The 72,089-nt window shown below is 39.8% G+C and overlaps 2 protein-coding genes across 4 annotated transcripts; both read right to left on the reverse strand.

The window, feature by feature from the left end:
* Positions 1 to 32,368: 32,368 nt before the first annotated feature.
* LOC134619057 (uncharacterized) lies at positions 32,369 to 36,903 on the reverse strand. Of its 3 annotated transcripts, none has more exons than XM_063464775.1 (7): positions 36,843 to 36,903; positions 35,955 to 36,302; positions 35,497 to 35,727; positions 34,933 to 35,034; positions 34,537 to 34,562; positions 34,299 to 34,454; positions 32,369 to 33,723 (listed from the first exon to the last, which is right to left on the reverse strand). In XM_063464775.1, exons 1-7 carry the CDS (start codon positions 36,874 to 36,876, stop codon positions 33,616 to 33,618), a joined length of 1,005 nt encoding a protein of 334 aa, XP_063320845.1. In that variant the 5' UTR covers positions 36,877 to 36,903; the 3' UTR covers positions 32,369 to 33,615. The 3 variants fall into 3 exon arrangements, with proteins under 3 accessions (XP_063320845.1, XP_063320846.1, XP_063320849.1); XM_063464776.1 differs by having other exon boundaries at positions 35,955 to 36,299; positions 36,843 to 36,902; XM_063464779.1 differs by lacking the exon at positions 35,497 to 35,727.
* A 10,514-nt stretch (positions 36,904 to 47,417) lies between these two features.
* LOC134618362 (uncharacterized) lies at positions 47,418 to 53,378 on the reverse strand. Its single transcript, XM_063463727.1, has 9 exons — positions 53,283 to 53,378; positions 53,027 to 53,052; positions 52,816 to 52,865; positions 51,139 to 51,477; positions 50,757 to 50,927; positions 49,058 to 49,156; positions 48,637 to 48,674; positions 48,399 to 48,554; positions 47,418 to 47,814 (listed from the first exon to the last, which is right to left on the reverse strand). The coding sequence occupies exons 1-9, from the start codon at positions 53,376 to 53,378 to the stop codon at positions 47,638 to 47,640; spliced, it is 1,152 nt and encodes a 383-aa protein (XP_063319797.1). The 3' UTR covers positions 47,418 to 47,637.
* Between the last annotated feature and the right edge of the window lie 18,711 nt (positions 53,379 to 72,089).

Consider the following 72,089-nt stretch of genomic DNA (forward strand, 5'->3'; position numbering starts at 1 on the left):
TCTTGAAGAGGCTGCAATTTACGAGAAGACAAACCACTACAATACTGGATGGTTAATAAAGTCTGGTTCCCAAACCTGGCTAAACTAGCGGGCAGATACCTTTCAGCACCTTGCACAAGTGTTGATAGTGAAAGGCTGTTCAGCTCAGTGTCACACATTGTGAATGAAAGCAGAAACAGGCTCAAAGCTGATCATGCAGAGATGATTCTTTTCATCCAAAAGATCTTGCCTCTCACTTTCCAAAAACAGCTTAGTTCAGAGGTCACACCATTGCTTGCTGACTGAAGTTTTTTTGTTTGATTAAAATGTGGACACTCTGAAATAGGTGGTTCATTAATGTTAAGTGAATCTGAAAGCTGTAGACAGTGCCAAATAGTTCACTGTTATTTTGTTTGGATATAATGTGGACATTCTGCAATAATTTAACAAAAGTGTTTATTTTATGCTGAAACCTAATTTTTATTTATTTTATTCTGAACAGAAGTGTTTATCTTTCAATCTGAAAGCTGGAGAGAGTCCCAAATAGTTCACTGTTATTTTTTTTATTACAATGTGGATACTCTGCAATAGGTTCATTAATGTTATGTCTCTCTGAAAGCTGGAGACAGTGCAAAATACTTTAGTTATTTTGTTTGTTTGTTTGCAATGTGGACACTCTGCAATAATTTAACAGAAGTGTTTATTTTTGTGGTTATTTTTATTAATATTTTATTTTTTATCGACAGAGAATAGAATAAAACCTGTCTTCCAATTCATTGCATTTTTTGTGTGTGTGGTAGAAGTATCGGTTTTTGTACTAGGTATTGGCAAATACTCAGATCAAAGTATCGGCATTGTCTCGGTTTGAAAAAACTGGTATCGTTGCATCCCTAATTGAAACTGAAATGAAACATTGGTTTTAGGTCAGCAATTACCAGTTTAAATTCAGAATCCTGAACTTTTTGTAAACCCTGAAATCACAGTTTGTTTTTTTTGTCTTTCCAGCCTCGTACAGATTTTTAAAAGATGACATAGAGAGAAAACAAACAGAGATAAGTCACCTCAGTGTGGTCATATGCTGAGTGTCTCCTGCTGTTCAAACCTGTAGAAACGACAGGTAATAAGTTTCATTAGCTTTACTCACTTATTCTGAAAATGTGTAATACAATTTCAATAAAGTGTTGTGTGTCCAGTGTGTGTGCCTGTCCTGTGATACACTCTGAGCATGTCAGCAACCAATCAGTGCCAAGAGAAATATTTTGAATAAAGGTTATTACAATAAAATCAAACTATATTAAAAACTAAAATCAGATGTTAAAAATGTTTTTTAATTTAATTTATTTAAATCAAATCCATTCATCCACTTCTCCTTGTCCTGGGAATGCTGAAGCCTATCCCAGCTGTCACAAGGCAAAAGTCAGGGTACACCCTGGACAGGTCTATCAAAGGTGTATCGCTGACACAGTTTTTATTGTAATACCTGTACTACTTTTCCTAAATCTTGCCTCTGACAAATGCCCTGCTCAGGACAAAATTTGAAAAGACTAAAGTTAATACTGAAACTAATAAAACTTAAACTAAAACATGAAAATCCACTCTGGAAATTAATTGAAAATAACCTGAATTAAAAAGAAACAGAAAATGAATAATAAACTACTTGAAAATGCAAAAGTACAATAACTCTGTTTTGAATAAATTAATCTTAAAGCTTTTAAATAATGTTTGAAGGTAACTCACCGTTAGAGCCCTCGGCCTTGATTCTGTAGATGAGCAGCAGAACAACAGGCAGCAGAACCACCACCACAGATAAACGTATAACCAGCTCCAAGGACAAACCTGGATGACAGACACACAGAAATAAAACTTCAAATACTGCTTTTCACGAGTTTTTAGAAAAAGACAGATGAAGTGTGGTGACTAATAAATTCAATGGGGTTGGTGTTTTTGGATTGAACCACTGGATGGACGGACACCTCTCGCCTCTCCTTGCTGTTAGCTGTGAGGTACTTGTGAACAGTCTTTGTAAACAGTAAATTGTACACACTGATCATACACTCACTGCAGACTGGTAGAAGTGAGAGGCTCATTGTTGTGTTGAAGACTTTTTTCTCATGTTTCTTGGTTTTGAGCTTCACTCTTGTTGGAGAATTGTAACATGATTCTGTTTGTGAGGGAATAGTTGTTGTTCTGGGTATGGATCATTTGTCAAGCAAATAAACTGCTGCTCAGTGTCTTGAATCATTCTGTGCTGCTGGACTTGTCTTGGAAATGTGAAGAGTAGGTGAACGTAAATCATGATCTGTGTAGATTAACAGGAGGATCTTAGGAAACAGACATGCACCACAGCAAATCATTTATAAAACATAAAGTAAGTAAGTAAGTAAGTAAAATTTATTTATTAAGCACTTTTCACAGACAAACAGTCACAAAGTGCTGTATACAAATATTTAAATAAACAATACAATCAATAGACATTATACACAATGTAAAAGATCAAATGTAAATAATGTAAAAAATATAAAATATGTAGATCAACAAAAGGCTTGTTTGAACAGAAAAGTTTTTAACTGCTTTTTAAAAGAATCCACAGAGTCAAGCAAACGTAATTGTAGTGGTAAACTGTTCCACAGCCTTGGTGCAACAGACTGAAAGGCTCTGTCCCCTTTTGTCTTCAGTCGTGTACGGGGAACAACCAACAGACTCTGAGTCTGTGAGCGGAGATGACGAGCAGCAGTGTATTTTATAAGAAGCTTGGATAAATAATCTGGAGCCTGGCCATTTAGTGCTCTGTATGTTAAAACAAGAATTTTAAAGCGAATTCTAAACTCTATTGGGAGCCAATGTAAAGAATATAAGATAGGATTGATGTGAACACGCTTGGTAGAACGAGTTAGTAGTCTGGCTGCTGCGTTTTGTATTGCCTGGAGGCGAGAGAAAGATGATTTATCCAAGCTAGTAAACAGGGCATTACAGTAATCTAAGCGTGATGACACAAATGCATGAATTAGTTTTTCCAGTTCAGCTGAAGAAACCATATGTTGCAGTTTAGAGATGTTTCTTAAATGATAGAAACAGGAACGAGACAAAGATTTTACATGAGAGTCAAGGCCCAGAGAAGAGTCAAATATTACTCCAAGATTTCGAATATTTGACTTGACAGATGGACAGAAAGAGGCAAGAACCTGACTGATTTTAGAATGTAGCTCAGGAGGAGCTATGATCATGGTCTCGGTCTTGTTAGTATTTAGAACGAGGTAGTTGCTTGAAAGCCAATCAGAAACCTGGGTTAAGCACTGGACTAGGGTGGACAGCCTATCCAGCTGATGAGGCTTAAAGGACATATGGAGCTGAATGTCATCAGCATAAAAATGATAAGACAGGTCGCTAAAAGATTGAATGATACCAGCTAAAGGAAGCATATAAAAAGAAGATAATAATGGACCTAAAACTGAACCCTGTGGGACCCCACAGGTCAGGGCAGCAATGTTAGAGGTGAACCTGTCAGTCCTAACAGAAAAGGTCCTATCTGATAAATAGGAAGAAAACCAGTCTAGGGCAGAGCCAGATACACCAGCCAAAACCTTGAGCCTGTTAAGTAGGATTTTGTGGTCGATGGTGTCAAAGGCAGCGCTAAGATCAAGCAAAATGAGCAAATCAGATGCCATTAATAGATCATTATAGACTTTTAAGAGAGCGGTCTCTGTAGAGTGCTGCTTTTGAAAGCCAGACTGAAAAGGGTCAAGAATGTGTAATTTACATAATAGAGACCTGAACTGATTTTCAACAATTTTTTCAAGTAATTTACTTAAAAATGGCAATTTTGAAATAGGTCGGTAATTACTAGCAGAGCTAGGATCAAGATTCTGTTTTTTTAACAGAGGAGTTACCTCAGCATGTTTAAAATAAGACGGAACACAGCCTTGCCTCAGTGAACTATAAACTGCAGCACAGTCTCACAGAAGAACCTGAAATGTTAATTTTATTTAATCTATTAGTTCATATTTCTGGACTCAAATCGTTCTTCCTGTTGAAATGCTATTATTGAAGTCACATGACTGTAATGAAAACAGAGGGCAGTTTTCTGTGTACACAAACAGCTTTTTGTCAGCTTTTCATGTTTTGCCTGAACTTCAGTCAAGGTACTTCTGGAAGGCAGCCTTTGAGCGCAGCAGCTTGACTCAAATCTAGGTAATTATTTTGAATCCCCATCCATCTAAACAAACTGGGAGAGACCCATTCCGCAACTTTACCTCAAAGTTTTGAAAATAAGATTTAAAAAGTTTTTCTTCCCATAAGCTGCCCACCTACTAAGCATGCACATAGTTTCTGAACGTTATGACAGAGCAAGTCCAGGATCTTTGGATTTAATGAGCCTCGTCTTCATGAAAAAAATCAGAAAAACCGATTAACAGAATAGTTTTAATTGTTAGATTATGTGTGATAAATATGTAATAAATGCATTTTAGCAATAAAGTTGCACATTTAATTTCTTATTGCAGTTTTTTTCCACCAAAACATGGAATAGCATGGACTGATAACATCTGAAGTGGGTTCTTTGTTTGTTTGTTTTTTAAACTAAAGTTTTTGTCATGTGTATCTGCTGAAAATATTGAATAAAAACTAACCTACACACAACTTTCCTGTGTGACTGTTACACTGATGCTCATATAAATTCATAGAAAGAAATCTTTGTCTGCCATCAAGACCTCATTTAGTGACACTCTGAAGAAGTCAGCCATGTTCTCAACCAGCTTTTATGTGCAGTGGTAGTAAGTTTTTAAGTGCTTCATTTAGACGTTGTGCTCTTTACAGTCCTAGATTTATGTGATAACTTCACTTCTTTCATAACTTTATATTAATTTTATGAAATATAATCCCTCCATCTTCTTCTGCTTATCCGGGTTGCTGGGGCAGCAGCGTAAGCAGAGAAACCCAGCCTTCCCTCTCCTCGTCCACCTCCTCCAGCTTGTCCGGGGGAACACCAAGGCATTCTCAGGCCAGCTCAGGGAGCTCATTTCCACTGTTTGTATCTGCAATCTCATTCTTTTGGTCACTACCCACAGCTCGTGACCATAGGTGAGGATAGGGATGTAGATCGATCGGTAAATTTAGAGCTTCGCTTTTACACACAGTTCTCTCTTACATCAAATACATAATTCATTTTAAATTATGAAAAGGTTGCCATTAAGAACAATTAACATATTAGAGTTAAAATCCACAAACACAACCTCATCATAAAACGACACTGGTAATTTTACTTTTGAAACTTTAATTCTATTTTCATGTCAATACTTTTTTGTGCGTATTTCTACACTGTGGCTGTTTCTACTTATACTTCAGGAATAAATCAGACTGCTTCTTCCACATCTGCTGATGTGTCATTAATAAATATGAATGAGGTTTGTATTTTTTTGATAAACACAGTGACGGATCCACACACACACACACACACACACATACGATGTACCTGAACCTGCAGCTGTTTGAGGCTGTCTGGAGACTTCAGAGGAGGCTGATGAAGCTGTGAAGCTTCCTGAACTGAAGTTCAAATGCTGTGTTGTTGTTGTTGTTGTTGTGGAGGCCAACAGGAGAAATGTTGATGCTGATAAAGGCTGATGAGGTGTTGAAGTGTTTGAAGCTGTGAACAAGGAAAAATCAGAATAATAACAATCCTGCTTGGAGCAGTTTCCTGTCTGCATGTGAGTAACAGGGTTTAATGTGTGTTTACAGCAACTCATTAAACTAAACTTGTAGTGTAAATATGACACATGTAGGTTATTTGAAAGAAAAGTGGGTGTGGTCAGTGAGAAGTTCACATCTTCAGGGACTTTTTTAGCAGAGACTCACCTTCTGTGACAACAATGTTAAAATTGTCTGATTTTGAGCCCAAAGTACACATGTACTGTCCTGAGTCAGACTTCTGTAGCTGTGTGATGCTCACATACACAATATTTGTTGAAAAATATTTTTTTTCTAATTTAATGCTGTATCTGCCGCTCTGAGCTGTGTAATCAGTTGTTTCAATGAGAACGTTTCCTGTTTCACACTTTTCCTTGCAGAGTGACATCGTGCTTCCAGAGAAATAAATCCGGCATTCAGCTGTGATGTTTCCTCCTTCCACTCCTTCATAGACGGGAGTTTCAGCGTTGGCAAGTCCAGTGTTTCCATCCTGCAGGTCTGTTGAAAACAGGAACAATCAATTACTGTATTACCAACTTCCTCTAAACACTGCAGTTTGATGTTAAATATTTTAATAAATTTAAATGAAACAGATAATTATTCTCTTTTATTGAAGAGATGTCATTTGAAAGTAGTTTGTTTAAATCCAATCTCTTTGTATTTTCCTTTAAACAAAAACATCCTGGTTTTTCCTGCCATCACACAAGCCATCTGTTGAAGGAAAATTGACCTTTTATTTGTTATGATAAGATCTTGATCTGCTTTGAGGCTTTTGAAATAGTTTCTTAATATTCAAAGTTTTCAGTCTGTTAACATTTAAGCTGTGCTGTTCCTCCTGAACGTAATAAAATACATAAATAAGGTTGTTGCCTTACAAGTTCTAAATGTGGTTTAGTGGTTTGGAAAAGAAGGAAGCAGCGCTCTGAACACAAACGAGCTGCTGTCCGTCTGAACGCAGCTGCTAACCACCGGCTTCCCTGCCCTCGGTTACCATGGACACCGTCCAGTCGGAAAAAAGTGGATGAGCTTCGGAGGAACATTCAACTCCAGGAGGAGACCGCTGAAGTTTAACTTCCACAGAGACGTGGCTGACAAGCCAAGACCAGGAGCTTTTTTTAAATCAGAGTATTTGGATTACATTTTTTTCTGGACCGAAAGCCAGAAGTGACTCGAGGAATGAAAACATACTGTGGGTAAGGTTAGGTAATTCTATGAAATACGGCGAATGTTGAGCTTTTATCAGTATGAATGCGTACTTTTATCTGCTCGGTGAAAACAGTGGTGGACATTCACTCACAGACAACCGCTGCTTCTGCTTTACGCACATTTTTCTGATGTAGTGTAAAAACTTCAAACATCTTTATGAATAAGAAGAATTTACTCACAGAGGAAGATGAAGCAGAACAAAATGTGACAGAATTTCATCTCGAGGTTCTGACGGCTTAATGTTTAATGCGGCTTCTCTTCCTTCTCTGTTTGCAAACCAGGAACTTCTAACTTCGTGGTCCCTCCTTCAAACACACACTCCTCTGCTTTGAGAGTTGTTTTCTACGAGAGTCAAAAATCAAGTATCCGTTTATGGTTTTTTTTCTTTTGTTTACGTTTTCTTGAATTTTCAAATTCGAAATTAAACATTTCTTGAAACATTTTGTTGTTGTTTCCTAAAACAGAGCGTTTGGAGTTAATGAATCTTATTTACCTGCCTGCAGTTTCGTCGTGTGAACCTATAAAATCCGTCTGCAACTCACCTACTAAATTTGCAGTGACACTGACACAAAGCTCAACACTGAGCGGCTTCCCAACGAATTTTTTTTTTCTTTTTTTACATTCATTACAAAGCTGTATTCAGTCACCTGCCACAAGATTAAGTACACCTGTCTAGTGCCTTAATTATTTGATTCTATTTGCTCTCATCAGAAATTGTCCAGCACGTCGTTTATCTTTTCAATTTTGGAGAAAGTTATCCCATCCAATTCAATTCAACTTATTTTTATTTATATATCGCCAAATCACAACGACAGTGGGAAGGAAAAACTCCGGCTGAACCAGGCTCAGGGAGGGGCGGGGCCATCTGCTGCGACCGGTTGGGGTGAGAGAAGGAAGACAGGATAAAGACAAGCAGTGGAAGAGAGCCAGAGATTAATAACAAGCGTGATTCAGCAGAGAGGTCTATTAACACATGCTGAGTGAGAAAGGTGACTGAAAAGGAAATACTCAGTGCATCCAGACCAGATCAAATGGTTTGACTACCTCTTCGGCATGCAGTCAAGTTTGGCAAAGGCCTGATAACAAGCCATTCATTTGATTCAGGTGTGTCGGAACAAGGATGCATCTAAAAGCTGCAGGACGGTAGCTCTCGAGGACTGGAATTGGGAACCCCTGATCCAGAGTGTAAACAATAAAACATTAAGTGTGTCCTGAGGCTGTGGGTGCAAACACAAAAAGTAGGAATACATCAGATACATGCAAATGAACAGAGCTAGATAGGGTCACTGAAAAAAATATCCTACATCTGTCATGTTAGGATTGATCCAATATTTTGAGTTTTATTATTTCTTTGAAAGTTATAAGTTCACTTCCTGAATATGAATATGCTATGCTCTTTTGACTCTGAGTTTAATATTTCTAGTTCTAAACTTCTTGTCCTTTTGTGTCCAGTCTGTTAGTTTAGTCTCTGTGTTGGTTTACCTCCGGTCTCCCCAGTCGCGTTCATGTCTGTGTGGTGTGTCTTTGTTCCCTTTCTGTGGCCGTCTGATTTGCTGTCTGTTTTAGTTATCTAAACTTCTGTGGGTTTGTTTTTTCCCTGTTCCCATCTTCATCTCTGTGTTTCATCCTTTGGTGTCCCCAGTCTGTCATGTCTCCATGTCTGTTTATCGCCAGTGTCATGTCTCAGTCTCAGTGTGTTCCTTCCTGTTTTATATTGTTAGTCCCCTGTCTCCCTACATTGAGTTTTGTGTCCTCTGTCTTGTTAGTCAGATTTAGTTCACCTGTGTTCCTGTGAGTTTCATCTCCCTGATCACCTCGTGTCTATTTAAGCCTTTAGTTTCCTTCACTCCCTTGTTGTTGTCTCCCCTCATGTTGTGTGTTCTCCCTTCTCGCTGTCAGTGTTAGTTTTAAGTCTGTTCACTCCTGTTTTACTCAGCTGTATGTGTTGTTAAGTTTGACATTTACTAGCTAATAACGCTGTGTTTTGAGTTTAAGTCTGTCTGCTGAGTCCTGCATTTGGGTCCATGCTCTTCCTAACACATAAATGTCACATGACAACATATTTTACACAAAGAATGAGACGTGTGATTCCAAAAAGTTTAGAAACTTTGAAATGAATTTTATTTTAATTAAAAACAGACCTTCTAATAGGTGACTTGGGCAGACTGTAAAACCATGTACGTCAGGGGCGGTCGTGGCTCAAGAGTTGGCAGTTTGTCTTGTAATCGGAAGGTTGCCGGTTCGAGCCCTGATAGTCTCGGTCATTGTGTCCTTAGGCAAGACACTTCACCCGTTACCTACTGGTGGTGGTCAGAGGGCCCGGTGGCGCTAGTGTCTGGCAGCCTCGCCTCTGTCAGTGCACCCCAGGGTGGCTGTGGCTACAATGTAGCTTGCCATCACCAGTATGTGTGGATGACTGAATGTGTAAAGTGCTTTGGGGTCCTTAGGGACCAAGTAAAAGCGCTATACAAATACAGACCATTTACCATTTATTTACACTGTGGCTAAAAGATAAAACCAATATCACGTCAAAACATGGAATAGACACACTGGTCCACTGTGTCCATTTCACACTTTGCCTCTCCAAAATTTGAAAGGGACACGCATGCAGAAGTTGCATTACCAGCAGGGGGAGTAATATATGTAAAGACTCGAAGTCGGTAGCGAGGACAAACGTATGAAGTACATTCATCCTTAATCATCAGAAAACAGTTAAGCTAGGTGGCTAATATGTCAATTAAATTTTCCTGTAGACTCCTGGTGGAGCATAGGTCCGCAATAACACCACGCCAACGGAGTCTGTTCTGGGCTGTTCTTTTTAGCTGGGTCCACGTCATTCTGGCGGCCTTCGCTTCGCTCTCGACAGATCTTCTCCACGTCTGTTTGGGTCTCCCCACGGGTGGCTAATATGTATATACATGTAAATGTGTTAATAATGCCTGTTTAAAGGCTTTCCAGTGATTATTTTCATGTTGACTTGAAGTAAAATCTTCCTCTGCTGTTACTGCAACTTCTGCATGTATGTACATTTCATGTTTTGAAAGGGGCCAAGTGTGAAATGGACATGCTGGACCAGCGTGTCTATTAGATGTTTTGCCGTGATACTGGGTTGAAAAGGATGAAGCAATGGGAGAAGGTGACATGGATGAGATTGACATGTGGATTCTAAGAGGTCCATAATCTCATTCCTGCTTTTACTGCTCTTTGATGATGAAATCTTCATCACTGACCCTGGTAACTTGGTTTAATGGAAAAATGACTGGTATGCTCATGCAGTCATTCAGTTTGACAGGAGTTCATGTCTGAAAACTGGTTATTGTGTCTGAGTGTAGAGTAGGTTTGGTCGTGATCTCTGCTCGCTGTATTGAGGCTTTGGTAGGTCGAGTCTTCACATGAGGAGACTGGACGATTGATTTCACTGAGACCAATCTGGGAAAATAAAAATAACAAATTGACTGAATTGAGGAGAAAAGACAGAAACACAATGACAGCAATTACATATTAAAGCAGAAGATGATGATGCGCAGCAGGTTTTTAGTGTCAGGAATAATGTGGGATAATTGTGGGATAATTAAAGGATTATTCTATTCTATTCTAAAACAGAAGCTGTGTGTTTTATTCTTAGTATACAGAGAAGTGGAAAAAGTAGATTTTGAACTTTGGTTAATATCGGTGCCGCTTGCATCTTTCAATATAAAACAGAGACTAGTGCAGATTTAAATGAAAATGAATCATATGATTGAATTGAAATGAAATATTGTTTTGACATTTTCCTATTAGGTCAGAATTTCCCTGTTTAAATTCAGAATCCTGAAGTTTTTGTCCTGACGAGTTAGCTGTTCAGTGTTGTGTTATCCGCTTCGTTAGAGGTTGTTTGGTTTCTTCGATGTATAAATCGGGGAATCCTACTGGCACTTAACGGCGTACACTATGTTACTTTGCTTGGGGTGGACCAATTTTTGGTGCCAGCACCTACAGGCCAGTGGACACTCTTTCAAGGATGAGGATGTACACGTCCTGGACAGGGAGGAACGCTGGTTTGAGCGCGGAGTCAAGGAGGCCATTTACGTGAAAAGGGAAAGACCATCTCTGAATCGAGGAGGTGGCCTAAGGGTACCTCTGTCACCATCTTACAATGCTGTGATTGCAGCCATTCCCCAACTCTCTGTGGATGGTACTCATGACCATTGATCAGTGGGCTTTGATCAGTGGTCATGAGAATTTGCATATTAATGATCAAGAAACTGACCTCACAGCCCATTGTTCATTCACTGGGCTGGTTTCAGTCATTATGCAAATGTCCTGTTTATAAGATTGGGGAAACCTGCAGTCAGCTGAGATTGAAGAAGTCACTTGGACGAGTGACGAAACGTTTCTCCCACTGAAAACGCTACGTCCAGATGATTCTTTCATAGTTTTTTTAGTGCACTCTCTGAACACTGTAGTGGGATTTCTCTTTAATGTATTGTATTGATGAAGATGCTTTTGATGTCACTTAGTTTTAGTGTGTCTGGTTCACACCTTATTCATGCTGGGAAACAGATGGTGGGAGCCTGGTGAGTGTCTCCCAAGAAAGGGAAGTTCACAAGGGAAAGTTTGACCCCAGAGTTGGGGAGATTCTTACAGGTGATGGAGGTTTTTCTGTTTAGAGCCAAGGTGTGAACTGCAACTGTAAAGGCCTTTTGTTCCGTGACTGTGTTTAAAAGGGACCTGAACTGTTCATTGTCAGAGACAACTCTCAGTGCCCCCTGACTGACGTCTCTCCTCATGCATGGGAAATAAAAGTGTTGGGTTTCAACTGCTCATCGTGTCTTCAGGCTTTGTTAACAAATTTCCACAACAACACCTAGATTGCGCACTTGTTTTTGGGGGCAACCTCAACCTGGGACTAAATGAAGGATTGCACAGGCTCAACACAGCAGGAACTCAGCGTAATTGGCAGTCCACAAATATAATTAAACAGTATATGAGCGACTTCGGTCTTTGCAATGCATGGCGCTGCTTTCACCCCAACAGTAAGGAATATACTTTCTTCTCACATGTTCATCACTCCTACTCTCGCCTGAATTATTTCCTAGTCAGCAGCTCACCGTTGAGTGACATTTCAGACACTGAGATTCACCCTATAGCTGTCAGCCATCATGCTCCTATATCTTTAACATTAATACACAAGAATAATACTACACCAAGTAGAAACTTTAATACATCACTGCTCAAAGATGAAGAATTTATGAAATATTTTAAAAAAGAGTGGACTCCATATTTAAACTATAATGACACTCCTGGAACATCAGCATCTGTTCTATGGGAAGCAGGAAAAGCTGTGATGAGAGGTAAAATAATTTCTTTTTCATCACATAAAACAGAAGAAAAAAACAAAAATATTCAGGAATTAGAAAAAATCATCAAATCCTTAGAAGAAGCCTACGTGTCCCACCAAGATCAGGAAATACTGAACAAAACCCTAGAATTAAATTAAATCATTAATAAAAAAACACAGTTCTTAGTACACAGACTTTGCTTGCAAAATTTTGAACACGGTAACAAATCCGTTGATTCTTAGCTAACCAGTTAAAAATAGATAAAGAAAAAAACACCTATATGTGCTGTTGAAGATGTATCTGGGAAAATAATATATGACCCTAAAAGAATAAACAACAATTTTGGGGATTTCTATGAAACTTTATACTCACCACAAATAAACAATCTACAAATGAAATTGATCAGTTTCTTGATAATGTAACCCTTCCAAAATTACTAGACAGTAATTTTGAGCAATGGCACTGGATTCGCCACTGACACCAGGTGAACTCCAGGAAGCTCTGATAAGTATGCCCAATAATAAGGCTCCAGGTCCAGCAGAATTCTACAAAGAATTCTGGACAATTGTGGCACCTGTATTCCACAGAATGTTCCAAGAAAGTAAGGAAAATGCCAGACTTCCACCAAATATGAATTCTGCCAATATTAGTCTCCTGCTAAAACCAAGCAAAGACCCTATATTTCCCAGAAGCTATCGTCCAATATCCCTTATTAATGTAGATCTCAAAATAATCTGCAAAGCTCTCTCAAAGCGATTAGAGAAGATAACCCCCCTCTTAATTCACCCTGACCAAACCGGCTTCATAAAAGGTAGGCACTCATCAACAAACACACATAGATTACTTAATTTAATAGACTACTCATTCAATAAAAACAGTGAAATCACAATATTGTCTCTAGATGAAGAAAAAGCTTCATCTAGAGAGTTTTCTGTATTGAGTACCTGCTGTTGTACTTTTTGGTAAAAGTTGAGCAGCTCCTCATTCTGCTTCACTCAGCAACAACTACAGCTCCCACAATGCTTTCCTCTGTCTGTGTCTGTTACACTGACACTTGCTACAGAAGGCAGACATGTGAAAACGCTCTGAAACCAAACAGTGACTAATCACAGTCTATATCTGTCATCTAGCACAGATCTCATGTAGTGCTGCTGTGAGGAAGTCAGCCATGTTCTCTCTCAGCTGCTGACCTGCTGTGGTGGAAACTTATTTATTTAGCTGTTGTGCTTTATACTGAACTCACTACAATGATCAGTTTACAATCAAACACATGTTACATACATTTGACTGTTTTGAATTTAATTTTACATTGATTGCAATATTTTTGTATTTTAATTTATTTCAACACATTTTTATCTTTTACTTAGAACAAAATAGCCATTTATTGTCATTGTACATGTACATCAAAATTAAGGAAAGATATCAGAGCTTCTTCTAAAGTTCGCAATTTGTCGGTCCCAGATAGTTCACTCATTAATGTATCACATGTAAATCTGCATACAAAAGCTGAAAAAGGTCTCAGAGTCATGTAAGTGTGATGTTTCCTCCTTCCTCTGCTCTGTGGGTGAGAGTTTGTGCTTTGACCAAACCAGTGTTTCCATCCTGAAGTGCTGCTGAAAGGATGAAGAATTGTTAGTTACAATCTTACTATAAATTAAATGTGACAGGTGATTATTAATTTTTGGTGTGTCTATGTTTGCATGTGAAATGTGCGTTTTAGTGGTAGGACTGCTAAACATCCAAAGCTTTAAGTTTGTCACCGTTGCCTGTGCTGTTGGTCTTCAGCTCATTAAAAGAAGAAATAAAACACAGAGTGTTGTTTCGTCAGCTCTACTATTGTAAGTTTGTCTTTCAAAGAAGAGTAGAAGAAAAATATTTGATTACAGATTCAATGTACAATAAAAAGTAGGAAAAAATTTCTGATCAAACTGGTTTGAATCTTAAAATAATTTGCAAACTGCAGAAACAAGTTTGCGGAAGCATTTAAATTCCACTCATTTCCAAACTTCACACTATGTTTAACCACAGAAACCAGTAACTGTGGGAGAGAACAAACAAATGAAGAAGTGAGTTGTAAAACTGAGTGATTACCTACAAATAAAAATAAAATGAAGACAAATAAGACTTAGAACAGAGAAATTCATTCTAGTCAGCTGTGTTCTCATGTGTCTCCACTTCCCCTGATCACCTCATGTGTGTATTTAAGTCCTCAGTCTTCCTTTGTTCGTCGTCGCGTTGTCTGTGTACCTCCCCTCTGTTCAAGTTAAGTGTTTTTCAGGATTCTGTGCCGTTCATGTTTGCCATTTGGTTTATGTTGTTTTTCATGCAGCCGCACGATGAGGTTCCGTGCAGGTCATGTTCATGTCTGTTTCGTCACGCCATTTGGTTCACAGTTTCCATGCATCTGCACAGCATTCTGTTCACAGTGATCATAGTTATTCCTTTCAGTCAGGTTAGTGTTTCTCCAGTTTAGGTTTTTGGTTAGTTGCAGTCTCTGTCCCTGTTATGTTTTGTCCACTCCCCTCTGCATCAGCCCGAATAAAGGCTCGCTTTCAGTTTAAGTTCACTCCCGTCTCCTCAACTGTGTTCGCGCCTGGGTCCACCACACACACTCTCCACACGGTCTGCCCCTGCTGGCCGTGACAGAGCTGTTTCGCAGATTTTTTTGTGTGTGTGCAAATTTGCATGCTTTTTTGTTTTGTTTTTTTATTTACAGCGCATTGTGTTCTGCGTCCTGATTGGCTGTAGACCATTGTCAATCAATCTCGTGCCGTGTCTCCTGTACAGTACAGAATGCGTTCAGCTTGTCAAATTTACATAAACCTTTGATCGCTAGCAGTGTGACTGTGTGCTGTACTGTATGTTTGTAAGTTTTCTCCCCAACAAATGTCACCTGCGGGTGCCTTTGGATTCATTCTATAACACTGGTGTTACATGTTACAGTGTGTGGGTGGGGTGTTTGCCTGCTCTCTCCGCCTCCTTCTCTCTTGCCACTCCTACCCCTCTGTCTCTTTCACCCTTCTCTCTCCCCAGGGCACAGCTGCTGTTCACTGGCCTCGTTTACCACCTGGGCCCAGTCAGTAATCACCTCTCTGAGGTTATATAAGCTGGGGATGAACTGTGTGTGAGGTGGTTTTTCCCCTGTGGCTCTACACCATTTCTTCTAGGTGTTGGAAAGGCTCCTTTGCGTGTTTGTCATGCCTGTGGTGAGGAGTTACGTTGGGTAGTGAGTAGACGGGCTTGTGGGCCCCAGGAGTGTCTCCCCGTGGTGAGGAGTTAAGAAGTGTGAGAAGCGGGAAGTGCCTCCTTTATTTGTTTGGTAGTTTTTTCCTTTGTTTTTGTTTTGGGCATTACTGGTAAAACGGCTTTGCCGGCTCTTTAAGTTAAGATTATTTGTAATAAAACAATTTTACATACTGAACACCTCTGTCTGGTTTCCTTTTCATTCTATTCCTGACCCATTTGTTACCGGTCCCCACACTCACACCCCTAGACCTCTTCGTGGGAACGTAACAACTGGCCTTATTTTTCTATGAAGGTTTGAACTTTGAGAGTGTATAAACAAGAGAGAAAAGTGTGAAAATGTAGAATGTAACTCCGATAAACGAGGGACCACTGTACATGTTTTGTACATTGATTGTACAAAACATGCACTAAACAAATCATACTTGTGAGTCCTCAAAGTTACACACCAATCATTGTGCACATTTGTAAATCTTACTTTACGGTTGTGGATCATATCGCACACATTTACGAACCTTGATGCAAATTTCTCTCCATATTTATGCTACATCAGCTAACGTTTCTGACACTATTTAGAGAACAAATTAAAAAAAGGAGACACTTCAGACCCTTGATCCAGTCTCAACTGAAACTTGAGCACTGTTATGCTGAAAAGTTAAATATAAACAAGTTTAAGTCTTTAAAAAACAAAATTTACATTAGAATTTTGTTTCTGTCTTTTTATTGTGTTTGTTTCAGTCTGACTGATGACAACAGTAACAGATGACACAGCAGTTTATCTGAGTTCCAGTGGTTTGGTAAAATACACACTAACATAAAATTGATGAAGTTAGCCCCCTGGAGCCTTTTAGCTCCAGGAACAGCCTGCCAGTCATACCATCATTGCCATCTGTTAAACTAAACTAAAAGTAGCTGTAATAAAACTTTCAGGGTAATTGTTTGACAGCAAGTTATAAAGATGGTCATAAACAGAAAAATATACTGTTGTATGGATTCTGTTCATCTGTTAGCCACCGAGGTTTCATCAGCAGCATCACTACTGATGTTTTTGGACAGATGAGGAGGTGAAGCATCTGTGGTGTGGTCGGCAGGGCTGGCATGTACCTGGGGATGAAGTACAAACATAAATTGCATTACCACAGGGGGCGCTGTTGGTGGCACGATAGTGGGAGAAATCCACTTCAGTGTAATCAACTGCATTCATGTCATCTTCAGTCCTAAAGGAATCAAACTTCAGTCTCTGAAAATATGATGTAAATGAATAAAAATTCATACAGATAAACTCTGAGAGAAGATAAAATATGTGTACAAGAAATATTTATGTATGAAATCTTAAAAAACAGTTGCCATCAGCTTGTTAATAAAAGAAGAATGAACAAAAAAAAAATGCAATTTCTGTTAAATGCAAAAAACCCCCCAAAAACTAAAAAGCAGCATTTTTAAGCATTAATACTGGCAATCGTATAAAATATCTATCAATGATATTTGATAAATTACTTTAATGCACAAACTGTGATCTAGATCCTAGTTTCTGACCTCAGAGCTTAAAATCAGACCACAGTTTTACTTACTTTGTTGTGAGGAGAGGTGGAGAGGCTGTAGAGGTCTATTGTTTTCATCTCCATCTGGTTGGAGGCGTTTTGTGTAGCATCTGTTGAGGAAACTCCTGCAGGAGGTGAGCTGCTCTGTCTGTCCACCTCTCTGATCTCTTCATATACGTTGTTGCCCTGCAGAAGGAGAACAAACCAGCTGATTGATACAACTCAAGCTGTGATGAAGCTCAGGTGTCACAGTTCCTAAAACTCACCTGTGTGATGTCAGCACGCTCAGATTCCACAGGAGGTCCTGAAAAACATGCAGATCAGCAGATAAACATCTGTCTTTAACCAGAGGAACTGCATCTGAAGAACTGAAAGGATCAGACAAAGAGGACCAATGAGGGATTAATACTAAAGAAAAAGGAGCATGTCTATCAATAATGACAATTTCTTTTAACCAGTCATTGTTCTTAGTCCCAAATGAAGAACTGATGGTGTTGACAAAGAGGGAAGGGTAGACTGATTAGACTGGATAGACTCTGTTTTAAATGTTACTTTCAATTTAGTTTTCAAAAATAATATCAAGAATGTTGGGCATGTGTTAAATATAAATAAAAACAATACAATGATTCCCAAATCTCTTAAACTGATATTTTATTCACTAGAAAATCAAAAAAAAAAATCACTTTTTTAAAATGAGGCTTTTTTTTTTTACAATGTCATGAAACACAGTAGCTCATTTTGAATTTGATGTCAGAAAAAATGCCTCACAAAAGTTTGTATGGGGGAACAGAAGGCAAGAACAAGAAGCATTGCTAAACACAAACAGCTGGAAGAATAACTCTTTCGTAACAGGTCAGTAACTCGGTATAAAAAGAGCATCTTAAAGAGGTAAAGTTTCAAAGAAGTAAAGGAGTCTTCTCTCAGCTAAAGATCAATTTACATTGACTGAAGCAAAGTGGAAAACTGTTCTGTAGTGAGATCAATTAAAAGCTGAAATTCTCTTGGATGTTGCATCTACTGGACTAAAGAGAAAGACTTTTCCGTTTATTATCAGTGCTCAGGTCAAAAGCCTGCGTCTCTGATGGTACGGGGGAGCATCAGTATCTGTGGAATTGGAAGCTTAAACACCTCAAAAGGCGCCATCAATACTGGAAGGTGTGCGCAGGTTTTACAGCAACATATCCTCCCATCCAGATGTCTTTTTAGGGGAAGCTCTTATATATAGGCATATTTCATCAACACAATATTAAACTGCATTCTGTATCTACTACAACAGCCTGGCTTCACTGCCTGCAGTCCAGACCTTTGACCAGCTGAAAACATTTGGAGCATCATGAAACCAAAAACATGACAGAGAAGACCCAGGACTGCTGAGCAGCAAGAATCCTCTAACAGACAAGAACAGGACGACATTCCTAACAGCTAGTCTCCTCAGTCTCCAGATGTTTCCAGACTGTTGTTAAAAGATGAGGGGACGCTACACGGTGCGCCATCAAATTCAGAATGAGCTAATAGTTTTCTGAAAATGGTACATTTTCTCAGTTTAAACATTTGATATAATTTATGTGTTCTATTTAGAGTTTGTGTTCATAATGTGACGAAAATTTTATTTTCCCAGTAAACAAACTGCATCATTTTAGAAGTTCTGACAGACTGAATTTGAGAATATTTGAGCCACAGTTAGAAGCTCATTTCAGGCTTTTAATTGTCATTTTCCTTGAGTTACTCATGTTGTCAGGACATTAATATTTTCTAGACAGAAACCAGTTCCCTATGATATAGAATAGAATAGAATAATCCTTTAATTGTCCCACAAGGGGAAATTTGGTTGTAACAGCAGACAAAAAGACACATATACAAATAAACAGTACACAGGACACAGAACAGAAACAAACACATTTTTTCTTACATATTTACATTAAGGACAAAATTATTATAAACAGAGAGTACTGTACAGTTATTAAATTAAATAAAAATAACAACAGATAAGAGGCAAACCAGGTTGTAGTGCGAATCGGTTGATTAACTTATTGCAGTTACAGTGCTGATGTAAACATCTATGTTTGTTGGGAGCAGTTCTGATTGTACAGTCTGACAGCTGCAGGGAGGAAGGACCTGTGGAAACGCTCCTTCATGCATCTAGGATGCAGCAGTCTGTCACTGAAGGAGCTCTGCAGTTCAGCAACATTTACATGCATGGGGTGGGAGACTCTGTCCATCATATATGTATTTCTAAATTTTACTGTGTTTAAGTTTTTAAAGGGTTTAATGGGATGACTCTTTGTTACATTTCCCTAAAAAGGTCCAGGTGATGAGGGAAAGTGATAAAAAGTGTCTGGGTCGAAAAAAGGAGACAGGGAGGCAAAATGTTTTATTAAAGAGTTTTATTAATGCTTCTGTTAGTAATTGAACTAAAAGACACGGTTAAGCCGCTATCACCATTTAAAGAAACAAACCAAAACTCAGGCATCAGTCAGTAAACTGAAAAAGTAGAGTAAAAAAAAGAGTAAAAAAGTAAAAAAAAGGATTAGTCACCAAACACTCCTCTCCACCGAGCAGGAGCAAACAATCACCAAACACAGTTCACTAGCTGCAACCATCAACATGGCTCTCTGGCACCAGAACTCACCTTTCTTTGGCCTTAAGTGCTTTTAATTGCTGATGGGAGTCAGCTGTACAAAAAAATGTGGCAGGAGAAACAGCAGGACACACCCAGGGCAACTAAAGAGTTAAAAACACCATTGTGCATGTTTCCTGTAGCCTCACCTCTGGGTTTAGCGGTCCTCCTCATCATGTAGAAAATCAACGAAGTTGCTAAAAAGAAGGTGATGATAACGACCAGAATCAGACGCACATAAATCAGCACATCTGCAGGATTTTAACAGAGAAGATTTCTTTTACTCACAGTGTAAACATGAATCAAGGTCGGTTCATTTAGCAGTAAAGTTGTACACATACAGTATAACATGTATTTTTTGACTGAACACAGTTACTCAGACATTTATGTGACAAACTGTTTATCATGCATGACAGAAAAACCAGAAGAAATTAGTTCAATTTCCTTCAGCATGAAATGATTTAATGAAGTATCATAGAAAGTATTTATACTTTAACCGCGTTTTCTGTACTAAGAACCTGCTGTTGTACTTTCTGCAAAAACTTTTCTGCTTCACTCAGTAACAACTACAGCTCCCACAATGCTTTCCTCTGTCTGTGTCTGTTACACTGACACTTGCTGCAGAAGGCAGAAATATGAAAAAGCTCTGAAACCAAACAGTGACTAATCACAGTCTATATCTGTCATCTAGCACAGATCTCATGTAGTGCTGCTCTGAGGAAGTCAGCCATGTTCTCTCTCAGCTGCTGACCTGCTGTGGTGGAAACTTATTTATTTAGCTGTTGTGCTTTATACTGAACTCACTACAATGATCAGTTTACAATCAAACACATGCTACATACATTTAACTGTTTTAACTTTAAGTCTACTTTTATGACAATATGTTTGTACTTTAATTGGTTTCAACACATTTTTATCTTTTACTCAGAATAGAATAGCCATTTATTGTCATTGTACATGTACATCAACACCGAGGAAAGAAGAAGTACATTTTAGAAATGTTCTTCTTCCACTTCTCACAGTGTGTCACTCCTAGATAGTTCACTCATTAATGGATCTTCACCACATGTAAATCTGCATACATATAAAAATCTATAACGTACCTGAACTTCCAGAGGAGGCTGATGAAGGTGTGGAGCTTCCTGAAGTTGAGCTTAAACTCTGTGTTGTTGGTGGTGTGGAGGCTGATGAGAGAAACACTGAAGCTGAAAAAGGTCTCAGAGTCCCGTTTGGTGTTGAAGTGGTTGAAGCTGTGAGCAATGAAACCATCAGAGTCATAATAAGACCACTTGAAGCAGTTTATATATCTGCATGTGACTGACGTGGTTCTGGGTTGTTTGACAGCAGAACTGATGAAACTTGATGTTTCAGATAAATATAACATCTGTAGGTGATTTGAAAGAAAAGTAGCTGCCTTTGAGACGTGAAACTTCTGTCACACCTTCAAAGACAAACACGACTGTTAGCAGAAACTCACCTTCTGTGACAATCAGCTCAAAATCATCTTCCCCAGTATCAAACGTTCTCTTCAAAGAGCACCTGTACCGTCCTGAGTCAGACTGTTTCAGCTGTGTGATGCTCACATACATAATATCAGATGAGGTAACACCTTTGTTTTCATATTTAATGCTGTATCTGCCGTTCTGAGCTGCATCATCAGATGTTTCAACAAGAATGTTTCCATTTTCACATTTTTCCTTACAGAAGAGTTTCCTGCTTCCAGAGAAATAAAAGCTGCACCCAACTGTGATGTTTCCTGCTTCCTCTGCTCTGTGGGTGAGAGTTTGTGCTTTGACCAAACCAGTGTTTCCATCCTGAAGTGCTGCTGAAAGGATGAACAATCATTAGTTACAATCTTACTATAGATTAAATGTGACAGGTGATTATTAATTTGAACTGATCACAGAAGTTCAGTTAACTTCATTTTTCTGTTTTTATTTGCAAACAGCAAACTTCCTGTTTTATACACAAACACAAAGCATCTGATGTGGAAGATTCAGAGTTTAAAGATGTGAAAAAGATACAAAAATGAGTTTTGACTTTAATTTCTCTTTGATGACATCATCATCATCATCATCATCATCATCATAATCATCATCACTATCAGCTGTTTATATGTTTGCATGTGAATTGAAAGTTTTCGATGTACTGCCAGTTTTCACTTTGTCACCGCTCACTGTGCTGTTGCTTTTCAGCTTAAAAGAAGAAATGAAACACAGATTGTTGTTTCATCAGCTCTAGTATTATAAGTTTGTTTCTCAAAGCAGAGTAGATGAAAAGTATTTGATTATAGATTCCATGTACAATAAAAAAGTAGAAATTAAAGGGGATCAAACTGTTGTGAAACTAAAAATAATTTGCAAAGTGCAAAAAAAGGTTTGTGGAAACATTTAAATTCCACTCATTTCCAAACTTCACACTATGTTTAACCACAGAAACCAGTAATTATGAGAGAGAACAAAGAAATGAAGAAGTGAGTCGCAAAACGAACAGAGAAGTGACAGAAATAAAAAAAGAAAATACTCACTGAGGAAGATGAAGCAGACCAAAGTGTGTTTCATCTCAGAGCTTTGATGGTTTAATGCTGCTTCTGTTCTTTCTCACTTCAAACCAGGAACTTCTTACTTCTCTTAATGATGAGGTCACGCCTTCAAACCACTCACACACACACACACACACAAACACACACACACACACACACACACACACACACACACACACACACACACACACACACACACACACTCCTGCTCTCTAACTAGTCGGGGTGAGTGATGTGATCCTACTACAAGGCAGATAAATCCAGAATACCAGAATAGGAAGGATGGTGTAGGTTTAAGTTTATTGGATTGATACATATATACCAGGAAGACAGTGTGCATCACAGTCCAGCCCTGTCTGCATGTTGTGTGCATTTGAAGCTGTTATTTTATTGGTTTGTGTAGTTGCATATTGTAGTCCCCAGGGGGCAGTGCTTAGGAGTTAATCACAGTTTTCCCAAATGCATCTTGGGACTTCCTGTTTCCTTTTATGCTTGGATGTGGAACCGGATTGTTGCGAAGAAGTGATATTGTTGGTAAGAAATCGGTAAATATGCACATAACTTGTTGAAACACGTTGGTATAATTGTACTGCAGTGGTAAATAGTCAGTATTTTAACAAGATGATGTATTTTTGAAATGATGCAAAGGACCTCATGTGCAGCGCAAGGTGGCCATTTTCTGCATGTAGGGGATAAGTGTGCTCCAATATCCCGAGTGAGCTAAGATATTGCTGTGGAATATAAGTGTTTATATAAAATGCATGTAACGTTTCCACACATTTTTAAAGGAGCCTGGTGTAATTAAGCTCTTTGTATTTAGTTCTGTACAGTCAGAGGCCACTGCCATATTTTGTCCTTTTTATTTTATTTTATTTCCTCTATTCCTCGTATTGATCTTTTTATCTTTTATTATGTTACCTTGCCACATTTCCTCTCATGCTGTCAAAGTTCAGTACAAGTCCATATGGTTGTTGTTGGATGAAAGTAAAGGGGAAAAAAGACATTTTTGTTTATTCTGTCTTCACCAACAATAAAACACTGCACATTAAGAACCCCAGCAATTGTGTCCTGTGCAAATACTCATTTCCCAGGCTACGTATAGGTGAGAATTTGTGTGTGTGTGTGTGTGTGTGTGTGTGTGTGTGTGTGTGTGTGTGTGTGTTAAAAAAAAAAAAAAAGAAAACATTTTTTGTAAAAAATATTTACACAAGTTACACATTTTTTGTTAAGTTCTGGTTACAGATACAAAGCAAAAAACTATGTGTAAAACTCTGCGCTCAAGTTCCCTTACTTGTGTGTGAGTTTCAACTTACGAGTACGAATTTTGACACGATTTTTCTTCCTTTCAGCTGATTGGTCAATGTCATGTCACTCACAAATGTAAAAATCCAATCAGAGAACAGATGGGTTTGGCTGTCAGAGGGGCACTTTATGCAACTCACACACAAGTGCAGAGTTTTACATGTAGTTTTTTGCTTTGTATTTGTAGCCAGACCTTAACAGAAAATGTGTAACTTGTGTAAATATTTTTTTTTACAAACACAAATCTTTTTTTACACACACACAAATTCTCATCTATCATTGCACAAACGTAAAATTTTCATATATTTTGGTTTACAAGGTAACAAAACTCAGTCCACAACTACGCATTTGATTTACAAGTACAAAATATTTATAACCACAATTTGAGCTCATACAACCACATCCAAAGTGTTTTTTCATCTGTGAAATGTGCCATGGTACTTCTGCTGTGCATACACAAAGTTTCACAACACAACTTCTAAAGAGCTGCAAACTTCTGTATACATGTACATGTAAGAACCACATACACGTGTTGAGGCTACATGATTGGCTAATATTGACTATTTCAACAATTCACTGCCACTTCCTCTTAATTCTCTGCAACAGCATGTTTAGATGAGCTTCAGCTGATCTGCATGGACTGCTGGCTGAGCTTAACCCAGGGTAATGTGTTTTAATGTTACAATAGGGCTTCATGTCTTGTGTAAATCAAATACTTGTTCACTTGAAACCATTGTTTCAATCTGCTATACCATGATGTAGATAGGACGTAACATGAAGTAGAGGTTATATATGCAAGAAAGAGTATATAAACAGTGTTGTGGAGGTGGAGAGAGTGCCAGACAGGATCATGAAATTAAAGCTGGATATTGAAGCTGTGATGTTGAATGTTGTCAGTGAGTTTCCCCCACAGGTTGGATGTCAGTTAGAAAAAAAGAGAAATTCTGCAGTAAGTTGGATTAAGTGTTAGAGAGTGCCACTGGGGGGAGAGAGTGACCACTGAAGGAGACTTAAGTGGACAATGGACAGACTTCAAGGGAACAGAGGCCAAGAGGAAGTGTGGGGTAAGTACGATGTAAAGGAGGGAAATGCACAAAGGGCACATGGTTGTTAATGGTGCAAAAATGATGGCAACGGCTGTAGTGAACACGCTTCAACAAGAGATGACTGACAATATACAGCTGTAGTGCTTAGGGAAACTGCCCAGCAGGAGTTTGATATTTCCTCTGGATAAAGATTTAAAAAGACAAGGAGAAAAGTATACAGGAGTACTGTGAGGCTATGCATACACAGGGAGATGTGACAAAAAAAACACTAGTGAGTTGTATGTGAGGCTGGACATTAAGGAAAGAAAAAAGGACTTGTATTGATTGGCTGTGCAGAGACATAAAGCTGGAAAGAATTTTCAGCAGGTTAGAGTGATTGTGGATAGAGATGGAAATGAAGTGAGAAACTAATGAAAACAGAGAGCGAGACAGAGGAGGATAGATGGTGGAAAACTTGTGAGGACTATGAATGAAGTAAGGGTACTAGTGGATATACTGGACAAAAGAGCCATAAGGCAGGAAGAAAGGGAGAATACCACAGAGAAGATTCATGGATGTAGCGAACAAAGACATGTAGAATTTGGGTGTGAGAGAGGAGGATGCTAGAGATAAGGTGAGAAGGAGGCAGATGATTTGCACTGGTGACTCCTAAAGGAAGCAGCTAACAGATCGAAAGATTCAGTAAAATTCCTGAGATACAAACACATCAGTTGGACATATTATCTGCTAGATTTGTAGTCAAGACCTCCTAAACCAAGACCAAGACAATACCAAGACCAGAGGGTATCGAGACCAAGACAAGACCAAGACCATGACAGACCGAGTCCAGACCAGGACAAAGTCGAGACGAGACCAAGACCGAGACAAAAAGTCTTTAAACTGAAGCCAGATGCTGCTTCGTTTACGGGTGTCAGCCGGGACGGAGTGGGACTAAAAAACAGCCCTGGACTTTGACTGGGCCCGGCCCAAAGTAATCAGCGTGCGGAAACTCAGCAACAATAATGCTTGGCAAGTTAAAAGACCTTAATTGTGGCTTATGCTATCAAACCATCAAAATTATAGCAACAGTGCTGATGTTGACTAGATGTTGTATTAAAAGTATATTATTCTAGATTAACTTGAATACTCACATAGAAATGGAGGTCTCAACATACTGCAGTCCCTCTGGCTGAACCAATACAAAACAGTTATCTGAAACACACAACACATAGTACTGTATGATTTATGATAAATCACAAAGTATTTAGGTTTTAGTATGCAGGTTAACTTGAATACTCACCTTACTCAATGTTGGGGGATAAGTATTTTCTTCAACAGGTCGCTTTTTTCTGCAACTCTGTCTATGACCAAGTCATTGTCAAGGGACATGAGGATGTCTTTCTCTGTAGTCATAAGCATGGATGCTTCCAGGTGTTCTTGCGACTGTGTGCTTCTTATTCTACTTTTTATGTGTTTGAGAACAGAGAAACTTCTCTCACATGCTACCTGTGTCACAGGCCGACATATTAAGCAGTACAGGGTTAGTCTGTGATATTTAGAGGCTTCAGCATCTAATGCCCGCAATTTTTTTTCTCTTGCCTTCTCAGCCCCACCCTTTTCTTTCCTTTTTTTACTTGCAGCCGCGTTTTGCATCGTTTCTTTCCACCGTCTTTGCCGCCAACTTAGAGGTACAGTGCTGCCCCCTAGAATACTGGAGTGTGAAAGAGATTAGTGGGGGAAAAAATCAGGTGTTGAAAGCATGCGTGGAGAGTGGTGGGCCAGCCCGCTGGCCTTCCTGGAGTACCGGCCGTACTGTGATTCTGGAGAATCACAGATGGCCAGTCCGCCCCTGGGTGTCAGGCATATTTATGTGTTTTTGCGATGCACTCGCACAGCCCTCCTCACCGCTGTCTACTGTCTCACTCACTTACTGAGAGGACAGACGCACGCTCCACTTGACTGTCGCGTCTCTCACCCTCTCTGTTTTTCACATAATGATATATCCTATATCTTCGCATGTGATTGGCCACAATAGGGAGGGATTGGAGCATAGCTGAGCCACTGTGTAAGAGCTGAGCAGCAAAAGGAAATTAAGTGAGGAGCCGGCTCTCGCTCAATGGGATTCGACTCCTCTGATTCACTACAAAGCACTCTCTAAGCACGGCTCTTAGAGCTGATGCTTTTGCGCATGACACATTATCGAACGTTACGTTGTGTGTCATGAATACTGTTGACTCCAAATCTCCCGACCACTATGTGGATCTGAGACAGCAAGACCGAGACAGCGAGACCAAGACAAGACCGAGGGATCCGAGACCAAGACAAGACCGAGGGATCCGAGACCAAGACAAGACCGAGGGATCCGAGACCAAGACAAGACCAAGACCAAAGTCCATCGAGACTAAGACAAGACCAACAACACGTAACCGGTCTTGAGACATCCAACTCTATTATCTGCATATCAGTAATTATCATACACTAAAGTTTTAATGAGCTTAGAGGTAAGTATAGGGGCATCTGTCCTGGAAGCATTTTTAAAAAATCATGTTTACTTCTAATGAAGCCCACAATGTGGTTGAAACCAAGCCTCATTTACTCATTTTTAAAATGTTTTATTACAATATTTCCTCACTGTGGTTGAACACATTTCATCACTTTCTGTTGGTCATTATTAGAAATCAAACATCAAAACTACAAATTGTCAAATTCAAAATGTTGAAAGTCACTCCAATACAACATTAGTGAAATCCTTTTAGTTTTAATACAGTATTATTATACTGTAATAATATGTATAGTATTACAGTAAACACCTATGTGGAGCAATTCACGTCCTTTCACACACAGACTGATGCATCACAGTATTTTTTGCATCATTTTAAGAAGGGCTCTATGAGAAAATTGTGATGACAAAGTACGAATGTCACTCTGCCTTCACTCTGTGGACCGATGTCCTGCCACTAACATTATTGCTCTTGTTGTTCACAGGAAATTGGTTTTAGTTGCCTGCCTTGTACTATCTGATAAGACCAGCTGCGACCTCAACAAACAGGAAGTCAAACATGCCATTGATGTAAGTAATGCAAACATACAGTAGTAAAATTTGCCCTTGTCAGTCAGATCATGTTCCTCTTGCTCAGGGTGTTTGTGAGTCAATCGAACATGAAAAATTGAAGCACAAGGTCCTGGGATGTTTCACACCAAGCTAAAGAAGCTAGCTCTACAAATGAACAGGCTGCTAATGGATGAGACAAACCCAGAATGGCTAAGACACGGCCAGACAGTCCTGATCCCAGGACTCCAGAAGGGATGGGTCCCATTCAACTACCAGCCAACAACCTTCCTCAGCACAATGTGGAAGCTCCTGTCAGGCATTATAGGGGCCAAGATGAACAAGCACATGACTCAATACATGAGTGGAGCACACTAGAAAAGGAGTTGGCACTAGAAGCCAACTTCAAGCCAATTGCACAAGCTACCATTAGGTGCAGGATTTAGCAAGTAGATGCCCATTGCTGTTCTACATAGGCTTGAACACCCTAACCAGATCTGTAACATGACTAGCAACGTCTTCTTCAGATACCCTGGTGGGATGATAAGCTCCCCAAAGGAGGAGATAGAAGCCACTGACATCAAGACAAGGCATGGAGGGTTCCACCCCAATTTTACACAGTTTCTCTTAATTTCTATTTTACCTTTCTGCAAAGGACATGCTGCATGTTCATGGGCTGCATTAACTGAAAGAAGCAGCAAAACAACAACAACAACAAAAAAAAAAACGCAGACCAGACTGGACTCGTGTATAAAGTTAGATGTTAAAAGAAGGAACTCACTGTGAGTTCCTCATTTCTTTTTCTGCGTTGTTAACATCAAAGTTCCTGAGAAAAAATTCTGCTTGTGATCCAGCTTTGAACCACATTTCACTGTTTTTCTTTTTTCATTGTATCATAATGGGACAGATAGTTAACCAAACTGAGGTCTCCAACAGAATGTTTGACACTGCTAAGAAGTCTTGTGTCAGGACACCAGTGGAAGATCGAAAATACTGCAGGTTTGTATTTTTCGTTTCTAGCCTCTGATGGTAGGAGGTTGCAGAAACACTTCCTACTGAGCCGCAGTTGTTTTGCACTTCGCGTTTTGGTGTTACTGCCCTCAGACTTTATTTTATCACAACATGCATGAACACATATTTCAACATTACTGTGAAACAGGATGCTTCTAATTTTGGAGATATTGTGAAAATGAAAGAGAGCAGTCTTACATATTTGTTGAATGTGCGCATCGAAGGACTAGCTAGACACCATATTTCTAAGGGTTTTAGGGCTGCACCCTGTGGAACTCCATAATTAACCTTTGTGTTGAAAGAGGACTCCCTATTTACATGAACAAACTGGAGTCTGTTAGATATGATTCAAGCCAGTGCAGCACAGTACCTTTAATACCCACAGTGTCACGGTACTGGTTCTGTGACCCAGCATTTAGTGTTTAAGTTATATTCCTTGATTATTTGTTATTCATGGCTTTGGTTTTCTTGGTGCTTTTCTGTTTATATTATCTTTATAGTTCTAGCTCCTAGTTTGGGTCACAGTGTCTTCCTTGTGTTCCATGTTGCATATCCAGTCAGTCATGTCTCAGTGTCAAGTCTGTGTATCTGAGTTTGTGTCTTTGCAAATGTCTCTGGCTTCCTGTTTTCCTTTGATAGTCCTTGTCTTATAACAGCTTTGTTCACATTTGTTCCCCATCCTCTCATTAGCTGTGTCCCAATTCATAGGCTGCATCCTTCGGAGGCCGCATTTAAAAGCCGATAATGTCACAGCCAGGCAACAATGGCTGTCCCAATTCGAAGGCTGCTCGAAATGGGGCGCACAAATGCGTCCTCCTTTTCCCTGGATATGAAGGATGGGTCGGGTGTATCCTTCGTGGCCCAACCTATCCCAGGATTCATAGCGCAGCGGTTGCTGTGGATAATTTTTTTTAATGGCGGACGGCTTAAGCGGGCCGGCTTAAGAGTAAACTTTTAAAAGTACTGACTTTTATGTCACATATTTATGCGGCGGTATACGCCGTTCAATTGTTGACCTTAATCTTACAGCGAATGTGATGATTTTGTGGATAATTAACTCAGTAATAAATACACAAACAGAACAAGCTCATAGTCTGTGAAGGCTGCCGTGTTTAGTCTCAAATATCACGGCACAAGCAGGATTCACTGCACTGTTAATGTTAGCTCGGCTATTTTGCTGCCTCTGTTCAGTGGTTAAAGCCAAACAGACTTTGACGTTTGATTTAACGAGCAGAACAGTTCACTCGTTAAGCTAAAGAAAAAGTGCTTTATAGGAGTCAAACATGTGGCCACTGTACCATCTGGGAACTCTTCTTATTTAGTACTCGTAATAACACAAACAGAAAATACTCCTTCTCTTTCACTGTTTTGTGTAGTAGTGTGTACCAGCGGTCCCCAACCTTTTAATGTCCGGAGCGGTTTAATGTCAGACAATATTTTCACAGACCGGCCTGTAAGGTGTCGTGGATAAATACAACAAAATAAAATGATATGACCAAGACAAAAACTGGTATTTTGTAAATATAATAATAAACGTGAATTCACAGTGCAATTGTGTAACTTTATTAGCAGCGTCCTCCTGAACTGCTCCAACAACATTTAGAGTAGCATCCTCCTCTCTGCCCCTTAATGCTCTCTGGTCGCTATGGTAATGCATAAATATTTCTTTCAAAATAAGATACACAACTACAACACAGGAAAAGACCCATGGAAACCGAGTTAACGATAAAACCCCTGAAAACCATAAATTTCACACCCTTTTTGTCTGTCCTGCACTCTCTCTCTTTTTCTTTCACTCTGATTGTTAAATAAAAGTATGAACATGTATTTATAAGTTAAACTTGTGTTTCAATCCTGTAGGTCAGGGGTGCCCAATCCCAGTCCTCGAGAGCTACTGTCCTGCAGCTTTTAGATGCATCCCTACTCCAACACAGCTGAATCAAATGGTTTGATTGCCTCTTCAGCATGCCATCAAGTTTGGCAAATGCCTGATAACAAGCCATTCATTTGATTCAGGTGTGTCGGAACAAGGATCCATCTAAAAGCTGCAGGACGGTAGCTCTCGAGGACTGGGATTGGGCACCCCTGCTGTAGGTTATCACACATTTGATTTTCATGTGTGAGAACTGCAAGTCCCCAGAGTGAGGGCAGACTGAGGAACCCACTGCTGCTCATAATCTGTAAGACTTTGCACCCCTGATGATCATCAGGGGTGCGTGGGGAAGAGGAGGAGGAAGAGCCAAAACCAGCTGACAGATGGAGATAATAGAACTTTGTGAATGACTGCTAGAAACGCTTAAAAGCAGTGATGTGGTTGGGGATGAGGAGTAGGTCTCTAGCCCTCCACCATCACTGGTCTCCTCCATCATCCCTGCTCCCTCTTCAAAGAGGAAGTGGCATCCATGCCGCGACGCTCCTCACCACAGCCGGATTCCGGGACTTCTGAACAACCGGCTGTGGTGAGTAACACAGATATTTTCTAGTCACCTACTAAAAAATTTACTGTTTGCTCTGGGACAGTGTTTTATCTGGGGAGCAATGAAGCCCGTTTTTCTAGTGCTTCTTCTGAGCCAAGGATTATAACCATGGGCACTGTCCATTTTGAAGACTTGCATATTAATCCTGTGAATAAGTAGATCCCCCCCCCCCCCCCCCCCCCCCTCTGTTTCTGTAGTCAGCCCTGAGTGACTGTTCATTCCAAGGAAATCCGACTTAATGGATTTTAAGAACTGTTCCCTCCATGCTCTTTCTGAGCCTGGGACATTTATTACACAGACTGTGAACTCCTCTGAAGATTTAAAGACTGTTTCTCCTGAGAGCTCAACTGAGCTGCCATGTTTCTGTTCTGCCAAAGGTTTTCGCACCATCTGGTTCAGTTTCTGTTCCTGCTGGCCGCTCAGGAGAGCCGCTCCAGCCGTCCATGGCTTCCACGCCACCCTCTGTTTCTGCTGGGGGCTCTGAGGAGTCCATCCAGCAGTCTGCGGTTTCCACGCCACCGTCTCTCTCTGCTGGAAGCTCTGGGGAGTCCGTCTAGAGAGTACGTCCGGTTGTCCATGGCTTCCACGCTGCTGCCTGTTCTCGCTGGTGGCTCAGGAGAGTCCATCTAGCTGCCAGCACCACTGTCTGCGGCTGTCACACCGTCACCTGTGCCTCCACCACGCATAGCGTCCATGCCACTGCCTACTCAACTGCTAGCTCAACCACCAGCTCAACCATCCACAGCTGCCATGCCACCACCAGCTGAACCACTTGCAACCGCCACGCTGCCATCTAGTCCAGTTGCGTCTCCGCCAGAGGTTAGTGCGCTGTCTGATCCTGCCTCGCCTGGTCCTGCTACGTCTGATCCTGCCTCGTCTGGTCCTGCCTGCCGGCCATGTGAATGGCCATCATTGAACAGAGAGGGTGATTGATGACATCACCTACTAAGCAGTTTTGAGACACCTTGCTTCAGGTGACCTCAGTGGGTCATATGATATATCACAGTGTCTTCACCCTAAATGTTTTTTCACAGCTTGGCTCATGTGATGAGGCACATGATCAATAGTGGGCCAGTGACCACTAGGATTCAAACACCTGGGATTCTCCACCTCTTGGTTTTTAGAAGTGAAGAAGCCTCCTGAATGAAGCATCTTCAAAACATTGCTGAGCTTCAAAAGAAGTCCAGTTGCTTTCTGTTTCAATATCCTTTGTTAGAAGAAGCTGAGTCGAAATACTTCCACTGCAGAAGTTAAGGAAATGTGTGTATTTTAATATTTGTATATTTATATTTTATAAAAGAAAATAAAAACCATACACTGTTAAAACTGCCAATGTTCATGTTTATTTTCATTAAAAATGTGTAGATTACTGCATCTCTTCACTTTTTGTCTTCCTTATATGACATGTCCTTAAATTATAGCAGTCTGTTTCCTGCAATGGTTTCACTGAATCTATCCTACAAAATCATAATAGCAACATTTTTTGTATCTGTTGAGCTAAATTATAAGCAGCTGTAATGAACTTTAACCTGAGGCTATATAACTGTGCAGTTAAGCTATAAATATGTCAAAAGTAAATAAATAAATAAAGATAAACTAACTTTAGCATCATTTGTACTGAGCTGTTGCCCGCTGAGATAGTTGAGGTTTCACCCATACCTTAAGTACTCATGTAATTTTCTACACCCTGCCTGATGCCGAGGCTGGCTGGTGATTGGGGGACTGGTTGACTGCGTCCCGGGATCACTGCTGGCTATGGGAAGGCACCTGTCCATCCACACTTCTGAGTGTGGGGATGGCTGTGTGTGTCCGGGGCTAGCTTGGGCCTCTTCGTCATGCGGTGGGGGCTCCGCTGGGTGTTGGGTAGTTATTGAGTCTCGCCTTTGGCTTGTGCTGGGGTGGCCAGCGGGGTTGGTTGCCTGCTGGCTATAGGAACTCCGTCCGGGACCTCTGTCTTCCCTCGGCTATAGAACGTATGGTTGTTGGGATTCAGATCTTCAGATCTCTTGGGAGCTATAGATAGCTGGGGTCTCTTGGGTCTTTCCCTGGCCTTCACCCTCATTTTTCAAGTATTTTTCAGTACGTTTCATGACAAACAATCATACACACTCCCATCTTCTCTCTCTCTGGTTCTCTCTCTCACACACACACGATGTGCTTTGTCTTTCAGGTGTTGCCTATTGTTTGTGTACTTTGTCACAGCTGCAGCAGTTGGAGACCCAGCATGTCTGCTTGTTTCATCCTCAATTTTTCCCCCACCCTCATATTTTTCTCTTGTTTTTCTGTCGTTTTTCTTCTTCTATTCCTCTAAATTTCTTCACCTATCTTTTGCCAATCCAACCTTCACACCCTGTCCGCTCCAACATAATATCCACACACAGAATAATATGAATAATAAAATAAAATAAATAGATAAAACAAAAACATAAAAAGAGGAGCCTACAGAGAGTCTACAGTGCCCCTCTTGGGAAAGCAAATATGTTTGGCACAACAAAGCATTCAGACCATTACGCTTGTTACAGCTGCTGGACAGGACAGGTTTAAAAAAAGTACTAATGTATTCATAGTGAGGAAACAGTAGAGTACACAGGAGGTGAAGCATCTCTGGTGTGGATGGCAGTACTCAGGTCTGAGGCATCGAGTAGACAACATCAGTTGCTTCACCACAGGGGGCGCTGCTGGTGACAGGAATGTGGGGAAAATGCACTTCAGTGTAGCAGAGGTTATCTGCCTTAAAGAGATAAAGAGGTGAGATCAAACATTAGACATTAGACTGTTAAAATTAAATAATGTTGAATATTTGAATTGAAAAAACCCACATCTGAAAAAAACAAAAATCAAGAATACATTTTTGTCATAAAGTCTCTGAAGTCACCTTTCAAAATACCTTTGTAACAAAATCTGAACATGACAATGTTCACAAACGAAGGACTTACTAGACTGCTTTTTTTTCTTTTTCTTTTTTCTTTACTGGACAGTGTTTTACAGTTGTATTAAATACAGATTAATTAACCTTAACTTTTGATAGACTTGTTTTCCACCAGGAAGGTGTTTTTTTTAAATCACACTGAGTATGAAGCTGATATTTATTCAAAAATACAAATTTCAATATAGAAGGGATTCTTTTGAATCTTTTTCTCAATTTAAAAGATTTTATCTGCTCCAAACACAGAGGAAGAACTTGTATTTCTTCAGTCTTCAGTGGAACATGGCTCTTTGTGTCTGAAAACAGATGAATTACTTCACTACACAAACAGTTACCTGGTTTATGACCTCAGCTTAGAATAAGACCACAGTTTTACTTACATTGTTCTGAGGAGAGGTGACGAGGCTGTAGAGGTCTATATTTTCAACTCCATCTGAACGGGGGTCTTTGGAGGTGGCATAAACTGAAGACACTTCTACAGGAGGTGACCTGCTCGGTATGTCACACTTTCTAATATCTTCATACAACCTGTCGACCTGCAGGAGGAGAACAAACCAGCTGACAGATACAAACCAAACAATAATGAAGCTGATGTGTGTCACAGGTCCTAAAACCCACCTGTGTGTCTGTTTCCACAGGAGGTCCTGAAAAACATCCAGGTCAGACAATAAACGTCTGTCTTTAAGGCACATTACAGGAAGAAGAACCTGAGGAACTAAACTCAGGAACAATATGAGGAACTACAAATGAACTACAGTTAGATAAGACACATGACTGATAAAGAATCAAAATCATGTCAGTCAGATTTTGTTGTGAGTCATAAATAAACATTCGGTGCTCTTTTTACAAACAAATTCATACATGAAAAAAGTAATTTATAGCAGTTGCAAGTGCTTTTTTTTATTTCATTTTAGTTAAAAAGAAAAGACAAGAAAGTCTTATATTAGGTTTAGGTTTAGTCTCAAGGAAATGGATGTGGATCAGTATGGTGAACTGTGTTTCCTGTAGCCTCACCTCTGGGTTTAGTGGTCCTCCTCTTCATGTAGAAAATCAGCAGAGCTGCTGATAAGACGACGATCATAACGACCAGAATCAGACCCACATAAATCAGCACATCTGCAGGAGTTTAACAGAGAAGATTTCTTTTACTCACAGTGTAAACATGTGGCCTCCAGGTCTGTTCATTTAGCAGTAAAGTTGTGTACATACAGAGTAACGTATCTTTGGACTGAAAACAGTTTCTCAAACATTACCTGACAAACTGTTTATCAAGAATGACAGAACAATTTATTGCTTCTAATTATTCATTAAATTATCCGAGTGCTCCTTCCACAGCTTTTAATGTGTCATTCTTGTGTAGTTCTGTGATAAAAACACATGAATGAACCCAAAGCCCTTTTTTACTCGAGCACTCATATGACCTGCCTTATTCATCCTGTTAGACAAACACTTTTGTGCTTTCTATCCAACAGTGACACTCTGATAAACACACTGGAATTTGAGATCAAATGACTGGCCTTCCAATTAGTAGATGACATTGCTCTACCTCCTGAGTGACAGCAACCCAATATATTGTACCTGATCTTGCATGTTTGGTTTCAGTGGAGGCTGATGAAGATGTGAAACTTCCTGAACTTGAGCTTAAACTCTGTGTTATTTCCATTTTTGGTGACATCGTCGTTGATGAAGGTGTGGGGATTCCTGAAGTTGAGCTTAAACTCTGTGTTGTTGGTGGTGTGGAGGCTGATGAGAGAAACACTGAAGCTGAAAAAGGTCTCAGAGTCCCGTTTGGTGTTGAAGTGGTTGAAGCTGTGAACAATGAAAGCATCAGAGTCATAATAAGACCACTTGAAGCAGTTTATATATCTGCATGTGACTGACGTGGTTCTGGGCTGTTTGACAGCAGAACTGATGAAACTTGATGTTTCAGATAAATATAACATCTGTAGGTGATTTGAAAGAAAAGTAGCTGCCTTTGAGACGTGAAACTTCTGTCACACCTTCAAAGACAAACACGACTGTTAGCAGAAACTCACCTTCTGTGACAATCAGCTCAAAATCATCGTTTCCATCTGTCAACAAGACTCTGTCCAAAGAGCACCTGTACCGTCCTGAGTCAGACTGATTCAGCTGTGTGATGCTCACATACATAATATATGACAGAGTGTCTGTTTTTACATATTTAATGCTGTATCTGCCGTTCTGAGCTGCATCATCAGATGTTTCCACAAGAATGTTTCCTTTTTCACATTTTTCCTTACAGAAGAGTTTCCTGCTTCCTGAGAAATAAAAGTTGCATGCAACTGTGATGTTTCCTCCTTCCTCTGCTCTGTGGGTGAGAGTTTGTGCTTTGACCAAACCAGTGTTTCCATCCTGAAGTGCTGCTGAAAGGATGAACAATCATAAGTTACCATCTTCTTATATGTTAAACTAAGACAGATGGTTGTCACTGTGTTTTTCCTCTTTAGTATATGAAATAAACAATAATTCAGTGTTGTTTCAGGAGCTCTACTAAGTAGTTCAGAAGGATAGAGAAAAAAAATATTTGATTGCACATTAAATGTACAATAAAATTCAAAAAGTCATTTCTGGCGATCGAAGTGGTGTGAGACTAAAGGTGATTTGCACAATGCAGTCATGCAAAAGCAGAAGTTTGTGTAAACATTTAAATTTGACGCATGTTTATATTTCAGGGTTTTATCTTTTTATAAATATTAAAAAGTGTCCTTTCTATGAGCTGCATGTTTAAGTGACTCTTTCCCAAACACTCAGTTTAACCACAGAAAGAAATAATTTGTATGAGAGAGAACAAAGAAGTGAAGCAAGTTGTAAAGCCAGCTGATTACATACAAATGACAATAAAGTGGAGGTAAATAAGACTTAGAAGAGAGAAAGTGACAGAAATAAGAAGAGAATTTACTCACTGAGGAAGATGAAGCAGACCAAAGTGTGTTTCATCTCAGAGCTCTGATGGTTTAATGCTGCTTCTCTTCTTCTTTACTGCAAACCAGGAACTTCTTACTTCTCTTAATGATGAGGTCACGCCTTCAAAACTCACACACACGCACACACAAATACTTTTTTTTATTGCAATAATGTTTCTTTATTTAAGTTTCCTGTTTCCTCTCATAACTTAATTTTTTTGATTTTCAGAGATTCATTCAGGTTCTAAAGAAACCAACTGTATGAGGTTTATTAAACTACAATTATAGGATATAAACTAGACTATTTTATAACTAGACTAGTTGACTAATGTTGTCTGTCCTCGAATTTCATCAGATCAAACAGAATAATTTTTAGTATTTCATTTATCAGACGATGCAGATTAAAATGTCTATTTATTTAAGACTTCTATTTTAAGTTGTGTGTCACAAACTGAATCTTTTAATGTTCAGAAGTTCATCAAGTCTCTGTCCAAACTTAAACACAGTAATGCAGGAAAAGGAAATATTTACCAGGCGTTTATTTTTTATTTATTCTTTTTAGATTATTTTAAGCTAATTTATTTTTCATATTGTGTTGTTTTTATCTGAAAAAACTCTGACCAAACAGAATAACCTTATATATGTTCTATTTTTATTTTACCCATTTATAAGCAATTCTACCCCCAGGTCAAAAACATACAAAAGAAATAGACCAGTAGCCCCCAACCCCTGGGTCATGGAGCGGTACCGGGCCACGAGAATTGGGCCTTGTTTTTATCCTTAACTCGGTCCCCCTGGGTCTTTTCCTGCACGTTATGAATAAATGTTTTTTGTTTTGGTACCGTCACTGGTTTTATTTTGTTGTGACACCTTAAAGGCCGGTCCATGAAAATACTGTCGGACAAAATCCAGTCTGTGGCGCAAAAAAGGTTGAAATAGACATATATATATATATATATATATATATATATATATATATATATATATGTATGTGTGTGTGTGTGTGTTTACCTGTACACTGGCCAATTTACATAACCACGTGGAGGCAGGGATCTCAAAGCACAAGCATACTCCCATTGTATTATAAGAGTGTGTTGTACACAAGGTTTGCAAAAGTACAGCATTTGGAGGATGTTTCTGTTTTGGTGCAAAGCTAACTGAACCTTGTGATATAATAGCATAATGATAAAATAATATTACTAGATGGGAACACAAACTTTTGTCACGGCGGCAAACACCGGTATGTTTGTGGGGCAGACCCAAAAGCAGACACAGGAGAAATGAACTGTTGATCAAACAAAAAGCGAGCCTTTATTACGGCTGATACAAACAAAGAAAAGAAAAAAAAAACACAAGCACAGGTGAAATACACAGGAGGGTAATGAGGGAAGTAGAAACAGCTGGGGAGACACAGCTGACACAAATAATAGTGACGCCACAAGTTGAAGATTGAAACAGCATACTCTTCAAAATAAAACCGGATACACAGAGAGACTTAGACATGACAGCACAGGCTTGACAACTAGAACATGAAACATGGGGAGAGACTAACACACGGGAAAAACTGAAAGTAAAACACTGAGACAAGACAGACTACATGGAGGACAAGAAAAGATCCATAAATCAGGAGACAGATGAAACAAAACTAGAATAAAACTCAGCTAAATCCTAACTAATAATAACAACACAAGAACTTAACATATTTCCAATAAAACATGCAAAATACAAAATAAACTCAAAATGCTGGATCACAGACCAAGCCCCCGACAACTTTAGTCTAACTTTTTGAAATTCTAATTATACTCAGTCAAAGGAGTTAGCAAAGAAAAGCGTCTGGACTTCTTAAAGTTGCTTGAAGACGTTTCACCTCTCATCCGAGAAGCTTCTTCAGTTCTAAGGTCAAATGGCCGAGAGTCCCAGATTTAAACCCAGTGGGAGTATCCCCCCAAAGAGGGACAAAGGACCCCCTGGTGATCCTCTAATCACATGAGCCAAGGTGTGAAAGCGTGTGTGGGACCTAATCAGCCAGGGTTTCGGGTGAGCTCATTGTGAAACCTGGCCCCACCTTGTCGTGTGAATTCCTGAGGTCAGATGGCCCAGGATGTGAGTGGGCATTAAGGCGTCTGGGAAGGGAACTCAAAACTGGATTATAGATGGCAGACAGTTGGTGTCGTAAACCACCGCCTCTGTTCAAAGATGGTCGCTCATAGTGGACATAGATGGCCTCTTTCACTCCTCTTTCAAACCATCTGTCCTCTCTGTCCAAAATGTGAACATTGGCATCCTCGAAAGAGTGACCTTTATCCTTAAGATGCAGATGGACTGCTGAGTCTTGTCCTGTGGAGGTGGCTCTTCTATGTTGTGCCATGCGCTTGTGAAGTGGCTGTTTGGTCTCTCCAATGTAGAGGTCTGGGCATTCCTCGCTGCACTGTACAGCATACACCACGTTGTTAAGTCTGTCCCACTCAGTCTAATGCCCACTCACATCCTGGGCCATCTGACCTCAGGAATTCACACGACAAGGTGGGGCCAGGTTTCACAATGAGCTCACCCGAAACCCTGGCTGATTAGGTCCCACACCCGCTTTCACACCTTGGCTCATGTGATTAGAGGATCACCAGGGGGTCCTTTGTCCCTCTTTGGGGGGATACTCCCACTGGGTTTAAATCTGGGACTCTCGGCCATTTGACCTTAGAACTGAAGAAGCTTCTCGGATGAGAGGTGAAACGTCTTCAAGCAACTTTAAGAAGTCCAGACGCTTTTCTTTGCTAACTCCTTTGACTACGATGACCTGGATGAGAACCTTCACAGACATAATTATACTCAGCTTGAATCTGACGAAAAAGAAGGAAAATAAAGGCTATATATCCATTTTCTGTTGCCTTCATTGTAGAGGGTGACTCCTCTAAACAGGAAAATATGTAGCGCTCCCAGTAAGATGTGATTATGTTGTTCAAAACTAGGTATTTATTGTCATTCCTATGTTGTATTGTTGCCACCTTCTGGTGGGCCTGAGTATTGCGCTTTCAGGTGCGCATGGTTTGGACAGATGTTCAATTAAGACACACATGTCTCAAGCCAGAAAACAAGCCAGTCAAAGTCAAAGTCAGCTTTATTTTTAGCTTTATTGTCAGCTGTAACTTGTGGAGAAAGACAACATGGACTGCAATTGCTCCTGAATGTGTGGTAGAAAGGCGCATGCGGCATGTTTGTGTATTTTACTTTGTGTGTATGTTTTTATTTGGGTTGTAATTTAATTTTGCTGACACATTATCTGTGTTTGCTGGTGAAGATGGGATTAAATTACTGGTTAAACATCAGCTGGAGCATGGCTCTTTATTCTACACCAAACATAAACTTTTAGGGGCAGTTACATGTAGTCAGGGGTTAAAGTGGATTCAGCAGGTGGGGAACCCTAAAATTGGTTGTAATGGCTCAGTGAGAGGAAAAGAGTCATAACTCACAATCATTTCTACTGAAAGAAGGATTTTCTTAGTGCACAGGCTGTGATCAGCCGACCTGCTGCTCTTTGTGGATGTGAGCAGATGTTTCATGAGTTGTCCTGCCTAATTTGCATCCTCTACACTGTTTATCCTGTATTTTTTTAGATGGTATAAAGTTTGTATGAAACTGGAACTCAGTGGATGAATCTACGCATTATGAGCTTAACTTCAAATTCATCTCTGCTAAACTTGATACAACCTTACTCTGACCATGAAACCACAGCCACTGTGCACCAATCACACACTGTTCTTTAAGTCCATCACAGTACAGATCCTGCACTAACCTACTGAGGATTTTCATTCAGCCTTTAAATAACACAGTTAATCTACCTCAGTTTGTTTTGCACCATAATATATATATTGAAAAAACATAATGTCACATGCACAGACCCAACATTTAAAAACATGAGGACTTACATGTAAGCTTTATATGAGGAGTCCTTCCCTTTAAAACTAAGTTCTCTTCTTCCTCTCCTGTCTTTCTTATCTTTCTTCATCTCTGAGTGAAGTTAGCTCTTTAGTTTTTCTACATGTGAAATACAGCAGCTGGACCTTTAGCTAGCAACACACTGTGAGACAAACTCCACAAACAGTTTGTGTGTTTGCTGATGTTTGTTGAGCTGACTGAAACACTGCATTTGAAATTACCTGACACTGTGACACTTAAAAAAAAGTCACTCCCTTTATGCTCGCTCCTCTTTTGTAACGCTAGTCAGATGCTGAAATACCTTAACCGCAACCTATGGACATCTGCAGTCGTTCCAGTGTTGAGGCCAAAACAAAAACAGAACAAAAAAACAACAACAACAAAATACCTTCCTACTTTTAACCCCTGACTTTGCACACATCATTTCTTTTTGTGCAACATCGAACAAGATTACCTTTCACGCTTCTGTTCAGGCTCAAATTGATTTGATGTTTGAAAGCTGGCAGTAACAAAATAATACTTTGACCCAAATGTCTTAAACCAAAAGTGAAAAACCTGTTTTGAAAACTTAGGGAGTCAAAGTAATAAAAATAACTGAAAATTGTACTTAACTACAGTAACAAAGTATTTGTACTTTGTTACTTCCCACCTGTGGTTGCACATTATTATATATGATGTATTTTTATCTATTATGTCCACAAATGTCAAGAAGTCACAAGCAAAGGGAGAACACGTCATGTCACAGGTTTATTCATTAAAATTATTTATTAAACAAATAGACATAACATTATTTTTTACACCCCAAAAATACATGTTCAAAGCACCACAGCGATATTCCGATATCAGCTCAGGTAGAATGGACAGTCACAATAAAGCAGTTCATTTTAATTTGCTCTGCGCTTCATATTTTTGGCCACCGGATGTCACCAAAGAGGACTGTGTCGAAAACCTTCGAGTAACGAACCCTTTTTCAATACAAGCTTCAGAAAGCAGCCTGTTGCTATGTCAGCTTATATCTGTCGTGCTTTGGAGGTGCGACGTCCGTCAACCACAGAGAGTTAATAACACTCGCCTTAATTCCATTTTCAGAGTGGAACAATCAACTGTGCTGAAATCTAAATGTCCATGGTGTTGATTCATAATGTGCTCTGGCACAATCACAGGCATCCATCACTATTGAAAACAAGGAATAAAGCAGCTCTGCGCTATGAGCTGCACCATTTTTGAATGGTGGAGGGTGGCACCAGGGGTGTCAAGAGATATTTTAGTGATTTTTAAGTGAGTAGTAAAATGAAGAAGAAGATTTGGGTAAATGCTGTTTTTCTTTTCTAATGAATGCCACAATGTGATCAAAATCAAGTCTGTGTTTCCTGTTTGTAAGATGAGCTGTAGCTGATAAATGTTTTATTAAAATATTTCCTCGCTGTGGTTGAAAAGTTCGAAATCAGAGCCAACAAGTTTTATCACCTTGTGCTGGTCATTATTAAACCACCGACCTACAATATATAAAACAATAAACGGCTAACCTCTGTGGAGCACATCTGATTCTTTCATGTATTACACACAGTGTTTTATATATTGTTTTATGAAGGCTCTATGAGAAAATTGTGGTGACCAAATTACAATAGTCACTCAGCAGACAGATGTTACATTATTGGTGTTGGTTTCAGCTGTATGTATCATATTAGCTGATCAGCGGTGACATAAAGAAACAGGAAGTCAAACATCTCATTGATGTAAGTTACACCACATTGTGGTAAAATTTGCCTCGCCCGTCACATCATGTATCGTGCTTCAAACCCGTTTTCTGTATTTTGAATTCTCTGCCCTCATTTCATGCCGTTCAGAGAGAGCAGAGATCCTCTTGAACAAAGCTGCGATGGGGGTTATTGTTAGTACACCAAACCCTCTAAAGTAGATGAGACAAACACTGGTGTGACTGTCTCTGCTGCTGTGACATCCAGTTAAATTACTTTCCTTCTGCAGTTAGTTTGCTACTTTAAGAAACATCAACACTGTGTCCCAAGACAATGTAATGGTCTGCAGTTAAATATCGTCTCACCCTGAGGAATTCAACCCTGTCTTATTGCAGTTGTTCTAATTACACACTCTTTTCCCTTTAGGGTCGTCTCAGAAAGGAAGACAGTTTTTCAGTTTTTACAAAGGAAACTCTGCCTGTTCTTAGGCTGCAAACCACAGACCAGACTGACCTGGTTAATAACAGGAACAGAAATGAAGATCTAACACTGCAGTTTATAGAGTGAATATCAGTATTTGACTGTTTGGTGTTAAACACAGGATAGCTTCTGATACTTTATAGACTGCATTATTAAACCACAAAAATATTGTCTTTAGTTACAGTTTTGTTAGAGTTCTTTAATAGTCATCACTTCAACTTTTAACACTTAGCACAGCCCGGTGATGACTCATTTCTGGGCACTAAACCACGGCCTTCTCGTTTAGACAAAGCGCAAATGCATTTCCCACGTTCACAGAAGAAACTCGCTGTGGCTACGGACTTCCTCTTTTCTTTTTCTGCACTATTAACATCACAGCTCCTGAAACTTTTGGCTTATGAACTACCTTAGAAACACATTTCACTTAATGTTTTTGTTTTCACTGTATCACAAAGCTACAGATATTTAACCAAACTGAGGCTCAAACAGGGTGTTTGTCACTGTGGTAAAGTCTGATGTCAGCACACCAGTGGAAGATTTATAGCAGAGTATTTCTTGTGGGTGTATTATTTTTATAGCCTTCAATGACAGGAGGCTGCAGAAACACTTCATACTCACTGAGCTCAGCTGGTTCTGCACTATATACAGGATGTAAACTAGTACTTGAGTAGTGTATATATATATATATATATATATATATATATATATATATATATATATATATATATATATATATATATATATATATACACATACATATATGTACATATATACTAAAGTCAGGGTCAAGTCTACATTTATTTTACATCATAAATTACTGTACCTATCAGTCTGGGCCACAGGTGTCGAACTCCAGGCCTCGAGGGCCGGTGTCCTGCAGGTTTTAGACGTGTCCATGATCCAACACAGCTCATTTAAATGGTTAAATTACCTCCTCAACATGTCTTGAAGTTCTCCAGAGGCCTGGCAAGGAACTAATCATTTGATTCAGGTGTGTTTATCCAGGGTGAGATCTAAAACCTGCAGGACACTGGCCCTCAAGGCCTGGAGTTCGATGCCCCTGGTCTGGGCTATACCTACAGCACCATGTACAATGTAATGGACCTGATGTTCACTTTGACTGACTGCACTAATAACCGGCAACATTTTGATTAGCAAAAAATTTCATAATTTGCAGATAAAGCAATAAAACTTTGTCCTGCTCTTTATAGATGTATTTCTTATGATGTCTGTAGATAAATAAAAAAAAAAAAGAAAACTTCCTGTTATTGCTTTAAAGGGAAATTTCTTTTCTTGTTTTTGGAAATATGGTGAAGAAGGAACAATTTGTACTGAGATACTTCTCAGCAGAGTCATATATTTAAACTGTATCTACATAAAAGGAAGTAAAGCTTTGCAGCAAACAGCAGAACTGAGGGAGTCAGAAATATGTTCAAACACTTCAACAAAGTGAAAATAACACTCGGCTTGAGAGAAGAAACAACACATGAGCTTCCTAAATCATCTTCTGTGTGATACTGACTTTGTGCAGCTTTTATGCTGTCACCTGACCTTCATCCTCTCTCTGTTTACTTGCAGTGTCTCATTATTTCTTTAAACCTGTCACATGTTGTATTTAGTCTGTTATTTCTAATATTTACTTCGATGATAGTTACTGCATCTAGATCTAGAATGTTAAACTTGCCAATCTTCATGTTTTTTTTTCACTAAAAAAACATGTCTCTGAGTATGAGCTTTATGGGTTAATCAGTTAGAGCCCAGGAAGATCGTCAATGTCCAAAATGTTCTTCTCTAATCCAAATGTGGATCTTCAGGATCACAGATTCAGTGTCCAAAAACTGTCCAGGTGCCAACTATTGACTTGGGTTCAATGACCCAGCACGTCGGGTGCCAACTGTGTGGCACAAAAAACTCCTATACAGGTAGTCTGGTTCTGTTCTTTGATTATAAAGTCTTGACCTGGTAACCTGTAAGAGCTGTGTGAGCTAATAATGAATAATACTCAGATTTCTACCTTTACTTTTTCATAAAAGGTTAGAAAGTGAATGCCCACAATTTAGACATTAATTGCAAGAAGTTTTATTCAAGAAATTTGGCAAGAGCAAAAAAGAAATCTAATAGTTTAATTGATGATTTTTACTATCTTACTACTCACTTATCTACCTGAGCTAATGCTGATTTTGCTCTTATCTTTGGTGAGGAGAGGTTGGAGAAAGGATGAGCACACCTGGATCTGAAGATGCACTTATCCTCATGTTCTGAGTTGATAATAATCACCCAACAGGAAAGCCGCTGGGCAGTGAAAATCCATTTTGAATCAACTAAATAGGCAAAAATGAGCAGATGAAAAGCCAAAAAATACAAAACTACATTTACAGGTTGGACTGCAGTTTCCCCTCGAGCATCGCTGCTGGAATTTGAACTGTGAACTTCTTAGATCCAATCATCTGAACTGCTCATCTCACAGAAGACAAAAGGGAAGAACTCAGAATCTCTTCTTCATCCCACTTTTATACCTGCTCACCCTTTCTCCCCCTTACTTCACTGGATGTCACATCTTCACATTTTAGCCATCCAATCAAGGTGCTGACATTTAATTATCCACCCACACCTTATCCCTTCTCTCTGTCTGACTGTGTTAACTATCAGTAAAACCACATATAAATCATGGTTCTGTGTTTAACAATGACAATACTTAATAACTTTTCTAAAGAGTCGGTGACACAATTCTCAGAGATTATAACACTCATTTCTACGACTTAAACTACATTTCTCATTTACATATTGATCAAATTTATATTTTGATTTAGCTTTGATTAAGAATAGAAATGGTTTATTATCAGGAAACAGTTTCCTCTGATCATTTTTAATCACATAAGGTTGGATATTAAAACTGTTAAAGCTCTTAGCTGTGATGTAGAGGCAGTAAACTTCAATCTCTGTCGACCTCAGATCACAAGACAAAGTTGATTTATTACAGTTCAGTTATTTAAACAGTATTATTGTTTTACAGTTTACTGCATCCTAAAAAATACTGTAATGCTGAGCACAGTGAAACATAAATAACAGATATAAAACATATACATATATATGCAAATGCAATAGCTTAAATGAATATAATAATATTGTTTTTAATTTAACAAAATAAAATTTGTTAAATACAGTAACTTCAGTACATTCATGATTTTCAATTTAAAATGACATAAATAAGAAGTTTTATGGTTACACTGTTGGGACCTTATATTTGTGGCCAGTATCTATTAAACAGTTTGTAGAATTTCATTCCAACCAGCTCTCATTTCATTTTATATTAAAGGTCTTAAAGGTCTTAAAGAGATCTTCTCAGAACTACTGCTGCTATTATAAGAGACATCCATCACTGACATTTATCCATACATGGGATACATGTGGAAAAACACAACATAACATGACATTTAAATTCATCCCTCAATTTTTTGTGTGAACCTGCAATAAAATGATCTGTGACTGAAGAGATCAGAGGAAATGAGCTGGACTTAGTTTCATCCCATATGGAAAAGAAATAGTAAAAACTTATATGATTTACTCATGAAAGTGTCCACTTTCTCATTACTTTTATATATTGTTTTAGTAAGTATCCAAAACATACAAGTTTCATTTATATAATTTCTCAAGGGATCTTATATCTGTTTTCACTCTTGTATGCTTTTCATACAAGTTTCACACAAGACAGATACAAACTTTAGAAGATTTATATATATCTTTACCATATGGGATATCACACTGCATTCAGTAAAGTTGTTAGAATATCCTTCTCAGTATAGACTGTTGGCAAACATTTCTGGATTATATCGAGTAACAGACAGAGAAAACTTCACAGAGAGTATATTTTTAAATAAAAAGTTGGACCAGCTTTTTGAGGTCTTTAATGATGCATTATTCTCTTTTCTGTAAACACAAGTGGCCATATTTGAACAAAAAGGTGGCCGGAATGGTACTGGCTAATGCTAGCTAGCACTAGTTAGCTATGCTGGTAAAAGAAAATTCACTTTGTAGTGAGATTAATGCTATTAGTAAGCATCTTTAGACATTTTCAAGCTTTCCAAAGCTTCATAACTTTTTCTTCATGTCAAGTCAACTCAGCTTTATTTGTATAGCACATTTAAAAGACATTTAAAAGTCTTTCATATTATTTCACTTGTCAGTTTTAGTTTTGTTTGCTTTCAGAAAAAAGGTCTACTTAGTTAGGTTAAAATCTAACCAGTTAAACTTACATGTGAAATTAGCCACCTGGTTAGTTGCTAACTACATTTAGCAACTTCCCTCCATGGAGTATGGATATGGAACGCCAGGACTGCGTTCCATATATGGCAGTCCTGGCGTTCCATAATGGAGAGCCTGCTTGCTGGTTAATCTATCATTCTGCACAGCTTTTTCCTAACAGGCTAACTGCTGAAAACTGAAAAGCTAAATGCCATGCCTAACCATCCAACAGACATTTACGGGATGCTGCAGTTTATTTCATTATGATTTTATGTAATTGTCTATCAATTATGACAATAACATTATTGGGAAATACTATAGTTTGAAAAAAAGTGAATTAGTTATCTTTTAAGCTAAATAATGAGTAGCTATCGTAAAAATGGCAATTATCCAAGGCTAATTATGTTCACCTGCTGACTACTGAGGTGCCATCCACAGCATTAGAACTAATGTATTTCAACAGTAGAGTACAGAGGAGGTGAACCAACGTTGGTGTGATTGGCATAAATCGCAGGTGTACAGTAGACAGTGTCACATATATTACCACAGGGGGCGCTGTTGGAGGAAGGAATTTGGGGAAAATCCACTTCAGTGTAATCAGCATCATTCATGTCATCTTTAGCCTGGAATAAAAAGGTGACATCAAGCTTCAGAATCTTAAAATGAATTTGTAATTACATGAACATTTAGAGCTACTACCAGAAAGAAGATAATATTTGTACATGTAGATTAAAAAAATAGACTAATTTTGTTTCTGAACTTTAAAAAAAAAGTTTACCTTCATCTTGTTGATAAAGTAGGAGTGATTAAAACATAGAAATCCATTTTACTTATACTAAAGAAATTGATACCATCACCACTCTGCTGTTTTAACAAAGGATTCATCACTGCACTGTTTTAACTGTCATTGGTCATTTATGCTGCTGATTTGTCACAAGGCTTCACCACAGCTGGCAGCTCTGCATGGTTTGATTTAGAGTTTTTTAGAGTTCCGATTTAGTTTTACATCTGCTGCTCTTCCTGAAGCAATTTCTGTTTCTGCCTGGAATCAAACCAGCAACTTTTTGCAAACAGTAAATCATTATAATATAAGAGAGAGTATAACAGATGGATCCAGACAACTAGTGAATTACTTTACTGCCCAAAATGCTGCACCGATCATTGTTTCTGATGCCAGAGTTTAAAATCAAACCATGATTTTATTTACTGTGTTCTGAGGAGCGGTGACGAGGCTGTAGAGCTCTTGGTTTTCAACTCCATCTGGTTGCGAGCCTTCGGGGTAGTCATAAACTGAAAACACCCGCACAGGAGTTACACTGTTCTGAGTTTCATCCCCTGTGATGTTTCCATAAAGCCAGTTGGCCTGGAGAAAGAGAACAAACTGGCTGATTGATCCTAATCAAGTAGTAATGAAGCTCAGGTCACTCATAACTCCTAATACCCACCTGTGTGATATCAGCATGTTCAGTCATCATAGGAGGTCCTGAAAAACATGCAAACATGCACAAATTAAACATCTGTATTTATGTTACATTAAGTCACACAGTAACAGAACTCAAAGAACTGAACAGTATGAGGAAAAAGTAGTGAAGAGATTAAACAATGATTGATTTGAAATAAACTGCAACCAATAACCGTGTCACAGTGCTTTCGATTCCTTTCAGATTTTCCTGTTACTTTTATTATTAAAGCATAAAGTTATTTACACTTTCACATTTTGCAATAAAAAGTCCCCATAATAAATATTACACAATATATTATAAAGGTTTGGCTTAACATTAAGTTTAGAGTTAATCTCCAGGAAATGAACCTGCATCCCGGTCATGTTGTGGACTGAAGAAATGAATTTGTTTACTACAGGCTCACCTTTTGGTTTATTCTTCCTGTTCTTGTAGAAAATGAGCAAAGCTGCTGATAAGATGGTGATCATAGCGACCAGAATCAGAATCACATGAAGCAGCTTATCTGCAATGTAATAGAACAGATTTTATACTGTTACACTCTAAATATGTGATATGTAATAAATGCATTTTTGAAATAAAGTCTCAGTCATTCAACCAACCACAGATAAAAAAAAAATAGTAAATGGCCTGTATTTGTATAGCGCTTTACTAGTCCCTAAGGACCCCAAAGCGCTTTACACAACCAGTCATCCACCCATTCACACACAGGTGATGGTAAGCTACATTGTAGCCACAGCTGCCCTGGGGCGCATTGACAGAGGCGAGGCTGCCGGACACTGGCGCCACCGGGCCCTCTGACCACCACCAGTAGGCAACAGGTGAAGTGTCTTGCCCAAGGACACAACGACCGAGACTGTCCAAGCCGGGGCTCGAACCGGCAACCTTCCGATTACAAGGCGAACTCCCAACTCTTGAGCCACAAGACAGAAGTACGACAAAAACAGAGATACTGTGAGTTACATTTCCTTTTGAATAAAATTATTTTTATGGCGATCCAACATGACGTGAAACATTTTTTAAACAAAGGTTTTTGTCACGTGTATCTGCATTTTTGTTAAAATATTCAATAAAAACTAACTCACATGACGCTTCCCTGTATCTGTTTTACTGTTACTTGTAGGAATTTACACAATAATGTCTGAGACCACAGAGCTGAAATATTTACTTGATCCTGTGTGACTGTTACAATGATTCTTACATAAATTAATAGAAAGAAACCTGAGAAACAACTGAACTCAAATACTGATTGATCACATGTTTGTCTGTCATCAAGACCTCATGTAGTGACACTCCGAAGAAGTCAGCCATGTTTCACTCAGTTTTAGTGTGCATTGGTGGTAAGTTTTTAAGTAAATCCCCAGAGGTTAATTCTGTTCATCTGGACGTAGTTTTTTTAGTGTTTTAGTTTCGTCACTCATCCAATTGACTTCTTCAGTCTCAGCTGACTGCAGGTTTCCCCAATGTTATAAACAGTACATTTGCACAATGACTGAAACCAGCCCACTGAATACCCATTGATAAAATCCCATTGACCATTGATCAACAACCACTGATCAATGGCCATGAGTACCATTCACAGAGATTTGGGGAATGGCTGCAATCACAGCATTGTAAGATGGTGACAGATGTACCCTTAGGCCCCCTCCTCAATTCAGAGTTGGTCTTTCCCTTTTTATGTAAATGGCCTCCTCTGTCTGATCTTTACTGCAGTACATTTATTTTATAACTTCACTTCCGTAGCTTAATATTACAAAACATACTCAATTAAAGAATTATATAAATTTCATTTAAACTATAATGAGGGTACAATAAGATTGAATAACAAGAAAAATGTTTAAATAAACAAAAATAATATACCTCATCATGCAGTGAATCTGGAAATTTCACTTTTGATACTTTAAATCTATTTTAATTTAAATACTTTTATCTTTTACTTCTGAGTTGTGTATTTCTCCAATGTGGCTGTTATAGGAATAAATCAGACTGCTTCTTCCACATCTGCTGATGTGTCATTAATAAATATGAATGAGGTTTGTATTTTTTTGATAAACACAGTGACGGATCCACACTCACACCCACACACACATGCATATACGATGTACCTGAACCTGCAGCTGTTTGAGGCTGTCTGGAGACTTCAGAGGAGGCTGATGAAGCTGTGAAGCTTCCTGAACTGAAGTTCAAATGCTGTGTTGTTGTTGTTGTTGTTGTGGAGGTCAACAGGAGAAACGTTGATGTTGATAAAGGCTGATGAGGTGTTGAAATGTTTGAAGCTGTGAACAAGGAAAAATCGGAATAATCACAATCCTACTTGAAGCAGGTTTTCTGTCTGCATGTCAGTAATAGGGGTTAATGTGTGTTTACAGCAGAACTAATTAAACTAAACTTGTAGTGTAAATATGACACATGTAGGTTATTTGAAAGAAAAGTAACTCAGTGAGAAGTTCACATCTTCAGAGACATGAATAAGATTTTTTTACTCACCTCCTGTGATGACAAGCTGAAAATCACATGGTTGTAAACTTCTGTCCAGTGTGCACCTGTACCATCCTGAATCAGACTTGTTCAGCTGTGTGATGCTCACGTACACAATATCCTTTGACAGTACATTCTTTTTTACAAATTTGATGCTGTATCTGCCGCTCTGAGCTGTGTAATCAGCTGTTTCAATGAGAACGTTTCCTTTTTCACATTTGTCTTTGCAGAACAATGTCTTACTTCCTGGGAAATAAAATTTACATTCGACTGTGATGTTTCCTCCTTCCACTCCTTCATAGACGAGAGTTTCAGCGTTGGCAAGTCCAGTGTTTCCATCCTGCTGGTCTGTAGAAAATATGAACAATCAGTTACCAACTTCCTATAAACACTGCATTTGATTTTAAATATTGTATTAAATTAAACTGAAACAGATGATTATTCTCTCTAATTGAACAAAACAATTAAAAGTAGTTCATTTAAATTCACTCTCTTTGTATTTTTCATTTGAACAAAATCATCCTGGTTCTTCCTGACATCGGTACAAGCCATCTGCTGAAGAACAGCTCAGTTAAAAGCCTGAAAACTGACATCTTATTTGTTTGTATTAAGATCTTGATCTGCTTGGAGGTTTTTGAAATAGTTACTTAATATTCAGAGTTTTCATTTCGTTAACATTAAAGCTGTACTGTTCCTCCTGAACTCAATGATAAGGTTGTTTCCTTACAAGCTCTAAATGTGGTTTAGTGGTTTGGAAAAGAAGGAAGCAGCACTCTGAACACAAACGAGCTGCTGTCGGTCTGAAAGCAGCTGCTAACCAGGTGACGTGTCAAGGTCGGTACCCCCGACAGAATTTGTTTCCCCTGCGTCGGGAGTGCGCACTGGGCTTTTAGATCACAAACACCTTTAATAATGACTTATTACTTCTGAAATTTTGGACATTTTAGGTCTTTATACAGTACAGTTAGAGAAGGATACAAATAATTATCAGTCAAAATATCCTTGGTTTATTGAAATCATCCAACAAACTAAACGGTAATGTAATGGAGGCGGAGTCAATTGGATCCGCTCTCCGTCCACACCGAATGCTCCGACGTAAGGGAAACTAATTCTGTCGGGGATACCTGCCTTGGCACACCTGTCAACTCGAGGGGGCGGGGTATGTCTTCATCTCAACAAACTACACTATAATTCTGTCATTTCCATTGAATGTTAAACCTTTACCAGTATGAATGCAGGCTTTTATCTGCTCTGTGAGAACAGTGGTGGACATTGACTCACAGACAACCTTGGCTTCTGCTTTCAGCACTATTTCTGATGTAGTGTAAAAGCTTCAAACATCTTTATGAATAAGAAATAAGATTTTACTCACAGAGGAAGATGAAGCAGATCAAAATGTGACAGAGTTTCATCTCGAGGTTCTGACGGCTTAATGGTTAATGCTGCTTCTCTTTCTTCTGCGTTTGCAAACCAGGAACTTCTAACTTTCGCTTCTTGTTGTGGTCCCTCCCTCAAACCCACACTCCTCTGCTTTCACAGGGTTTTTTTTTTTTTGTCCATTTATTTATGGTTTAGTTTTCTTGAAACTTTTTTTTTGTCTTCCAAAACAGAGTTTGGAGTTAATTAATCTTATTTAACTGGCTGCAGTTTCATTGTATAAAGCAGTGAGATCCATCTGCAACTCACCTACTGAAGGAGCAGTGACACTGACAGAAAGCTCATCACTGAGGGGCTTCCTGTCAAAAAAAAAAAGTTTAATACAAAGCTGTGTTCACCTGCCACATGATTAAGTACACCTATCTAGTGACTTAATTGTTTGATTCTTTTCGCTCTCATCAGAAAATGTCCGGCACGTCGTTTATCTTTTCAATATTGAGAAAAAAAAATAGGTACCCACCTTGTGTCAAAATTTGATTGATGACCCTAGCCTTGACCTTTTGACCCCACCGGAAGTACTCCGGAAGTGTGTAATATGATCCCTAAGCGTGACGAATTGCATCCGGAGAGGGGAGGGGGGAACTCCGGAAGTGTGTAATATGATCTATAAGGGCGACACCTGTTGCGACACCTGTTGTGAGAAAAAAAAGTTTTCCCCCTTAGAGGGAGGGGGGGTCTGTGGAGGGAGGAGAATAAAAACAGAGAGGGCAGCGCACTATGCACAGACACAAGATGGATCCTTTCATTCTGCAGCCCTGCGTTCCTCTGTACTTGGACGGGGAAGAGATCTGCTCTCCCGAGGCCGTAAGCATGGGAGGCAGCAGCGGCGAGTGGTTTTCGTCGATTATCAGCGACACCCCCGTCACCGTCTACAGTAACAGATCAGAAGCAACCGATGCTCCGCGGAAAGAAGGGAGAAATAAGAACATCTTCATGTTCCGCAGCCAGATACCGGCTCCGAGGAGCTTGCGGGGAGAATGGACTCTGCCTATTGAGGGCTGTGGAAAGTGGGGCTACGTCTTCAAATACGAGCTGGGAGAGCTTTGGCTCTATCAGCTTAATGAAGGAGAAAACTTGATGGAATCGAGCAACCTTGTGAAGCTGACTTCCGGTGACTGGGCCATGCTGAAGCTGCTGGTTGCGCTGACTATCGGAGAGGCTAACGAGGATTTTCCTATTCCAGAAGAGGAAAATGTTACTCCTAAAAGACGCCGGAGAGAGGTGGATAATCCCCCTCCCCCTCCTCCTTCTCCTTCTGACTCAGCGGGAGAATCCTCTGCAGAGGATGGTGAGAATGATGAAATAGAGGTTGATCCTCCTGCTGCTGCTGCTGCTGAGAATGATGGGGATTCCACCGTTGAAATAGAGGTTGATCCCCCTGCCGCTGCTGAGAATGATGAGGATGAAATAGAGGTTGATCCTCCTCTTCCTCGCCTCCCTGTTGAAAAAACTCCAGAAAAATATGTCCCCGTTGAAATGCCTGATTCCTCCTGGGATGAGGACAATGATTCTTCATCCGATGAGGATGATAATCCTCTCCACATCATTACCGAAGAAGAAGATCAGCCCCTGGCTGAAAACCTTTCAGAAGATGAAGAAGAGGATGTCCCCCCAGCTCCAGAAAAAGAGGAGAAAGGAGACGATCCCCCTGCTTCAGTGGATGGGAATAAAGAAAACATCCCCCCAGCTCCAGAAAAGGCTTTGGAAGAAGAAGAAGAAGAGGATATTCCTCCTCCCCGGAACGGGGGCATGCGCTTCAAGGACGGAGAACTAGCCAAGACTAAAATAATCTTGTCAACCGTCTGGTCTTCAGGAACCACAGCCACGGGGAGATGGAGACTGCGGGCCAGCCTGCGCTCAACGGATGAGTCTGATGCGCCTGACATTTTCGTCATGGAGAAATTCAACCCCGACTGCGGTTTATTTCGCAGCATGATGGTTTTACCCGCCAAAGAGTGGATCGTAAGGATGCTGCAAGTGAGGAAGGATATTACAATTCTTTTTCAAACCTGCCGCTGCTGGAGAGACGCCGTAGCGGTGAAAAAAACTCCGAGCTAAAAAAGGCTTTTTGAACGACCGCGGGCTTCCTTTTTAAAACAAAAGGAAGGGGGGCGTGGTCCAGATGGGCGGGGATTTTCAAAAGCTCAGATTATCGGATTATCATCCTCATCAGATGAAGAATCATCGTCCTCATCCGAGGAGGAATCAGGCATTTCAACGGGGACATATTTTTCTGGAGTTTTTTCAACAGGGAGGCGAGGAAGAGGAGGATCAACCTCTATTTCATCCTCATCATTCTCAGCAGCGGCAGGGGGATCAACCTCTATTTCAACGGTGGAATCCCCATCATTCTCAGCAGCAGCAGCAGCAGGAGGATCAACCTCTATTTCATCATTCTCACCATCCTCTGCAGAGGATTCTCCCGCTGAGTCAGAAGGAGGAGGAGGGGGAGGGGGATTATCCACCTCTCTCCGGCGTCTTTTAGGAGTAACATTTTCCTCTTCTGGAATAGGAAAATCCTCGTTAGCCTCTCCGATAGTCAGCGCAACCAGCAGCTTCAGCACGGCCCAGTCACCGGAAGTCAGCTTCACAAGGTTGCTCGATTCCATCAAGTTTTCTCCTTCATTAAGCTGATAGAGCCAAAGCTCTCCCAGCTCGTATTTGAAGACGTAGCCCCACTTTCCACAGCCCTCAATAGGCAGAGTCCATTCTCCCCGCAAGCTCCTCGGAGCCGGTATCTGGCTGCGGAACATGAAGATGTTCTTATTTCTCCCTTCTTTCCGCGGAGCATCGGTTGCTTCTGATCTGTTACTGTAGACGGTGACGGGGGTGTCGCTGATAATCGACGAAAACCACTCGCCGCTGCTGCCTCCCATGCTTACGGCCTCGGGAGAGCAGATCTCTTCCCCGTCCAAGTACAGAGGAACGCAGGGCTGCAGAATGAAAGGATCCATCTTGTGTCTGTGCATAGTGCGCTGCCCTCTCTGTTTTTATTCTCCTCCCTCCACAGACCCCCCCTCCCTCTAAGGGGAAAAACTTTTTTTTCTCGCAACAGGTGTCGCCCTTATGGATCATATTACACACTTCCGGAGTTCCCCCCTCCCCTCTCCGGATGCAATTCGTCACGCTTAGGGATCATATTACACACTTCCGGAGTACTTCCGGTGGGGTCAAAAGGTCAAGGCTAGGGTCATCAATCAAATTTTGACACAAGGTGGGTACCTATTTTTTTATTGAGAAAGTTATCCAAACTGTAAACAACAAGACATTTGGAAGTGTGTGCTGAGGGTGTAGGTGCAAACTCAAAAAGTAGCAATACATCAGATACATGGAAATGAAAAGAGCTAGATACTGACAATGAAAAAAAAAATTAGCCTACACCTGTCATGGTCCCGAGTCTTTGATTCAATATTTTCAGTTTTATTCTGGACTTATTTATATCAGAATCAGAATGAGAATGCTTTATTAGTACCTAAGGAAATTATGTAATTATGTATCTTTGAAAGTTATAAGTTAATTTAGCTTCTACTTCCTGAATATGTTACACGCTGTTGTCTATGAGTTTGTTATTTATATTTCTTGATTTCTTGTCCTTTTGTGTCCAGTCTGTTAGTTTCGTCCCTGTCTTATGTCTCCAGTGTCTCTGTTTTGTTTTACCTCTGGTCTCCCCATTGTGTTCATGTCTGTGTGGTCTCTTTTTGTTTATTTTTTGTGCCTATCTGTGTTCCCTGTCTTCTGTAGTTAATATATCTCAAGACATTCATCTCTGTGTTTCATCCTTTTGTCTCCCCAGTCTGTCATGTCTCCATGTCTGTTTATCCCCAGTCCAAATGCCATGTCTCAGTCTCAGCGTGTTCCTTCCTGTTTTATTTTGTTAGTCCCCCGTCTCCTGCCCGTACATTCAGTTTTGCATCCTCTGTCTTGTTTGTCAGATTTAGTTCACCTGTGTTCCTGTGAGTTCCATCTCCCTGATCACCTCTTGTGTATTTAAGCCTTTAGTTTCCTTCACTCCCTTGTTGTGATCTCCCCTCATGTTGTGTCTTCTCCCTTCTCTCTGTCAGTGTTAGTTTTCAGTCTGTTTGCTCCTGTTTTACTCAGCTGTATGTGTTGTTAAGTTTGCCATTTGTTTGCTAATAATGCTGTGTTTTGAGTTTAAGTCTGTCTGCTGAGTCCTGCATTTGGGTCCACAGTTGTCCTAACACACAAATGTGTCATGACAACATGTTTTAAACAAAGAATGAGACGAGTGATTCCAAATAGTTCAGAAACTTTGAAATGACTTTTATTTTAATTAAAAAGTAGACCTTCTAATAGGTGACTTGGGCAGACTGTAGATCCATGTACGTCATTCATTGACACTGTGGCTAAAGGATCAAACTGATATCACGGCAAAACGTGTAACAGACACGTCAGTCGACAGTGTCCATAGCACGCTTTACCTCTTCAACAAATGAAATGGACATGAATGCAGAAGTTGCATTACCAGCAGGGGGAGTAATATATGTAAAGCCATGAAGTCGGTAGTGAGGACAAAGTACATTCGTCCTTAATCATCAGAAACAGTTAAGCTAGGTGGCTAATATGTATATACATGTAAATGTGTTAATAACATTTATTTAAAGGCTTTCCGATGATTATTTTCATGTTGGCTTGAAATAAATCTCCCTCTGCTGTTACTGCAACTTCTGCATGTGTGTCCATTTCATGTTTTGTAAGGGGCAAAGTGTAAAATGTACATGGTGGACCAGCATGTCTATTACATGTTTTGTCACGATACTGGGTTAAAAGATGGAAGCAATGGGAGAAAAATGACTGGTATGCTCATGCAGTCATTCAGTTTGACAGGAGTTCATGTCTGAAAACTGGTTATTTTGTCTGAGTTTAGAGTAGGTTTGGTCTGCTCGCTGTATTGAGGCTTTGGTAGGTCGAGTCTTCACATGAGGAGACTGGACGATCGATTTCACTGAGACCAATCTGGGAAAATAAAAATAACAAATTGACTGAATTGAGGAGAAAAGACAAAAACACAATGACAGCAATCACATATTAAAGCAGAAGATGATGATGCACAGCAGGTTTTTAGTTTCAGGATGGAAACAGAAGCTGTGTGTTCTATTTATAGTACACAGAGAAGTGAAAAAGTAGATTTTGAACTCTGGTTAATTTCGGTGCCGCTTGCATCTTTTAATATAAAACAGAGACTAGTGTAGATTTAAATGAAAATGAATCATATAATAATAATGGATTGCATTTATATAGCGCTTTTCGGGCCCTTAAAGCGCTTTACAATTCCACTATTCATTCACTCTCACACACTGGTGAAGACAAGCTACAGTTGTAGCCACAGCTGCCCTGGGGCAGACTGACAGAAGTGAGGCTGCCATATCGCGCCATCGGCCCCTCTGGCCATCACCAGGAGGCGGTAGGTGAAGTGTCTTGCCCAACGACACAACGACCGAGACTGTCCGAGCCGGGGCTCGAACCGGCAACCTTCCGGTTACAAGACGAACTGCCAACTCTTTGAGCCACGATCGCCTCGATATGATTGAAACTGGAATGAAATATTGTTTTAACATTTTCCTATTAGGTCAGCATTTACCAATTTAAATTGAAAATCATGAACTTTTTGTAAACCATGAAATCACTTTTTCTTTTTCTTTTCTGTCATGAATTGCTCTGTGGCAGGCAGGAGATTGGACCCAAAATGCAGGATTTGCAACACATGGCGGTGAACTCAAAATGCAGCTTCATTGCTGACTCGAGGGAAAACGATACAAAACTATACTGGGAAAATATAAACTAAACTAGAGGGAGAGAGAACATGAGGAGCATGAGGGAGAGAGGCAGACATGATAGGCTGGGATAAACAAGATGTCACAAGAACTCACACAACCATATAAATGCAGACACCCAGGGGGAGACACAGAAGGCAACAACACAGGGAGAATACTGAACAGAGTGACGTAGGAAACCTAACCTTAACGTAATGCAAAAAATGACAAAAAGCACAGGAAACTTAAACCGCTGGGCCAAAATGACCCAGGACCATGCCATTTTCTTTCCAGTCTCGTACAGATTTTTAAAAGATGACAGAGAGAAAAAACAAACTGAGATAAGTCACCTCAGTGTGGTCATATGCTGAGTGTCTCCTGCTGTTCAAACCTGTAGAAAAGACAGGTAATAAGTTTCATTAGCTTTACTCACTTATCCTGAAAACATGTAATACAATTTTAACAAAGTGTTGTGTGTCCAGTGTGTGTGCCTGTCCTGTGATACACTGAGTATGTCAGCAACCAATCAGTGCCACAAGAAATATTTTGAATAAAGGTTATTACAGTTAAAATACATTAAAAACAAAAATGAGATGTGAAAGAATAAAAACAAAATGCAATTTATTTAAATTAAATCCACATCTCCTTATTAAGGTTGTGGGGATGCTGAAGCCTATCTCAGCTGTCACAGGGCAAGAGTTATGGTACACCCTGAACAGGTCTAACGCAGGTGTGTCGCTAATACAGTTTTTATTGTAATACCTGTACTACTTATCTTAAATCTTGCCTCTGACATATGCCCTCCTCAGAATAATAATTGAAACTAATAAAACTTAAACTGAAATATGAAAATCCACTTTGGAAATTAACTGAAAATAAACTGAATTGAAAACAAGACATCAAAATGCAAAAGTATAATAACTCTGTTGTCAATTAATGAATCTTAAAGGTTTTAAATAATGTTTGAAGGTAACTCACCGTTAGAGCCCTCGGCCTTGATTCTGTAGATGAGCAGCAGAACAACAGGCAGCAGAACCGCCACCACAGATAAACGTATAACCAGCTCCAAGGACAAACCTGGATGACAGACACACAGAAATAAAACTTCAAATACTGCTTTTCACGAGTTTTTAGAAAAAGACAGATGAAGTGTGGTGACTAATAAATTCAATGGGGTTGGTGTTTTTGGATTGAACCACTGGATGGACGGACACCTCTCGCCTCTAGCTGTGAGCTTCTTGTGAACAGTCTTTGTAAATAGTAAATTGTACACACTGATCATACACTCACTGCAGACTGGTAGAAGTGAGAGGCTAATTGTTGTGTTGAAGACTTTTTTCTCATGTTTCTTGGTTTTGAGCTTCGCTCTTGTTGGAGAATTGTAACTTGTTTCTCTTTGTGAGGGAATAGTTGTTGTTCTGGGTATGGATCATTTGTCAACTAAATAAACTGCTGCTCAGTGTCTTGAATCATTCTGTGCTGCTGGACTTTCGTCTTGGAAATGTGAAGAGTGGCTGAACGTAAAGCATGATCTGCGTATGTTAACACGAGGTTCTTAGGAAACAGACATGCACCACAGGAAATAATTTTTAAAACATAAACTGCAGCACAGTCTCACAGAAGATCCTGAAATGTTAATTGAATTTCATCTATTAGTTCGAGTTTGTGGACTCGAATCATTCTTCCTGTTGAAATGCTATTATTGAGTCACATGACTGTAATGAAAACAGAGGGCAGTTTTCTGTGTTTTTGTCAGTTTTTCATGTTTTGCCATGAGACTGAGCTTCAGTCAAAGTACTTCTGGAAGGCAGCCTTTTAGCTCAGCAGCTTGAGTCAAATCTAGGTAATTATTTTGAATCCCCATCCATCTAAACAAACTGGGAGAGAACCATCACTTTCATTTCCATTTCCATGGTCACTGGGACATTAAAAACTCGGTGAATAGAATCTGTGGTCTCATCCAGTTCATCAGATTCAAATGTTCTGCAGCTTTACCCCAAACTTTTGAAAATAAGACTTCAAATGTTTTTCCCCATAAACTACACTCCTAAGCATGCACACAGTTTCTGAACATTATGACAGAGCAAGTCCAGAAGATTTGAGTTGGATGAGCCTCATCTTCATGAAGAAAACCAGAAAAACTGATTAACAGAACAGATTTAACTGTTACAATCAAAATATGTAATAAACACATTTTAGCAATAAAGTTCGCACATACAACTAAATGCAAATATTCAAAGTTTAATTTATTTTTGTTTTTTTAATGAAGTCATGGAGATTCACCAAAACATGAAACAGCAATGAATTGATAACATCTGAAGTGGGTGCTTTTTAAAAAAAACTAGTTTAAAAAATGTTTTTGTCATGTGTATCTGCTGTAATGCTTGCTGGTAAGACTTGAACGCCTCATCATTCTGCTTAAAATATTCAATAAAAACTAACCTACAAGCAACTTTCCTGTGTGACTGTTACACTGATGCTTATATAAATTCATAGGGAGAAATCTGAGAAACCACTGAACTCAAATATTGACTGATCACATCTTTATCTGCCATCAAGACCTCACTCTGATGCCCTTTACAGCACTACATTTATTTGATGACTTCACTTTTTTATAAGTTCAGATTAATTTCACCTGTTATACTTAATGTCAATACCTTTTTGCTTTTTTTGTTTTTTTTACTTATATGAAAATTGTGTATTTCTACACTGTGGCTGTTTCTACTTATAGTGCAGGAATAAATTAGACTGCTTCTGGTGTGGAGGCCGACAAAAGAAGTGTTGATACTGAAAAAGGCTGATGGGGTCTTGAAGTGTTTGAAGCTGTGAATGAGGAAACAATCAAAATAATAATAATCATGTTTTCTGTTTGCTTGTGAGTAATAAGGGTTAATGTGTGTTTACAGCACAAGTCATTGAACTAAATTTGTTGCGTGAATATGATACATGTACGTTATTTCAAAAATATGTAACTGTGGTCCTCCTTACGATGTGGAGGAGCAGCAGCTCTACTCTGAGCCCCTCCCGAATGACCGAACTCCTCACCCTATCTCTAAGGGAAACACCAGCCATCCTTGGACGGAGCTCATTTCCGCTGTTTGTATCTGTGATCTTGTTCTTTCAATCACTACCCACAGCTCGTGACCATAGGTGAGGATAGGGAGGTGGATCATCGGTAAATTCAGAGCTTTGGTTTGACTCTCAGCTCTCTATTACATCAAATACATAATTCAGTTTAAATTATGAAAAGGTTGCCATTAAGAACAATTAAAATATTAGAGTTAAAATCATCAAACACAACCTCATCATGAAACAACTCTGAGAATTTTACTATTGATACTTTAATTCTATTTTCATGTCAATACTTTTTTATGTGTATTTCTACACTGTGGCTGTTTCTACTTATACTTCAGGAATTAATCAGACTGCTTCTTCCACATCTGCTGATGTGTCATTAATAGACATGAATGAGGTTTTTATTTTTGCGATAAACACAATGACAGATCCACACTCATATCAACACTCATGCATATATGATGCACCTGAACCTGCAGCTGTTTGAGGCTGTCTGGAGACTTCAGAGGAGGCTGAAGGTGTGAAGCTTGCTGAAGTGAAGTATGTTGTTGTTGTGGAGGTCAACAGGAGAAATGTTGATGTTGATAAAGGCTCATGAGATGTTGGAGCCTTTGAAGCTGTGAACAAGGAAACAATCAGAATAATAACAATCCTGCTTGGAGCAGGTTTTCTGTCTGCATGTGAGTAATAGGTGTTAATGTGTGTTTACAGCAACTCATTGAACTAACCTGTAGTGTAAATATGACACATGTAGGTTATTTGAAAGAAAAGTAACTCAGTGAGAAGTTCACATCTTCAGGTATATGAATAAGATTTTTTTTACTCACCTCCTGTGATGTCAAGCTGAAAATCACATGGTTGAAAACTTCTGTCCAGTGTGCAGCTGTACCGTCCTGAGTCAGACTTTTTCAGCTGTGTGATGCTCACATACACAATAGGAGTTAAGAAATCATCTTTTTCATATTTAATGCTGTATCTGCCGCTCTGAGCTGTGTAATCAGCTGTTTCAATGAGAACGTTTCCTTTTTTACATTTGTCTTTGCAGAACAATGTCTTACTTCCAGGGATAAAAAATTTGCATGTAACTGTGATGTTTCCTCCTTCCACTCCTTCATAGACGAGAGTTTCAGCGTTGGCAAGTCCAGTGTTTCCATCCTGCAGGTCTGTAGAAAATACGAACAATCAATTATTACCAACTTCCTGTAAACACTGCAGTTTGATGATATTTTATTAAATTAAAACAGATGATTTTTGACTGTAATTGAGCACAACATTTTAAAGTAATTCATTTAAATTCACTCTCTTTGTATTTTTTCATTTGAACTAAAATCATCCTGCTTCTTCCTGAAATCGACACAAGCCATCTGCTGATGAACAGCTCAGCTCAGAGTTAAAAGTTTAAAAATGGACCTTTTATTTGTTTGTGATAAGATCTTAATCTGCTTTGAGGTTTTTGAAATAGTTGCTTAATATTCAGTTTTCAATCTGTTAACATTTAAGCTGTGCTGTTCCTCTTGAACTTAGTAAAAAGGCACAAATAACGTTGTTGTCTTTTGCCCACAGTTAGATTGCTGCAGTTTAGCTTTCACAGAAACGTGGCTTACTGGCCAAGACCAGGACCTTTTATTCTTTACTGAAAGCCAGAAGTGACCTGGAAAACTCGAAGTGGTGGGGGTATGTCCTCATTCAAACAAAGTATACTGTAATTCTGTTACTGCTGCATCAAAATCACAATATTATCCCACTGACGTGTGTGTAGTGAGGTATTTGAAAATCCACAGATAAAGAAATTAGATTATATTTTGTAGAATTTGCTGATGAAAAATTGAACTTGTTTTGACATAAAATCTTTTCAAAAGCTTCCTTACAGTCATGATGTTAGCCTGAATTATATAAAACACTGCATCAAAAAGAACAACAAAGTGATTACAGATATTTATCCGAAGAAAGCAAAATTAAACTGAACCAGCCTTTTAAATATTCTTGTGTTCGGGAGTATAGATTGCTGAGTTTACGAGGTGCACCTAAAGCCACCATGAATAGCGAGCCCATATTGTAGCGTACAAAACGCTGAAGGTGCACAAACTTTTTTTTTTAAGTGTGGATGTCATGACTGCGGTTCAATAACGATTCATCCAGTTGTGGACATTCACTCACAGACAACCTCTGCTTCTGCTTTCAGCACTATTTTTGATGTAGTGCAAAACCTGCAAATATCTTCATAAATAAGAAATAATAAGAATTAACTTACAGAGGAAAATGGAGCAGAAGAAAATGTGACAGAGTTTCATCTCGAGGTTCTGATGGCTTAATGCTTAATGCTGCTTCTCTTACTTCTCTGTTTGGAAACAAGGAACTTCTAACTTCTCTTATCCTCGCGGTCCCTCCTTCAAATTCACACTCCTCTGCTTTGATAGTTTCTTTTTCTACTACAGAGTCAAAGATTAAGTGTCCATTTATTTATGGGTTCCTTTTAAATTGTCCTTCAGAAGTTGATTCTTTTAGTTTCTGGAAGACTGACCTGCGTCTAACAAAGCAGACTTTTCAGACTTGATCAAATAAATTTTAATTTATCTGTCTGGCTGTACTCCAGTTTCGTGTGAAACCAAAAACACTGCATCATCTAAAAGCAACTCGACTACTAAAAAAGCTTTGACACTGACAGAGAGGAAGTTTTGAGACATCAAAATAGAAAATTTCAAACAAAAATCTATTCACTCACTTGCCACTTTATTAGGTACACTTTGCTAGTACTGGGTTGGACCCCCTTTTGCCTTCAGAACTGTACTGGAAAAGATCCTGAGAGATCTTGGTCCATAGTGTTATGATAGCATCACACAGTTTCTGCAGATTTGTCAGATACACATCCAGATGTGAATCACCTACTCCATCACATCCCAAAGCTGCTCAATTGTACTGAGATTGGGTGATCGTGAAGATCATCTGAGTACAGTTAACTCACTTTCATCTTCAGTAAACAAGTTTGAAGTCATTTGAGTTTCTCAACACTGCACCTTATTTACTTTAAGGAACCATAAGAAGGTAGGTACATTATGATCATAAAGGGATGGACATGGTCAGCAAAAATAATCAGGTAGGTTCTCAGTTGGCCATATTGAATGTGAGTATTATAAGAATGTGCGTCTGACAGAAAATAAGAAAAAGTAGAACAGGTCAAAAAAATTGCAGTTTCACCTTCTCATATGTGAGGGAATGAATTACAGAATACTTTGCGGCCATGACCTGTTGTAAAGTTTGAGTTTCAGGGTAGAAGCAGAAGTTGTATTTTAGAGTAATTAAGATATAGAAAGTGAACGCGCATTAAGGAGAAGTGAGCTATGTGGGGTGTGCTTTGTGAAGTTCAAACGCACATTTTTTGTTCATCTTTTCTGTAAGAAAATTGTCACTTGTTTGAGATATAACGCCCTTATTTATAAATGGCTCGTACAACCCACTTGATTTTAAAGTGTACTGAGGAAAAACATTGTAACTGATGTTGCTGTTTGAATCACCTGACTGTCTGAATTCCTCCATCAGAGGTCAAGAGATACACAGGTCATACATACAAATGTATGGCATCTCATTAAAGGCTCTGTTAGAATGTTTCAGTGAAATCAAAGCCTGAATGGCCTTAATTATTTTAAACTTCAGTGACAGCAAAACTAATTCCACTTATCTGGGTCATGGGGGCAGTAGCCTAAGCAAAGAACCCCAGATCTCCCCAGCTACCTCCTATATGGGGGAACACCAAGGCGTTCCAAGGCAGGCTGACAGACATAATCTCTCCAGCATGTCCTGGGTCTGCTTCGGGGCCTCCTCCCAGTGGGACATGCCCAGAACACCTCACCCAGGAGGTTGTATATGTCTGAAATAAAGTTATAATAATAATAATCATCCTTGTCAGAATCCTGAACCACCTTATCTGGTTCCTTTTGATGTGGGGCAGTAGCGGCTCTACTTGGAGCCCCTCCCAATAGCCGAGCTCCTAACCCTATCTCTAAGGGAGAGACCAGCCACTTTTCTGCTGCTTGTGTCTGCGATCTCTTTTTTTCATACACTACCCAGAGCTCGTGACCATAGGTGAGGGTAGGGATGTAGATCAAGAGCTTCGTCTTTACACTCAGGTTTCTCTTCACCATGATGAACCAGTATGGCGTTGGCATCACTGCAGCCGCAACACCAATCTGTCAGTGGATGTCCTGCTATCGTCTGTCTTCACTTGTGAACAAGACCCCAAGATACCTAAACTCCTCCACTTGGGGCGATAACTTGTTTCTGACCCAGGGTGGGCACCCACTTCTGACTGAGGTGTCCTAAGACTTGGAGGTGCTGATTCTTATTCACGCCGCTTCACACTCAGCCCCTCTCTTCACCAGTCCAGAACATACAGCCGCAGATCTGCTGATACAATTGTAAAATCATTGACCTTCTGGCCTATAGTGGACACCCTTATGATCAAACATGGTCTTTGTTATTGATAAACTGTGGTTTGCACAGAAATTCAGTAACAGAACACACTGTTCCTCTCATTTGTGTCCCTCCAGGTCACGTTGTTATTGCCTACATTAGCACTGAAGTCTCCCAGAACGATGGGAATCCCCAGGTGGAGCACCCCACCCTGGGCCTCCAAGAAGCCCGGCCATTACCTGACCAGAGGTTTCAGGGAACAAACCCTCTCGTCTACAGGGAGAAACACCAACGTATAGGTAGCAAGCCAAGGGGATACTGGGATACCCACCCCAGCCCGCTGTCTCTGACTAAAGGCAACACCAGACTGGGACATAGTCCAACCCCTCTCCAGGAGACTGGTTCCAGAGCCTGAGGTGAGGTGAGGCCAACTATATCTAGCTGGTTCCTTCCACCTCACGCACTAGCTCAGGCTCTTTCCCAAGACTGAGTGTCAGATTTTGGAAAACTTTTCCATTTTTGCCCCCAAGTCCAGTCCAATTCACCGCATCTGTGATGTTCTCTGTAGTTTTCGTCTTTTCCACCTGGCTGGAAGCTTCAAACTATCTGAGTCTTGCTTTTCTAAGTGTCTTCAAAATGCTCAACCTGAGCTGGCTCTCTGATGTACTCATTTTTAATATTGTCCATTCTGGACCCTCTCAGTAAAAGTCTTATCATCATTAACTCTGCCACCTCCAGTTTGGCCTGTCTTTTTCAGTGCTACTGTACATCATAGCAAGTCTCTGCCATTTTCGGTACCTTTCACTACTCCTGCTATCCTACTGTCACCCCTGAAACTTGTCCACACCAGCTCAACCCATCCAGCATTCTCCTCTCTTTTTCACTGTGTTGCTTTGGAGGATTTATCCAAGGTTTTGAAACCCATCTACCTTCACTACCTCTGCTGTGATTAGATGGAAAATGTGCTGTTTAAACTAATTTTAATTTCCAGTTTTTATAAGAGAATTTGAAGCAACATGTGTTGGCTTACAGACTGCTACTAGTGTTTTGCTACATTGTGCAACATCAGCTGCAAGCGAAAATCAAACACTTTTCTTCTAATGCCATTTCTGCATGAGAACTTATCTGACTCACCAGCGCTACCTTGTGGGGAAAGCTGTGCAGTCCACACCTTAAACTTTGCAGGTCAGGCCAGCCCAGGTAGGGTTAAACTGGAGGTTTTTATTGTCAATTTTCCTTTTGTTGATAAAGGTTGGTAAAGAAATATTGTTGCATCTTGCTGAAAATCATCACTGCTGATTTTTGTAGTCCCTGCAGTTTTACAGCTTCTAGACCTGCTGCTTGACACTTCACCAAAAGATCCTTTTATCTCATCTAGAACATGAAGTCAGAATCAAAGACAATGGTTCTGACATGATTTAAATCATATCTGACCAATTAAAATTTAGGATTGTTCCACTCTGTTGTTTTAAGGCAGTGGTTCCCAAACTTTTTTTGCGAGGCCCCCCTTTGTTTTACAAGAAAATCTTTGCGCCCCCCTGCAGAAACATATCTTCCAACCACACACACCCATATTTTGTTTTCAAGCTCCATTGCAGTTTATTTTACACCTCAAACATTTTTTAAACAATAAAACAAATAAAAGTAAACTGCAATAAATTACAGATTGCAATACAATAAACTTCTGTCTCTTTTGAATAACGAAAACAAATCATCTTTATGGTGTAAATATTTTATGTGCATGTCTGTGAAGGTCCTCAGTCATCCAGGTCATCGTAGTCTAAGGAGCTTGGAAAGAAAAGCGTCTGGACTTCTTTGAGTTGCTTGAAGACGTTTCACCTCTCATCCGAGAAGCTTCTTCAGTTCTAAGGTCAAATGGTGGAGAGTCCCAGATAATACACACATGTAAAGGAAGCACTTAAAACATGTGGTTATCCTAATTGGGCGTTTATAAAGTCAGCAAAGATGCACAGAAAAGAAGATCAGACACCAGCTAGGGAGGATAAGAAAGACAGACGCAACATCGTTGTCATCCCCTATGTAGCCGGTGTATCAGAGAAACTCAGGAGCGTTTTCTCCAAGCACGACATCCCAGTGCACTTCAGACCCAGCAACACATTCAGACAAAAACTGGTTCACCCCGAAGACAAAACTCCAAAACACAAACTTAACAACGTGGTGTATGCTGTACAGTGCAGCGAGGAATGCCCAGACCTCTACATTGGAGAGACCAAACAGCCACTTCACAAGCGCATGGAACAAACTAGAAGAGCCACCTCCACAGGACAAGACTCAGCAGTCCATCTGCATCTTAAGGACAAAGGTCACTCTTTTGAGGATGCTAATGTTCACATTTTGGACAGAGAGGACAGATGGTTTGAAAGAGGAGTGAAAGAAGCCATCTATGTCCACTGTGAGCGACCATCTTTGAACAGAGGCGGTGGTTTACGACACCAACTGTCTGCCATCTATAATCCAGTTTTGAGATCCCTCCCCAGACGCCTTAATGCCCACTCACATCCTGGGCCATCTGACCTCAGTAAATCACATGATAGGGTGGGGCCAGGTTTCACAATGAGCACACCCGAAACCCTGGCTGATTAGGACCCACACCCGCTTTCACACCTTGGCTCATGTGATTAGAGGATCACCAGGGGGTCCTTTTGTCCCTCTTTGGGGGGAAGCTCCCACTGGGTTTAAATCTGGGACTCTCGGCCATTTGACCTTAGAACTGAAGAAGCTTCTCGGATGAGAGGTGAAACGTCTTCAAGCAACTTTAAGAAGTCCAGACGCTTTTCTTTCCAAGCTCCTTAGATTGTATGTGTAGTTGTTTTTTTTTTTTGTTTTTTTTACTGTGTAATAATATTCAACATTGCTATCAATACATTTTTCAAAAAATACCTCTTTGTGCAAAACGGGTTTAAAAACATAAACAACCGTGGGATACTGTTTGTCCGTGATTTAGACAGGGGGAACAAATTGCGAGAGGATCTGCCTGATATTATTTGCATCCCACTGTAACTACACTGTATAAGGAACTAACATCTCCAAAATTACAGGAGTAGTTGGTCATTATAACACATGAACATTACCTGATGCTGAGTGAAGCAGAGCAAAGTTAGAGAGGTTTTATTAGAGACACAGCTAAGCATTTTGCAATTTGGCATAATTTAAAAAAAGTTTAAATTTCTGCAGTACTGAACAACAGAAATGAGGCTTTCTTGTCAGAGATCATTTTGGGGAGAAAAAAGTGGCTGACAGCGCTGTACATGACTTGTGCATAATAAGAGAACAAATAATGCAAAAACCAGAGATTTTTAGATTAGAAATTGTTCTTGAAATACACTGAGAGACCGAGAGAGAGAGAGAGAGAGAGAGAGAGAGAGAGAGAGAGAGAGCTGTGCAGGAAGTGTGATTATATTGTGGTGGAAGCAAAACAGCCAAAGTAAGAGGGAATTAATGACAATATTTATCAAACATGAAGTGTAGTTCTGATCTTTTTGCTGCTGGTTCAGTATATTTGATCAGAGAGTGACAAAACTGGCAGCTTCAGAAGCTGTGAGATGTCGGCTTTCAGCTCCAATGGCGTGTCAGTGTACGTGCCGTCGGGTGAGAAAGCCGACATCTCACAGATGCGTGTGATGCGCTTTGTGTTTACTTCTGTGGGTTCCGTTTACCTGCTCTCATTTACTGTTTTAGCTGTTTGATGGTTGTTGAAATAGTTTTGCGAGCTTTAACCTGAGATCCTGGCGTTTCTGGCAAAATACATTTATATCTAAAAATCTATTCAGGATTTAATAAATCGATTTGAAAATCAATTATTGAAATCCACCCCTACTTGACACCACCTTCCTGCAGGTGAAACCAAAGTCAACATATGCTTCATCATAGTTTCTAGTCTTTGGCATGGAAGAAAGGTGTTTGGAAGCATATTTGACGATATTTCATCTTCTGCTTTGCATTTCTGTGCGAGCCCCATCAAAAAACCATCCATTATGCTAGCAGTCTAAGTACTTTGCTCAGGGGTACCTCAGGGTAGCTGTTCAGTGGATTCCAACCCCCAACCTTCCAATCATGGGGCAACCACTCTAACTACTGACCCAAGCATCTTGAACCTGAGATTAACTGTTTGAAAGCACATTAATATTTACAATAAACAGAAAAGAACATAAGTTTTGTCTGAATTATGATCACCTGTTGATTTTTATGAGAGCGAAGGTGCCATCAGCAGCATTAATACTGTTTCTTAACTGCAGAGTACAGAGGAGGTGAAGCATCTGTGGTGAGGCTGGAAGGGCTGGTATGTACCAGAGGTGTGGAGTAGACAACTTCATCCATTTTACCACAGGAGGCGCTGTTGGTGGCAGCAATGTGGGAAAAATCCACTTCAGTGTAATAAACTTTATTCATGTCGTCTTCAGCCTGAAAGAAAAGTGAGATCAACCTTCAGACCCTTAAAAATGTGTTTGTAATTAAATAAAGGTTTGTGGAGCTACAGCCTGAGACATCATTCTTTCTTGTACACATAAACTGTACCCACATTTTGTGTGAAATCTTTAAAAACATAACCCTCAGCCTTTTAAAAAACTACAACAGAATAAAAGAAGTATCTGTTGTACTATTGCATTCAAACTACAAACCACAGCTTTGTAATGTTTTCTGAATTACTCTTTAAATTATATCTAAACAAAAAGTAAACAAAACTCTCATGAATAAAACTGAAGTGTTTTTATGTAGCTGTACCTAATAAACTGGACCCCAATCTTGTGCATTGAATTTGGCCATTTTTAGTCATTGCTATTAGCTGGCAGGAAGAAATTTATAATATCCACCCATGATTACTTTTTTTTTTTTTTTTTTACTTGCTGAATACGGGACAGACTTGACTGGAGGAGAGAATGTGGAGAAAGAAAGAGGGAAAGAAAAAAACCTGAGAAGAGGGACGGGGAAAAAGGGCAAAAAACAAAAACCAACAGAATAAGCAGACAAAAAATACATATATCGATCACCTGGATCACCTGTTGAGAAAGAAAAAAGAAAGCAAGCAGAAGAAAACGAGAGTAATAAACAAGATCACAATGATATATGAGAATATGACAGTAAATACTAAATATTAAACATTATTGTGCAGCACGTGAGATCGACAGCGCACAGTGTGCTTTGAGGTAGGAGCCAAAAAGGGTGTAATTTGTGTGTGTGATCACCCGTGTGTACACCTGTGAGCATGAACGCGCTTGTTTTTAAAAGGTTCCTTCATGTAATGATCTGCTAGAGGGTGTGGGGGGCCACTGCCCCGACCTCCAGGGCATGAAGCAGGTATGGAGGAGATCAAGACTCCAGACATCCAGAGGCCCCCAGAACACAAGAGACCAAGGAAGACCAACAGAGGGGCAGCCGCGCCACTATCCCAGAAAGAGCTGAGGAGAGTCCCAGATGAGGGGTCACTCAGCAGCCGCGGAGCAGAAGCCAGGGGGGGTTGCAGTGACGTGCCCGTGAGCTCCGCCGGCAGCCAGCTGTGCCTGAGTGGCCGAGCCCCGGGCCGTGAGGCCGAGGGCACCCCATCCCCAAAGTGGCCCGAGCGAGCCCCAGGCTCCAGGCCCCAATAAGCAGCCGCCAAGGAGTGAGCCGGTGGGTACCTGGGCGCCCACCCCCGGAGACAGAGAACCACCAACGCACCGATGTCTGAGGGCGTCCGCCACCGGCAGGGGAAGTGGTGGGGGGAGATGGGCCTCCAAACCTTGGAGGGCCTGAGATGTCCTCAGAGAGGTGGCGTCTGATACCCAACCTGACATATAGACACAGACAAACAGGCACACACAGATACAAACATCTATTCCCACCCTCATGCTCTCATATACAATTGCTCAACACTCACCCAACGTGGAGACAGACATAGAGAGACGCTGTACACACAATCACACTCCCCAAGCGTACTCTAAGCCCCGAGTCTAGGTACCCTTGCCCCTGGAGGGGGAAACTGCACCCAGACTCAGGTGGTGTAACCCTTTTCCCTGCGGTGGGGAGAAGCAGACCGCCCCGACTCCGCAGCAGCAGGGAGGCCCCATACACCAGACCCCAGTCGGACGGCCAACTCCTCCTCCTAGCCCCCCTGCTCCAGCAGGCCGCAGAGAACCCATGATTACTGATGAATTACTTCGTTACTCAGACTGGTTTGTCCTGGATTTGGACATCAGAGTTTAAAATTAGACCAGAGTTGTAAGTACTTTGTTCTGAGAACAGGTGGTGAGGTTGTAGAGGTCAATGTTTTCA

Source organism: Pelmatolapia mariae, linkage group LG20 (assembly GCF_036321145.2).
Source record: "Pelmatolapia mariae isolate MD_Pm_ZW linkage group LG20, Pm_UMD_F_2, whole genome shotgun sequence".
NCBI classification, from domain to species: Eukaryota; Metazoa; Chordata; class Actinopteri; order Cichliformes; family Cichlidae; genus Pelmatolapia; species Pelmatolapia mariae.

Coding starts and splice junctions, on each gene's coding strand:
- LOC134619057 (XM_063464775.1), bottom strand. CDS start 36,876: ATGAAACACACTTTGGTCTGCTTCATCTTCCTCA. Junction 35,035..35,496: donor AACCAAACATGCAAGATCAG/GTACAATATATT, acceptor AAACTCCTGCAG/ATGTGCTGATTTATGTGGGT. Junction 34,563..34,932: donor GAGGACCACTAAACCCAGAG/GTGAGGCTACAG, acceptor GATGTTTTTCAG/GACCTCCTGTGGAAACAGAC.
- LOC134618362 (XM_063463727.1), bottom strand. CDS start 53,378: ATGCTTACGGCCTCGGGAGAGCAGATCTCTTCCCCGTCCAAGTACAGA. Junction 49,157..50,756: donor TCAAACAGCTGCAGGTTCAG/GTACATCGTATA, acceptor ATTACATTGCAG/ATAAGCTGCTTCATGTGATT. Junction 48,555..48,636: donor AACATGCTGATATCACACAG/GTGGGTATTAGG, acceptor CTCTTTCTCCAG/GCCAACTGGCTTTATGGAAA.